General features: G+C 49.4%; 2 protein-coding genes across 2 annotated transcripts; one reads left to right on the top strand and one right to left on the bottom strand.

The window, feature by feature from the left end:
• Window positions 1-17,063: 17,063 nt before the first annotated feature.
• LOC119431901 (uncharacterized protein K02A2.6-like) lies at window positions 17,064-18,406 on the bottom strand. The gene has a single exon (XM_037699342.2). It carries the CDS (start codon window positions 18,300-18,302, stop codon window positions 17,064-17,066), a length of 1,239 nt encoding a protein of 412 aa, XP_037555270.2. The 5' UTR covers window positions 18,303-18,406.
• A 24,585-nt stretch (window positions 18,407-42,991) lies between these two features.
• LOC119431900 (uncharacterized) lies at window positions 42,992-44,998 on the top strand. The gene is made up of 4 exons (XM_049658100.1): window positions 42,992-43,249; window positions 43,323-43,886; window positions 43,987-44,505; window positions 44,876-44,998. The coding sequence occupies exons 1-4, from the start codon at window positions 42,992-42,994 to the stop codon at window positions 44,996-44,998; spliced, it is 1,464 nt and encodes a 487-aa protein (XP_049514057.1).
• The last annotated feature ends 27,091 nt before the right edge of the window (window positions 44,999-72,089 follow it).

The following is a 72,089-nucleotide window of genomic DNA, read 5'->3' as shown; positions in this document are numbered from 1 at the left end:
AGCTCAAAGAACAGGTGATAGACAACAAAACAGTAGATACCAGGGTAGTCGTAGGATTAGATGCTTCTAAAGCATTCGATAATGTGAAGCATTCGGCCATTTGGAGAGTCTCGGAGCTCTCAATGTGGGCACGAAAACTTACAATTATGTAAAGGATTTTCTTACAAATAGAATGGCAACGATCAGCTTGGGAGGGCAGTCATTGGAAGGTATTAAACTGGGAAGGAAGGGTACACCGCAGGGATTAGTTCTGTCGCCCACCTTGTTTAACGTCATGATGATGGGTCTCCCCGGGAAGCTGGCAGGCATAGAAGGACTGAACCATACGCTCTACGCGGACGATCTGACGCTATGGATGAGCAGAGGCAGTGACGCGGACATCGAAGAGACGCTGCAGAGGGCAATCAAAGCTATCGAGGAACATCTGGAGCCGATTGGCATCAGGTGGTCGGCGGAGAAGTCGGAGATCCTTTTCCTAACATCACAGTCGCGGCGACGGGGAAGGGGACAGGACCCGGGGCACGGCATCGAGCTGAGGGTAAACGGTAACATTATTCGCACATTCGACAGTATCAGGGTCTTGGGTTTGCGGATTCAAGCGAATGGCAAAAACGCCGAGACGATCCAACGACTGGAAGCGAGTACCAGCCAGACGTGCCGATTACTCAAGCGAATAGGAAACAAACACGCGGGTTTGAAGGAAGCGAACCTCCTAAGGTTAGTGCAATCTTTCGTAATTAGCAGGGTCGTATATGTAGCCCCCTACCTGAAATTCATCAAAGCAGAAAAAGACAAGGTCGAGATCATTATTAGGAAGGGGATCAAGACGGCTCTCGGTCTTCCCCCGAACACATCAACGAACAAAATCTTAAGTTTAGGGGTGTCCAACACCTTAGACGTGCTCATTGAAGCGGCGACAGTATCGCAATATCAGAGACTGCTGCGCACTCAGACTGGTAGAAGGATCCTGGAGCTGCTGGGGTTCGAGCCCCAGGCATGTTCCAAGCAGACAGGCAGAGTCCCACCGCGAGTCAGGGACAGGCTGAGAATACTCTCGTTGCCCAAGAATGTGCACCCGGTGCATCACGAGGGTAGGCGAAGGGACAGATCTGAGGCGCTGCAGGATGTGATATACACGGACGCGGCCGAATACAAGCAAAGCAAAGTATACGCAGCCGTAGTTACACGCGAAAAACGGAGGCCCTGCCTCGTGCTGCAGCGTCAGACATTTAGGAGCAACGGAGGCGGAAGAAGTCACCATTGCGCTGGCTTTGACTCAAAAGAATGTGAGAGTTATTGTTAGTAATTCAAAATCTGCAATCACAAATTTTGATGCGGGCAGGATCTCCGCCGCAGCTGTACACATATTAGCCGTCGGACAGCCCCCGGCGGAGCAGGTTTCGCTAATCCGGACACCGGCTCATCAGGGTTTGCGAGGGAACGAGAAGGCGCAAGCACTGGCCCGAGGTCTCACTTTCCGGGATTGCAGTGCTGTCTCTACAACACCCCCAAGCGAGGAACCCCTACAGACTGCTGAAGAATTGAACACTTTTCAAGAAATTCTTAATCATTATAAGCTGGGGCGTAAGACTTACCTGAGAGCGGATAAGAACCTTACCAAAAGCGAGGAAGTTATGTGGAGGAAACTGCAAACAGGGGTATTTCCGAACCCACAACTGTTGAGCAAATGGCATCCCTCGGTGTATAGCCCTCGGTGTAGGCATTGTAATAATATAGCGGACTTAGTCCACATGGTTTGGACCTGTCCTAACTTTAATGAGCCAGATGCAGAGAATCCTGGGAGTCCTTGATACTCAACGAAGAAGAAAATGCTCAACGGCAAGTCATCGTTCTCGCCCTGACCGCCGCCGCGTCCCAAGGGATCCCGGTCGATGGTTAGGGAGGATGAGTGTCGGTTTAGGCTGAAGCCTCTACCCCGTCATCTATTTGACGGGTGCAAATAGTCTTATTTCTCTCTCTCTCATGAGCATGACTAAGGCTTTCGCCTTAAGATCTCTTGGGTGTAGCTAAAGGGACTCTTGAGGACTCATGATATGAATGTCATGACATGCATGTCATGTAGGTCATGAAAGAGCCGCCTACGTCTTCATGTCCTCATGGTCGTTTCGTTAACTTGGCAGGATATCCGCCCTCTGCTTCGCATAACATCGATTCCCACAGGGCGTGGGATCCGCCGGGTTTTTCAGACAAGCCTGGAGGTCGGATAGGGGTCCACACCCAGACTCGGTCGCCGGGGCGATAGGCGACGTCTCAACGGCGGAAGTTGTAACGTCGTGCATCGGCAACTTGTTGGTAACGGATGTTTACGCGAGCCAGTTGACGGGTTTCTTCGGCGCACTGAGTGTACTGCTCGGCGTCTGGAGCAATTTCATCGGTTTTGTCGCACGGAAGCATAGCGTCGAGCATGGTTTGCACGTTGCGTCCGTAAACAAGACGGAAAGGCGAAAATCGCGTTGTTTCCTGTATTGCCGTATTTTACACAAGCGTGATGTACGGAAGATTCTCGTCCCAAGTTTTATGCTGCACATCCATGTACAATGACAGCACGTCTGCTATGGTATTGTTTAACCTCTCCGTCAGTCCATTCGTTTGTGGATGGTAGGCTGTTGTATTTTGATGACTCGTGCAGCTCAGTGTGAAAATGTCTTCCATCATTTGTGCTGTAAAGGACGTCCCCCTGTCCGTGATCACACACGACGGGCCATCATGCTACAGGACGATGTGGTGTACGAAGAAATTCGCGACGTCGGAAGCCTTGCCGCTGGACAGTGCTTTTGTCTCGGCATAGCGAGTGAGGTAATCTGTTGCAACGAGAATTCATTTGTTTCCAGTGGACGACAAAGGAAAGGGTCCTAGAAGGTCCATTTCCACGAGGTCGAAGGGTGTCCTGGGTGGTAAAATTGGTTGGAGTAGGCCCGCTGGTTTCACAGGTGGTGTGTCGCGGCACTGGCACTCGCGGCAGCATTTCACATAGCGGTGTATGCTAGACGAAAGTCGTGGCCAGGAAGAAGCTTCCCCCGAAGGAACGGGAGGGGAGACTTGGAAGGAGAAGGACACAATGTTCAGATTCTGTGACGTCACCCGCTTCTACCTAAATTCGAGGTGCATATTCCCACCTCCTAGCTCCAAATTAGACAGATCTCACGCGGTTGACTGGAGGCGACTTCAAACTAGAACCTTCCCCAACCCGGTGCACCCGAAAGTGCCACTTCAGTAGTTTTTAAACATACAGATACAAACATAGCTATCCCTCCCACAGACCTAAAGCCTTTCTTGCGCCATCAGTTGCGGAGATTTTGACAAAGGCAGTGGGACAGCGAAGCTTCAAATAAGCTACATATGATCAAACCAAGAATAGGAAAATGGATGTCTGAGAAAACGGCAAGACACAAGGAAGTGCTTCTCTGCAGGTTAAGAATAGGTCATACCTATGGCACGCACTCTTACCTCCTTTCTGGAAGTGATCCTCCAAAATGTGATAGGTGTGGCGACATCCTTACAGTCCTCCATGTTCTTGTCCAGTGCCCTGAAATCGAAGCCCAGCGTAAAAAGTACTTTTATCCCGCATATCGTCAGCACATCCCTCTTCATCCAGCATTCTTTCTTAACCATGAGCCGCTTTTTGATTTTAATACAGTCTTAAAGTTTTTAGCAGACGTAAACACTTTACAAATCATCTGGCCAGGGTATCTGTAGCGCAGCCTATAATCGCATCTACCCCGAACTATACCCAGATGACTTGTGCAAATTATGTAGGACAGAACACGCCACCCTAGAACACATTCTATGGGATTGCGCACATGTTCAGGATGAATATGCAGTCTCCCCAGAACAGCTTGGGGCGCGGTGGAAAGCTGCGCTGATCAGCTCAGATCTGCAAGTTCAACTATGGGCCATCCAGCGAGCTCGAGAGGCGGCCGGGAGACAGGGTCTCTCTACTGCCCCTGGCGCGGCCTAGGCCCAGGCCTCAATCCGCTGGTCTAAATAAAGTTGTTTCACTCACTCACTAGTACTGCTGGCGCACTCGTGCGAGAGTCCGCGAATGGCCCAAGTGTCCTGACGTGGGTGCGTCGTGGCATGCAAAGAGGATATCGTCACGCACGTCAGTAGGCACAACGAGGAGAAAGGCTTTTGTGACTGCCACGGGCATTTTTCTTGCACAGGATGCCCCTTCTGAGCGAAAAGGGGGAAAACTCGCGAGCAATATCCCGAGGAAGTTGAGATTTTGGGCCTTCCAGGTAGTCGATAACAGACTGTAATTCTTTGTTTGCTCGCTGCCTGGACGTGAAGTCAAAATCAAAAACGGCCCCGAGGAAATCATCGTCATCTTCAGAGCTCAGAGCACGGTGTCCCACAGGTGCGCGGGAAAGCGCACCGGCGTGTTCGTGTTTGCGCCCGGACCTGTACACAACCGAGAAAGGCGCAAGACGGCCACACGGATCGCTGAGATTTGCCAGCCAGCACAGCGAGTGGTGATCAGTCACCACTTTGAAGGGACGGCTGTACAGGTAAGGCCGCAATTTTGTCGTTGCCCACACGACTGCGAGGCATTCTTTCTCTAAAGTAGAGCAGTTGGCCTCGGCTCGAGAGAGTGTACGGCTGGCGTAAACTATGACGTGCTCAACACGACCATGTTGTTGTACAAGGACAGCCCCAAGTCCGACGTTGCTAGCATCTGTGTGAACTTCTGTATCTGCCTCCTCATCAAAATGGGCAAGTACAGGTGCTGTCTGCATGCGCTGTCGCAGCTCCGCGAAAGATTTCTCTTGCTCTGTGGTCCAGGCAAAAGGTACATCATCTCGGATGAGTCGCGTGAGCGGTTCGGCTATCTTGGCGAAGTTGGAAATAAATGAACGATACTAAGCGCACACGCCAAGGAAACGTCGCAGTGCTCTTTTGTCGGATGGAACAGGAAAAGCGGTGACGGCTGCAGTTTTGTCTGGATCGGGGCAAACTCCATCTGCACTAACGACATGTCAAAGGAATTTCAGCTCTTCATAGCCGAAATGACATTTTTGAAGTTTCAGCGTGAGTTCAGCTGAGCGAGTGGCTTCCAGTACCATTCTTAGGCGCTTCAGGTGTTCTTCGAAGGTGTCAGAGAATATGACTACATCATCGAGGCATACAAGGCAGCTTTGCCATTTCAAGCCAGTCAGCACGGTATCCATCATCCTCTGGAAATTAGCCGCAGCAGAACAGAGACCCAAAGGAAGAACTAGAAATTCATAAAGGCCGTCTGGGGTTACAACGCCGTCTTTTCTCAGTCTAGCTCATCAACCTCAATGTGCCAATAACCACTTTTTAAACGGATGGATGAAAAGTACTTCGCGTGCCGTAACCTGTCGAGAGAGTCATCGACCCGAGGGAGCGGGTAAATATCTTTTTTTATGCTGTTTAGCTTCCTGTAACCAACGCAGAAGCGTTGTGTTCCATCCTTCTTCTTCACTAGAACAGCTGTCGAGGACCACGGGCTGCTGGATGTTGAATGAGTCCATCGTAGAGCATCTCTTTTACTTGCGTCTGAATCGCCTTGCTTTTTTAGCAGAGACACGGTAGGGATGCTGTCGGATAGGGCGAGCATCATCTTCGGTAATTATTCGGTGCGTGGTGAGGGGTGTTTGGCGGATTTTAGACGAAGAGGGGAAGCAAGACCGAAACTCCTGTAAAAGGTCGTGAAGTGCAGCCTTCGTCGGGTCCGAAAGCTTCGAATTGACGTCGATGGGGTCAAGGAAATTGTCGTCAGCATTAATTTACTCGGATGTGAAGCACTCTGCGACGTCGGCGACAGGATCTGCATAGGTGATGGTAGTGCCGCGGAAAAGATGTCGGTGTTCGTAGTTGAAATTTGTGAGGAGTATTTGGGACCACCCGTCACGAACACGAACCAGGCTTCGGGCAGCACATACATCTTGAAGCAGCAAAAGAGAGACGTTGCTTTCGGCGACACGTCCCCTTCTCAGAGGTTCTCGCACGTGAATTCTACTGGAACAGTCGCTTGTGGCGGCAATCTCACGCTGTCGTCAGCAACACGCAGCGCAGGTTTACGGCAGCTATCGGCGTCTTGCTCTGTGGCACGTAGTGTTGAGAAGGTCACGCTGCGCTCACGAAGATTTATAATTGCGCCGTGCTCGCAAAGAAAGTCGATACCGAGGATGAGTTGACGCGAACAGTCTTGGAGGACGAGGTAGGTGACTACACATGTGGACGCAAGAAGTTTAACTCTTGCAGTAAAGCGACCCAGCGGAATGACAACGTGACCTCCAGCTGTGCGAATGCGCGTTCCATTCCAAGAGATCATAACTTTCTTAAGAATCGTTGCCAATTTCCCGCTAATAATTTAATAATCTACACCTGTGTTCACGAATGCGCTGACCTGTAGATCGTCTATCAGCACAAGTATCTCAAGCGAGACTCGGTCACAAAGTTCAGATGTGGTAACCGGCGATTCTTTGCCACTGCACTCATAAGGGGATGAGACCGATGTGTTAACCTTCCTTAAGCGTAGAACTTGGCGTTTTCAGTGAATCTGCGACATTCCGTGCAAGCGTCGATGCGAGGTCTTCCACACTTAGAGTCCCAGTGACCTCGCCCCCGAAGGCCTTTGCCTTCAGTTTTTTCGACGGGGGCTTGGCGAGCGTCCCTGTGCCGTCGCCCCGAAACGTGGACGAATGGGTCATGGTCACCTCGGAGATGGTGACCAGGATTGACGTCTTGTGAAAGGTACCCGTTGCTGGGCCAGATACTCTTCAATTTCGCTTGGCCTGTGGCCAACCTGAGGACGAGGCGAGTGACAAACCGCGCAGACCAAGTTGTCGATACGGACACGCTCGGTAGACATGACCGGCCTCACCGCAATGGTAGAGAGAGGTCGTCTGTCCGACGTACACCAGAGATCTGACTTCCGCGGGGGTTCACAGTGACCGTCGACGTCCAAGTCAGTGTGCGCTGCTTGAATTGCGCCTGGCGGCGTCGTCTGGATTGAGACTACGGGGCGAGAAACAGGCATGGAGTTTCGCATGCATTCCGCATACGTACGGGACTAAATATCTGCGAACATGGGGGCCGGTCCCTCATCAGTGGGCACCAGCTTGGGAATCAGTGGTTATCGGTGGCTGTGCAGTGCTTGCTGAACCTCATCGCGGATTACACTGGCGATGGAGCCAACCAATGGCTGTCTCACTCCGTAGAGCTTCTCCATTTCTTCGCGGACGACACAACGAACAATTTCGTGAACCCATTTGGTACTACTGCTCCCGAAGGTAGCGAACAATTCGGGAGCTGACGTGGCATTCACCTGCCGGTCCAATAGGGTGGACCGCAGATGAACTTTCTCCATCGTCACAGCTTCGGTCACGAACGCGGCCACACCTTTTGGAGGGCTTCGCATCAGACCAGCAAAAAGTTGCTCCTTCACACCACGCATCAGGTGGCGTAACTTTTTGTCCTCTGGCATAGCAGAATCCACTCGTTTGAAAAGTCGAGTGATATCCTCGACGTACATGGTGACGGTTTCATTCGGCACCTGAACGCGGGATTGTAGTTCACGATCAGTGAGTTCGCGGCGGTCGGTGTTCCTGTAGCACTCCAGAAGGCGATGTCGGAATTCACGCAGGATGTTAACACGTATTCCCTATTTTGGAACCACGTGCGGGCGGCGCCCTTTAAGCTGAAGTGCACGCGCCGGAGTTTTGCGGCATCATCCCAGCAGTTGGTCGCAGCGACGCGTTCAGAGAGAGAAAAGACTTTATTCCAGGTCATACTAAGGCCTATAGATATTCCTCCGCCAGGAGGACCATGGCCAGCTGGTCGGCGAAGGCCGCCGACGCCAACCACACCCGCCAGTGGGGAGGGGTGGGGGTTAGGGTAGTGAGGGGATTGTAGGGCTGCGGGGCAAGAGAAAAGGTTGTTCAAACTAACTCAGCCAGTCATCCACGTCCTCATGTAAATCTCCGTGAAAGGCAGGGGGCGGCAGTGGATTCTGAAGGTTACAATATGTCGGAGAAAGAGGCGTCGCAACTTCCGTGGTGATTTGAGACGACGTCATAGCTCGCTGTCCTGGTGTCTCTGATGGTAAGCCTCGTAGTCGACGGCTTGCTCTCTGAACTGGGGTGTTCACGGGCGTAGGACTCGGGTTCCTGCTGCCGGACGGGGTCTTGTGCATGAGATGCGTCGTCGTCGTCGCACCCAGCGCCTCCACCAGTTTTATCACGCGGTTGGACCACAAGGCGAACAAGATGACACGGTGGTTTAGTCCTGGCTCAAAACCGTCCAGTCGGCTCCTTCTCTGTGCGCTTTCTCCCCAAAACGCTAGGTGGCAATAGTGTTACGTGAAGGACGAGTCAACTAGACGAGCAACTATTTGCACAATATATTTACAACAGCGGTTGTAGCCCTGACCGGTTGGATTCACAGCGCGAGCCCCGTTCGTTCTTCTCCCCTTTGCTCGAGTGATGGCGCCCGCACGCCTAGTTCAAACAACCAAATACAACACGCGTGTAGCATAATCCCCCCGCGGCAGAAGCTACGCCTCGGAGCGTCTCAACGACAGCACTGGGAGGGCGATACTGCTGCAGTCTTGTAACGTGCACGATATCACTGGACTGGGAAGCAGATGGGGCGTCAGGGTCGGTCTCGTAGGTGACGAGAGTAACGGCACGGAGCACTCGGTATGGGCCTGTGTAGCGAGACAGCAGTTTTTTTGACAGGCCGACCTGGTGCGATGGAGACAATAGAAGCACCAAAGAACCAGGCGGGATATGCACGTCTCGGTGTCGCCGGTCGTACAAACGCCTCCGACTCTCTTGCGAGTTGAGAAGGCGATCACGGTCAATTTCTCATGCGTGGGCAGCGCGGGTGATGGCATCGAGTGCATGTTCACTGGTCGATGCCGCGTGAACAGGGAGGGTTGTGTCGATGGGGAGTGCTGGTTCTCGGCCGAACACAAGGAAAATGGGGAATAACCGGCTGTGTCGCGGCGCGAGGAATTATAAGCAGACGTGACAAACGGTAGAGCGAGGTCCCAGTTAGTGTGGTCTGAAAAGACATACTTCGCGAGCAGGTCTGTGAGAGTGCGATTGAGACGCTCCGTGAGGCCATTTTTTTGCGGATGGTATGACGTGAATAGCTTGTGCATCGTCGCACAGGACTGCCGGATGTATGCGATAACTTTTGATAGAAATGTCCGGCCACGGTCTGTGAGAAGTTGTCGTGGAGCTCCATGTAATAAAATCACGTCGCGTAGAAGAAAATCGGCGACATCTGTGCCACAGCTTGTATGAAGCACTCGGGTGATGGCGTAGTGCGTGGGATAATCCGCGGCCATAGAGATTCACCTGTTCCCAGAGGTAGATAGAGGAAAAGGACCAACTAACTCCAAACCAACGCGAAAGAATGGCTCCGCGGGAATGTCGAGTGGTTGAAGGAACACGGCAGGGAGCGTCAATGGTTTCTTGCGTCGCGGGCATTTCACACACGCTGCTACGCATTCTCGAATGGACTTCGCAAGCCCTGGCCAAAAGAAGCCTCGACGCATCCCGGTCGTAGGTACGTGACACACCGAGGTGACCGGCAGTGGGAAGTCATGAAGTTCGTGGAGAAGAGCCGAGCGAATGTGTATAGGAATCACAAATAGTAATGCTGGGCCGTCGGGGTTAACGTTGTGGCGGTAGAATACGCCTTCTTGAAGTACGAATAAGCGAAGGAAACTGTCAGCAAGTGACGATTCCAGGGCGGTCAATGTTGATACGCCAGGACCGGTCACGGCGCTACACATCATCGACATGGATCAGTGGAAAAACAGAGAATGTAGGCGTTGGTGTCAGTATCAGACGTAGAGTACGGGTCTTCGACTGGGTAGCAAGAGAGGCAGTCTGCGTCCTGGTGTTGCTGTCCCGACTTGTTAGTCAATGTGTAGGAATATTGTTATGGATACATATAGTTAGGGCACATATAGGAATATGTGTAGGATACTTCAGCGACGAAAGCCAGCAGAGTGCATGATGGGCTGTGATTACTGAGAAGGGCTTACCATATAAGTATGGGCGGAACTTTGAAACAGCCCAGATAAGAGCGACACATTGGCGCTCGGTAATCAAATAGTTGCGCTCTGCTGTTGTCAGGAGCCGGGTAGCGTAGGCTATAACACGGTCGTGTTCATGTTGGCGTTGCGCTAAGAAGGCGCCGATACCATAACCACTGGCATCGGTTCGGACCTCTACTGGTGATGACGGGTCAAAGTGGGCCAAGCCCGGCGGATTAGTGAGAGTCGTGATAAGGTGTAAAAACGCGGCGGCCTGAGGGGAACTCCACGTAAAAGGCACGTCTTTCTTCAGAAGTTCCGTGAGTGGTCGAGCGATTGCTGCTAAATCTTTCACGAACCATCTGAAAAAAGAACAGAGCCCCATAAAACTCCGGACGTCTTTGACAGACTGAGGTACAGAAAAAGCCGTTACTGCTAGAGCTTTCTCCGGGTCGCTTTGTACGCCGGAAGCACCGACGAGAGGGCCTACCACTGTAATCTGTCGGCGCCCGAAGTGGCACTTCGATGAGTTTATTTGGAGCCCAGCCTTGCGGAAGACATCAAGGATAGCTTCGACGCGCTCAACGTGCGTCTCAAATGTAGGACAAAACACAAGAACGTCGTCGAGGTAACAAAGGCAGGTTGACCATTTGAAACCTTGAAGCAGAGAGTCCATCATCCTTTCGAACATGGCGGGGGCATTGCATAGACCGAACGGCATAACCTTGAATTGGTACGGGGCATCTGTAGTGACGAAAGCGGTCTTTTCTTGGCCTTGCTCATCGACGGAAATCTGGCAATAACCAGATCGAAGGTCTATGGACGAAAAGTATTTGGCACCGTGAAGACAATCAAGACCGTCGTCGGTTCGTGGCAAAGGGTAAACGTCCTTTTTAATGATTCCGTTTAGGTGGCGGTAATCAATGCAGAAACGCCACGTGCCATCTTTCTTTTTGACGAGCACGACAGTCGCCGCCCAAGGACTCGACGAGGGCAAAACAATGCCTTTGGCCAGCATCTTGTTTACTTCCTGCTGAATAACTTTGCACTCTGCAGTGGAATCGCGATACGGTCGACGGTGAATCGGAACAGCATCACCAGTGTTCATGCGGTGCTTAACAAGGGACGCCTGACCAAGTGGTCGATTGTCAGTGCCAAATCTGGAAAGCAAAAGGCGATATAGGGCGGCTGCTTGAGCAGGTGTGAGGTCCAGTGCGACCACGGGACGGAATGGGCCGTCGAGGTGCATGGCATCCTGTGGTTAATCAGGAGGATCTGGAGACCCGCCGGCTGAAAAAGCAGTGACGTGCTTGTGTGTCACACTGGCCGGAGCGTGGCCAGCGCTTCGTCAAGCCAAAATTGATAACGGGGAGGCACATCCGATTAGCGGCAAGTGCGGCACAGAGATGTCGTGCGCCAGGAGGACATCACGAATAGGTGCGACGACATATTCGCCATCAGGCACGGTTGCCGTTGAGGCCAATTCGACGAAGGTTAGGGCTTTTGGAGGTGAGCGAATAAACGCTGTAGTGCAGAGGGTGGTCGGTTGTTTGGGGCGAACGTCTGAAAGAAGAGGTAGCTCGAGACACAGCGTACCGGTGGAGCAGTCAATGAGGGCAAAATGCGTCGTCCTTTCACTCTGTGGCGATGAGCGACCACGTAGACTGGTAAAGTCCCAGGGCTCTCACGGGAGAGGACAGACAGATACCCGATCTCTTAGCGTAGCATTTTTAATCTCCTCTTTCGAACCCTAGCCTGTGCCGGTGTGTGTGTGCCAGCTGCTCGTGCCTCGTGTAGACGCGAGCGTCTCCATAATTCTCATGCGACGCCGATGTTGCTGCCGCTACAGAGGGCTCCCCCACCCCCCTAGAGAGAGGGAAAGCGCGACGAACGATGAAAAGTCCACGTGACGCGGCGTGTATTGGCGTTCCTCTCGGGTGTCACGGACGGAGGCGGCGTCGATGGACGCAGCAGGCAGTGGCGTAGCCAGAAATTTTGTTCGGGGGGGGGGGGGGGGGGCTCAGGTTGTAGCGCGGCCTCCTCCTTATAGAATTTGTCGAGGGACGAAATTCAGGAATAATAACTGCATTGCCAATTTCATTGTATATTAGATGCTGCAAACGAATGATTGAACGCTATGCACTGTCCATTAAAATATGTATGTTTTCATAATAGAATATATTCGTATGCCCCCAAAATTGTGGCAGAAATAACTGATGTCAATGCTTCCGTGTTTTTTGTCTAATTAATGGGTAAAGAAAACATCACATGAACTTTAGAACTATTGACCTTTTCGCGGAGCAGTTTGTTTTAGAGAAACGAGATGGCGCTCACGGCGGCGCCCCATACCTCTCCTCAGCGACCACGCACGAATACGAAACCATTACTGATTCTACCTTGCTTCTGTGCGATCAGCTGTCGATAATGCAACTGAGTTTTTGCTAACACACTGTGCTCCAATCATGCTAGATTGAATAATGTGGATTGAAGACGTGTGCAGTAGTTGGCTGCAAAAATTGTGACTTGCATGGTAAGGAGAAGAATGAATCTATATGGCGAAGTTCGCGGACCGCTGCTGCAACTGTCCGAACGTGTTACCGGCTCTTCGTGATGTACGGCTTTCCTCGAGGATACAGAAACTTGCTCATCCGCCAGCCTTGTATCGCTAACCTTCAAAAAAAGGGCTTCATCCCCAGAACGTCGGCAACAGTGAGTACCACTCGTTCAACAATGACAAAGGGAGTAGCGCCGCTTCCTGTCATAGTAAGTTTCGCGCGCGTTATCTATACAAATCTGTCCAAATGGCAGGAAAACTTACGCCTACTCTATCGCCGACGTATCAAGAATCAGTGAATGGACGCACACTTGAATATATGCGCACTGTATACACACAGTAAATGACGGACTACACCTATGGCGCACCAATGGTCGAAGCTGAATGTTTCGTGACGGTCCACAAGAGTAAGCAAGTTACTAGCTGTAATATATCTTTGCTACAAGGTATTACAATGTATAAAACAGCTACGTTTCAAGCCTTGTGCGCAGCAAGAACAAATCTATCGGAATCGGAACTGAGCACACCAGCGAGTGATTAGGCAGAAAATAATCAGATAGTGGCCGCACCGAGGAACTTCAGTGAGTCAGAAACTGACAAGCCACTGCTTCAAAATTTTTGCCGAATAAAGAACAAAGAGCAAAACACACTAACCCTGACTGAATTCATAATCGCAAAGCTTGGAATGCATATTTAGCCCCGCTTTTAGAAGAAGCACCATATAAACTGCCTGCGCCGTTTGGACATAGCTCAATCAGCTCCGAAAGCGCTTTTGCATGTTCTCTGTAGCTGTGATCAAAGATTCGTGTCGTCCGCCTAGTCACCGTCTACAATATCTCAAAAAACAGAGGTTTTCTAAGCCGCGCCGGCGTCATGCACTTCCATTGTAAACAAAGAGGCAACGAAGGCAGTTGAGGCAAGCCATGGACGCGTCACCACGTGATCAAATATGGCAGCGCCCACGGGATCGCCGCGAAAAGAGTCAATATCAGTTCGAAACCAGCAAAGCAGTGCATGCAGCTTATATGAAAAACGTAAAGGCCATGAAATTAATAAGTTGAGGACAAATATTTTGATGAATCTTTGTCATTAAAGAACCTTGTTTACATTTTTCTACATATGCAACGGCCAGGAAGAAACCTCAATGACGCTATCCCTCGTTGCAATCGATTGCGCAGGAGCAGCTGTAATTCGTCGTGTATTGTAATTACACCGAGATAATACTCGCAGCAGTGAGTACAAATAAAAAGTGGGAGTTCTGCAAAGTATATATTAGAAATACGAAGATAGATTGGAATATACAAATGCGAAGATACAACTCGCTAAAGGGCAAAAAAAGTGTCGCTGGAAACAAAGTTCACTGCTTGTATACGCAAAATCTCGCAATAAGATATTTAAAAATACGTATGAGTCTCCAATAAATAACGTATTTAAGCAAACTTCAGTGTATATAATGCGTCAAATACGACAAATAAACCTGTTGCTCAGTCACAGATAGTAAACTATGCGCACAGAAAGACAGATGATCCTGGCAAGAACATAACTATGATCGCAGAAATCGTGAAATGTACTTGGGCCATGCAGCGGTCGCGACAGTGCCATGTGGGTAGAATAATAGAGAAATAATGCATAAATCAGTACGAAAATGTGTAATTTAACTGCCTGCACAACGCCAACAATTATTCTGCACCCAAAATTAAAGGAGTGTATTCCTTCGTTTCAAAAAAGAAATAAAAGCAGGTAGCTGAAAAGGAAAGAAAAGTACAAACGAAGGCCACAGATGATGCGGTAAGTTGAACTACCCAATATCCGAGTGTTTTTGGCGAACGCCGCGTGGGCCGGGCTTTCAATGAGCAAGGTCGATCAAAATTGGTTATTGGTATTCGCGTGATAATTGTGATCATGATGCTAACTGCTAGTATAAACGGCGAAAATTTCTGCGGTTTTAAAAGGTAATGAGCGGTCATACGTTTTCATAATTAAGAACTTATGGACCTGACGGAACAGTGCTTTTTACTTGCATTGATTTTTGCTGCTTCGCTATCTATAGGACAAACTTCTCTCGGCGGGAAAGTTGAGCGAAGCGGTCAATGACTTCGGACACGTTGATGCCGACGTCTCTGTGGGTGTATAGAAGAGCCAGCCTAACCATGCGTTCCACAGACATTGTAGAGCGCAAGTAGTTTTGTAGCGTTAGCTACACTGGTCTAGCCAAGCCCGTTTCGCGCGGCACATCAAGAGCCGTGCTGCGCATGCGCAAGGATCAGTGATGTCACACGGCTTGCGCACCGGAGCCACCGGAGCCGGCACCTCTCGCGCACTCCGCCGCCACCGCGCGCGACTCACCGCCGCCGGTCTGCGCATTCCAGAGGAGTGACGTCGTAGCCGTGGTAGACGCACTGGCGCCGGCGCGCGCTCGCTGTGCAGTCGCCGTCTGACACTGCGCTGGAGCCGCTGCGCTTCTGACTGGCGTTTGCCAGTGTGGCATAGCCATGGAGAAGGAGAGCGCAAATTGCTGCTCAACAGCGCAGAAGAACGGAGAAGCTTGACTCTTCGGATCCCGAAGTAGTTGCCTGGCAATTAGCGGTTGAGCGTAGGACGAATGAACAGAAGAAGGCTAAACGTGCTGCGGAGACACTGGAGCAAAGGGACGAACGTCTAGCAAAGCGGCGTCGCCAGGAGGCTGAGCGACGTGCCCGACCACCCCTGCAGCAGCAACAATAATCAGCTGAACCTTTGCTAACGCTACGTATATCCTAGCATAGCCGAGCTAAGCCACTGCAACTTTTTTAGTAAACTCTTGTTAAAAAAATATTCTCTTTGCGCTGGCAGTGGTCACTGGAAGGGTGACTAGAAGCTGCAGCAGTATTTACACATTTACACAGAACCTGCTGTCGCAGTGAGAGATGGGCATCTATTCCGGTGCTAAAACCTAAAACACTCCCTTGATGTCGTTGGCATACTTGTTTAGGTACCTTGCAGAAACAGTAGGCTGTTCGATTCCAGCAATGTCCGTCGTTTCGTCAGGAAGTATGGAGAAGCAGCCTGCTTTTGAATCTAAGCTTCCTTTGATAATGTCACCGCAAATTTTATAATTTGGTTTTGTGCGTCTGGGCTTAAATACGAGGGAATACTGGGGCAACTTTCCAAATGGTTCTTCATATATGTTTCTCCACAATCAGCTCGCATGCGAAGAAGCACTCTGAAAATGCCTGTATTTTCAGCAGGGGCATTGCTTAAATCCATAGGGCCCCTGTCCCTGTGGCCACGGAGAGCCACACCTTGTCGCCCGCAAAAAAAATCCTCAATAATAGGCCATTCACTTTCTTCTGTTTTCTCATATTTTACTTTGCCTGCCCTGGTCCAGCAGACCAATCACATTGGGCACGTTTCCTGAAAATGTTTGGAGAAAATTATCAGCTGCTACGTGACAGTCACGGTGATATTTAGTATTTTCGTGTGTGTGGGAGATTGCGAGCGCGCACTTCCATTTATGGAACGGCTTGGACACGAGCGTTCCAGTGCGCGCATGTTGGCCCAAGTTTATAAGAACATTAACCCCATAAAGTTCTATAATTGAAAATCTTTTAAAGCATGCCTTTGCAAATGTCAGCGCACTTTTCGCGTCAAAAGTTTATGAGAACTTTATACCCATAAAGTTTCGTAATTGAAATCCATGCGCTCCGTATATTCCGTGACCGCTGCGAGATGCCGCAACGCGCCCGCTCGCTATCGAAAAGCCGTTGAAAGTTTGTGCCTGGATGGGGCTCCTTGCGTTACGTGACTCCAGGTGCAAGGGCGTTGTCACGAAATCAAGCCCGAGTTCACAATTTTCGTGCTGAAATGTCTTTTCGAGCGTGAAAAGGACATTGTAGACAAAATCCAGAATCATTGCCGGCGTCGGTGGTGCATGCCAGCACGAAAAAATTTTGAGGAGGGCTGAAGCCCCATCAGCCCCCTCCCTGGCTACGCGCCTGGCAGCAGGATTGCGTCGCACATTGGTGGGGCCGATGGCGCACGTGCTTCAATGTAGGCGGGTTTGAGACGTTCCAGGGCAATTGTGTCCAATCGGCCGTTGACGTTCACGACAAAAGTCGTCGTACGACGCTCGGGAACGCAATATAGCCCGGAATAGTGTGGCTGCAAAGGTTTCCGCTCGGCACAGTTACGAACGAAAACATGGGTAGTATTATATCTTCGCCTACGCAGGGGCGAAGCCGGCAGGCAGCACACGGTGCTAAGTGCAACACATGTTTATTCGGTCACACAACTAACGATCTAACAACCCCGGAAGAAACAAGGCGCGGTTGCTTATATAAATGCTCGAGCCACTATCACACCAAGCATTGACGTCACAAAGCCCAACAGTCCGAGTCCGGGTCACCGCGGATAGCGAAGTGCGTCTGCGTCAGCACCACGATGCACAAACACGATAACACAACACTCCTCTCCCCTCACGAGGTTTTCGTCTCACGGCACGTACCGGTCTGGCGATCGCCTCAACCGGGTAGAACGTCGAAGCTGCGGTGTTGATTGTCCCGAGGGGTCGCCGTTATGGGTACCACTGTCGAGCGTCGGACCGCTGTCGTGTAGAAGGCCCGGAGAAGGCTCGGTAGAAGGCGCTGCCGATTCAACTGCTGGTGACGTCAAGTTCGATGCTGGTGGGTCCTGATCGTTGAGCCGAGTAGGCGTGCTGGTCGAGGTGGGCTCTCTAGTGTCCCTAGAGAGCGGACCCTTGTTTTCCACTCTCGGCCCGTCCAGTACTGTTCCCGCCGCCTTAAGCCAGCTCCGGTTCTCCTGAAATGTACGTAGTCGCAGGTTATCACCGTGAACGTATCGGTCCTCGTCTCCGACGCGAACAATGTACGTGCATGCGCTGCACCGCTGAGCAATTGTACCCAACAGCCATTTGTCGTCGTCCGGGCGGAGTCCTTTTACCAAAACCTGATCGCCTTCCCTAAAGTCTCTCCATGGCCCTCGTTTCTGGTCTGCGTGGAGCTTCGCCTGCTCTCCCCTTTCGCGCATGCGTTGTTCCATTTCAGGGTGCAGCAGACTCAGCCTGGTTCTTGGCTGCCACGACAAGAAGATCTGGGCCGGGGTCTCACCAGTGGTGCTGGACGGGGTGTTGCGATAACTGAAGAGAAATTGGTCTATGCGATGTTGTATGGACTTCTTGTCTCCTTTTCTTTCTTCGTCTAGTATCTGTTTAAACAAGTCCTTCTTGACGGTCTGAACGCACCGTTCGGCGCTACCATTCGAAGCTGGGTGATAGGGAGGAGATTTGGAATGACGAATTCCATTCTTGCTCAGGAATGTTCCGAAGTGCTGCGATGTGAATTGGGGCCCGTTGCCGGTCACGATCTCCTCGGGTAGTCCGTAGGCCGCAAAAACACCTCGCAATTTCTCTACCGTCTTTTCGCTTGTTGTTGCTGTCATGACAAACACCTCAACCCACTTCGAATGAGCCTCCATTAAGACCAAAAAGAAATGCTGGTCCCTTTGCGCAAAATCTAGATGAACTCGCTGCCATCTACGCGTTGGCCAGCCCCATGACATTAGTGGTACTCTAGCTGCCGCATTCTGTGACAACTGACAAGTGATGCACTCTTTCACCGCTTGCTCTATGTCTAGCGTTAAGCGAGGCCACCATACATGACTCCTTGACAGCATTTTCATTCGAGTCATCCCTGGATGACCTTCGTGCAGCATTTCTAGAACCTTGTGTCGCAACGAAGTGGGTATAACCACGCGATTGCCCCATGTTACGCACTCTTGGTCTACCGACAGTTCGTTACGGCGAACGAAGTATGGTGAAAGATCGTCATCCGACACATGCGCAGGCCACCCGTTCTGCGTAAAAAACAACACTTTGGACAGCAATAGATCTTTGCGCGTTTCCGATCTGATTTCCCTTGCGGACAATGGAGCCTCGTCTAGCACCGAAAAGAAATAAACACCCTCTGACTCCTCTGCTTTGTCTCGGAGCGGTAGCCGTGAAAGGGCATCGGCATTTTGGATTTCGCTTGCCTTTCGGTAGATCCATCGGTAGTCATACGCTGCAAGGATTAAGGCCCACCGCTGTATCCGTGCTGCTGCCATTGTAGGGATTGGCTTGCCAGGCCCGAAAATTCCAACCAGGGGTTGGTGATCTGAATAAACGGAAAATTTTCGACCAAACAAAAATTTGTGGAACTTCTTTAGACCGAAAATCACTGCAAGAGCCTCTTTCTCCAGGTGGGCGTAGCCCTGCTCTGCCTGACTTAGTGTCCTCGATGCGAATGCTATCGGTCTTTCGACCCCGCGATTTTATGGAATAAGATCGCCCCTAGTCCATATGCCGATGCGTCGCATACCATACCCAGTTCCTGATCCGGATTGTAGTATGTTAGTACTCTGGGATGCATATGCCAATCCTTAGATCTCTGAAAGGTATCCGCCACCCTGTCCGTCCATTTCCACTTAACATTTTCGCCCAACAACTCGTACAATGGTTTCAGCTCTGCTGACATGTTCGGAATGAATTTGGCATAAAAATTGAGCATGCCCAAATATGCTCGAAGCTCCTGTTTGTTCTTGGGTGTCGGCGCGTCTTTGATAGCGCGCACCTTATCATCGGATGGCCGAATGCCATTTGCGTCCAGCACGTGACCCAGATACGCCACCGATGTTTGGAAAAACTTGCACTTTTCTTTGCGCAGTTTAATGCCTCGTTCCTTGAACCTTGTCAGCACGCTTTCCGCCTTTTTCCAACTCTCCTCAAAACTTTCCCCGGCAATCAACACATCATCCAGGTAGCAGGCGACTCTATCTAGGCCTCCTAGAACATCGTCCATGACCGCCTGAAATATCGAGGGTGCACTGGTTATCCCATACGGTAGGCGCGTAAACTTAAACAGCCCCATGTGCGTATTTATCGTGAGCAAAGACTGCGAGTCAGGGTGCAACTGCAGCTGCTGATACGCGGTTGAAAGGTCCAGCACAGTGAAATATTTGCACCCATGCAAGGCTACAAACAAATCTTCCATGACTGGCAGCGGATAATGATCGGTGCGCAAGCAGGGATTCACCGTCATTCTGTAGTCTCCGCAAATCCTGACCGTTTTGTCTCCTTTTGGAACCACCACCAGCGGCGTGGCCCAGTCGCTTTTTAGGACGGGAACAATCACCCCTGCGTTCTGCCAGGCCCTCAATTGTTGGGAAACGGGATCTCGGAGTGCGAAGGGCACCGGTCGAGGTTTACAAAAGACCGGTGTTGTGCCATCCTTCAGCAACAAGCTTACTTGACAATCCGTTATCTGTCCGAGCTCTGGTTCAAACACTTCCGAGAACCTTTCAAGCAAGCTAGCTACTCGATCGAGCAGAGGTGAGTGCGCGAGAAACGTACGGTGACCTTGCTTCTTGTGAACGTGTAGGCACGGGGCATATCTGACTGAGGAAATTTTGCAGTTCGGCAACGTAGACGGCAGGGGATGGCATAGTAGAGCACTGCACGGGCTCGGGCTTACCCGAAAGCCCGAGCCCGGCGTGTGCTTTTTGACCCGGGCCCGGCTCGGGTTTTTTGACGCGGGCCCGGGCCGGGCTCGGGCTTTCTGCGATTTATTCTCGGGCTTCTCAACTCTGAAAAACATTCAGGCTCTGAAAAACATACACGAAACCGGCCCGAACCCGGTCTCGGGCCGGGTTCGGGCCGGTTTCGTGTCGGGCTCGGGCCGGGCTCGGGCTTAAGGTAAAGGGGTGGCGGGCCGGGCCGGGCGGGTAACGTAGATTATTTCCGGGCCCGGGTCTCGCCATAAAAGTTTTGATCGGGCTCGGGCGGGCCGCCCAATGTAAAAACGGGCCCGGGCCGGGCCCGGGCCGCAAAAATCGGCCCGTGCAGTGCTCTATGGCATAGGTGTTGTGCTGGTGGCGACAAAGAAATCGCATGGAAGGCGGAGGTGAATGCCGTAGCTCAGCACAGGAGCAACCTAGGTCGCTCTTGAGTGCCGCTCTGATTCCAAGTAAGACGAGAGGCAAATGTAGAACCCACTTCTCCGGCGATTCATGCGCCACAAGGGAGGTCTTGGGATGCCTGTGAAAACGTTCAACAAGTCCAATGGGCTGCGGGTGGTAAGCAGTCGTGCGAAAACGTGTCGTTCCGAGTCGTTTGAGTAGCTCCATGAAGAGTGCAGAGTCAAACTGCGGACCGCGATCAGTGACTATTGTGGAAAGGCAGCCGAACCTTGAAAGCTGCTGGAACAGTGGGCGCTGAGATGTCAGATATAGGTGTAGCTTCTCACCACCGTGTATAGCGGTCGATGCATGTCAGTATGTAGCAGTAACCTTTCGAACGTGCGAGAGGGCCGACTTGGTCCAGGTGTACGTTGTCAAAACAAGCATCCGGTGGAAGAAAAGACTTCGCAAGCGGAATGTGGTGACGCTGGATCTTGGAGCGTTGACACGACAAACAGCGGCGAAGCCAATCGCGAACTTGCGCGTTTAGCCGAGGCCAAACGAAACGACTGGAAAGAAGCTTCTGTGTTGCGCGTATGCCAGGATGCGACAGGTTGTGCACGGTTTGGAATAGACGACTGCGAAGGAATGCCGGAATGTATGGTCTAGGCGTGTCGGTAGAAGTGTCGCACACGACGGACGCACCATCTGGAGTCACAACGACGTCCTCCAATTTCAGGAACGTTGAAGAATTGCGGAGCGTACGAAGCTCGTTCGGTGTCGTCACGCTGTTGACCGGCGAGTAAGTCGACATCGATGATGAAAGGCTCCGACGTCAACGAGGAAACGGCATTGACGCGACTGAGAAGGTCAGCTAGAACTTTGTCGGTGCCCTTGATGTGGCGGAACGTTGTTGTAAACTCGGAGATGTAGGAGAGGTGTCGACTCTCGCGGGACGAGTTACAGGACGCCGAACAGTTCATTGCGTGCACAAGGGGCTTGTGCTCTGCCAAGACAGTAAATGCACGGCCTTCTAGGGAAGGACGAAAATGCCTGATAGCCAGTTAAACTGCGAGTAATTCACAGCCGAACACGCTTTAGCGGGACTGCACAGGCTTCAGTTTCTTGGAGAAAAAGGCGAGTGGATGCCACGCATTATCGATGAATTGCTGCAGAACGGCACCAACGTCTGTGTTTGAAGCGTCAGTCATGATGACAGTGGGCGCGTCTGGCTTTGGGTGTCTAGCAGCGTGGCGTTAGCGAGGGCAGACTTGACTCTTGTGAAAGCATCGGTGGCCTCTTCATTCCACTGAAGCACTCGTTTACGTTTGTTCACCACCAGAGCCTCTAGCGGAGCTATAAGTCGCGCGCAATTGGGAATAAATCGGCGGTAGAAATTGACGAATCCGAGAAATTGGCGAAGCTTGGTGAGTGTGGTTGGTCGGGGAAGGTCTTCGATGACGCGAATCTTGGACGGCAGTGGTCGAATGCCGTTAGCGTCGACGATATGACCGAGGAACTCGAGTTCCGGTTGACTGAATTCGCTCTTGGCGGCGTTGATGTCAATTCTTTGACTGGAAAGGCGTGAAAACAACAACCGCAAGTGGTGAAGATGTTCTGCGGAAGAGCTTGCGACGAGAAGGTCGACAATGTTTTCAAAAGCGAAAGGCAGGCATCTGGTGACGGAATCGATGAAACGCTGAAAAGATTGGCCCGCGTTTCGTAAGCCGAAAGGCATGAGGAGAAATTCAAAAAGACCGAAGGGTGGGGTGATGGCGGTCTTGGGAATGTCTTCTTCAGCGACCGGTAGTTGATGCTAGGCGTGAACGACATCGATCCTTGAAATGATCTTCGCACCGTGCAACGGTATACCCTGAAGTCCTGAATGTTCGGGAGAGGGTAGCAATCAGGCACTGTAACGTTGTTTAGTGCCCGATAATCACCACATGGGCGCCATGCCAAGTTGCAGTATGTGTTCGAACTCTGCCCGAGCGATCTTGAGTTTCTCCGAGTACAAACGTAGCGGTCAGAAATATACTGGTGGAACGGAGGTGACGATGTGATGGCACATGTCATGTTGCACCGGTTGCGTCCAGTCCGCCAGGCGCATCAAGGTGGGAAACTCGCGTAGGACCGCGGCGAAAGGTTCGTTCAACATGGCAGAAATAGGCGCGATCGGCGATGTTCCTGATGATGGGACGCCGGAAACGGATAGCTGGGTCACGGAGTCCTAGAGACGGCGTCGTGGGACGTCGACAGGGAGTCCGTAGTTGTGCAAGAAGTCTGCTCCAGTGACTGCACGACGGACGTCAGCAACCAGAAAAATTCAACGGAACGCTCGTCGATGGCCAAGGTTTAGCATGACGGAGCGTGACCAGAAAACTGGAATACTGGTGCCGTTGACGGCTTGAAAATAATGACAGAGGTGTCGCTTTTCGGTCGGAGTGGTGAGCGGGGAGAATGCTGACGTCAGCTCCTATGTCGACTAAGAACCGTCGTCCCGTAGCTCTGTCCATCACGTAGAAAAGGCGACTTGTGTGTTGGGCCAGACCACTCGTCGCCGTTAGAGGTCAGCAGGCCTGTTTCCCTGCCAAGCGCAGGGACACCGACAGTGACGATCGGTGTTTCATAATGGCGGTGGTAGTAGCAAACGCTACACGATGTACTTGGTGTTTCATTGAGGGTGCCCCTGTGTCTTGATTTGCTGGAACTGCGGCTGCGTGGGCGTCGAGTTGACGTGCGGCGATGTTCTGCTGCACAAATGATGCGTTCCAGGTGCTAACCCAAGGAGTCGAGCGGAGATTGCGCTGCTGAAGAGCAGGTAAGGGTTTGCAGGGCGGTTGTATTGTCACCCGGAGAGGCTGTCGTGGCTGCGATGGTTGGGGGGGGGGGCTACTTCTATGACTTTGTCGACCAAAGCAGCAAGTCTGGTAAGATCCATGGTAGAGGTTGTCGCCAGGTTCATCTGCACATGAGCCGGGAGTGGTTGCAAAAACAATTCGCGCAACAGCGTGTCGTCGATGGAGCTCCCGTTGTCGCCGAGCAGCTGCTGAGGATTCGGAGAAGTTGACTAGGGCGCAGGTAGCCGAATTCTTCAGCGGATAGAATCTGCTGGATGCGAGAACGCTGTGAAGCTGCTGTGCGCTGTAGCAGGGCTCCCTTGAGATCGTCCTAGGCGGCGGTAGACAATGGAGCGTTCAACAAATCTGCTACTTCTTCAATGGCGGCGGGCGAGAGCGCTGCAATGGCGTAATGAAACTCTGAGGCTTGAGAGCGGATACCAGCGACTTGAAATTGTGATTCGGCCTGAAGAAACCACGCCGAGGGATGCTGGTCCCAGTACTGTGAGAGGCAGACGGCGATGGCCGAACAGGAGGCTCACCGCGTTCTTCGGAAAGGTTCTGACCTTGAGCTCTCGTATTGTTGGTCTGGCCCATAGTGGTCTCTACCACAGGAGCGTATGGTTGTATCACGTCCGAGGTCACCAAACTGTGGCGATGAGCAACCACGTACACCGGTAAAGTTTCGGGGCTCTCGCGGAAGAGGACAGACAGACGCCCGATCTGTTAGCATTTTTAATCTCCTTTTTGGGACGCTAGCCCGTGCCAGTGTGTGCCAGCTGCTCGTGCCCCGTGTAGACGCGAGCGTCTACGCAATTCTCATGCGACGCGGATGCTCCTGTCGCTACAACTCTATTGGGAGTTCAGAAGGCGGTCACGGACAATTCCCTTGCAAGTGACGGTTCTCGGCCGAAAAGAAGAAAAAATGGGAAATAACCGGCTGTGTCATGGCGCGAGGAATTATACACAAACGTGACGAACGACAGAGCGAGGTCCCAGTCAATATGGTCTGAAGAGACATAATTCACGAGCCTGTTTGTGAGAATGCGATTGAGACGCTCCGTGAGACCATTTGTTAACAGGACGGTATGATGTGAATAGCTTGTGCACCGTTGCACAGAACTGTAGGATGTCTGCGATAACTTTTCATGGGAATGTCCGGCCACGGTCTGTGAGAAGTTGTCATGGAGTACATGTAATAAAATCACGTCGCGTAGAAGAAAATCGGCGACATCTGTGGCACAGCTTGTAGAAAGCGCTCGGGTGATGGCATAGCACGTGACGTAATCCGTGGCCACAGAGATTCACCTGTTCCCAGAAGTAGATAGAGGAAAAGGGCCAACTAACTCCAAACCAACGCGAAAGAATGACTCTGCGGGAATGTCGAGTGGTTGAAGGAACCCGGCAGGGAGCGTCAATGGTGTCTTGCGTCGCGGGCATTTCACACACGCTGCTACGCATCTTCGAATGGAGCGAGCAAGCCCTGGCCTAAAGAAGCGACGACGCATCCCGGTTGTAGGTACGTGACACACCGAGATGGCCTGGCAATGGGAAGTCGTGAAGTTGGTGGAGAACAGCCGAGCGAATGTGTTTATGGATCACAAGTAGTAATGCTGGGCCGTCGTGGTTAACGTTGTGGCGGTAGAGTACGCCATCTTGAAGTACGAATATGCGAAGGAAACTGTCAGGAATTGACGATTCCGGGCTGTGAATGATGATACGCAAGGACCGGTCACGGCGCTACTCATCGGCGACATGGATCAGTGGAAAACCAGAGAGAATGGAGGCGTCGGTGTCAGTATCAGACGTAAAGTACGGGTCTTCGACTGGGTAGCGAGAGAGGCAGTCTGCGTCCTGGCGTTGATGTCCCGACTTGTAAGTCAATGTGTAGGAATATTGTAGTCGGAGGGCCCAACGACCGAGCCGGCCAGTAGGATACTTCAGCGACGCAAGCCAACAGAGCGCATGATGGTCTGTGATTACTGAGAAGGGCTTACCATATAAATATGGGCGGAACTTTGAAACAGCCCAGATGAGAGCGAGACATTCGCGCTCGGTAATCAAGTAGTTCCGCTCTGCAGTTGTCAGGAGCCGAGTAGCGTAGGCTATAACACGGTTGTGTTCATGTTGGCGTTGCACGGTTGTGTTCATGTTGGCGGCGCTGATCATATAACCACTGGCATCGGTTCGGACCTCTGCTGGTGATGACGGGTCAAAGTGGGCCAAGCTCGGCGCATTGGTGAAAATCGTGATAAGGTGTGAAAACGCTGCGGCCTGAGGGGAACCCCACGTAAAAGGCACGTCTTTCTTCAGAAGTTCAGTGAGAGGTCGAGCGATTGCTGCGAAAAAGAAGACCAGAGCCCTACAAAACTCCGCATTTCTTTGATGGACTGAGGCACAGGCAAAGCTGCTACTGCTTCCAACCTTTTCCGGGTCCGCTTGTACGCCGGAAGCATCCACGAGGTGGCCTAGCACTGTAATCTGTCGGCGCTCGAAGTGGCACTTCGATGAGTTTAATTAGAGCCCAGCCTTGCGGAACACGCCAAGGATAGCTGCGAGGCACTCAAGGTGCGTCTCAAATGTAGGAGAAAACACAAGGACGTCCTCGTGGTAACAAAGGCAAGTTGACTATTTGAAACCTTGAAGCAGAGCGTAGTCCATCATCCGTTCGAACGTGGCGGGAGCATTGCATAGACCGAACGACATAACCTTGAATTGGTAGATGCCATCTGGAGTGATCAAAGCGGTCTTTTTTTGGTCTTTCTCATCTACGGAAATCTGCAAATAACCAGATCGAAGGTGTATGGCACCATGAAGACAATAAAGAGCGTCGTTGATTCGTGGTAATGAGTAAACGTCCTTTTAGTGATTCGGTTTAGGTGACGGTAATCAACGCAGAAACGCCACGTGCCATCTTTCTTTTTGGCGAGCACGACCAGCGACATCAAAGGGCTTGACCACGGCTCGACGAGGGCTCAACAATGCCTTTGGCGAGCATCTTGTTTACTTCCTGCTGAATAACTTGCCGCTCTGCCGTGGACACGTGATATGGTAGGAGGTGAAGGGGAACAGCATAACCAGTGTTTATCCGATATTTAACAAGGCACGTTTGACTAAGTGGGCGATTGTCAGTGTCAAATATGTCGTGGAAGGAAAACAAAAGGCGATAGAGGGCTGCTGCTTTAGCAGGTTCGAGGTTCCGAGCGACCATGGGACGTAATGTGCCGTCGAGGTTCATGGCATTATGCGAGTAATCGGGAGGATCTGGAGACGCGTTGGCTGCAAAAGCAGTGACATGATCGTCTGCAACTGACCGGAGCCTGGCCACCGCCATGCCTTGAGGTAACACCTGCTTCGTCAAGCCAAAATTGATAATGTGGAGGCACATCCGATTAGCGTCAACGGTTACGACGGAGTATGGCACAGAGATGCCGTGCGCCAGGAGGACATTAAGAATAGGAGCGACGACATAGTCGCCGTCAGGCATGGTTGCCATTGAGGCCAATTCGACGAAGGTTAAGGCTTTTGGAGGTGAGCGAACAAACGCTGTAGTGCAGAAGGTGTTCGATTGTTCGGGGCGAATGCCGGAAAGAAGGGAAAGCTCGAGGCAGAGCGTACCGGCCGAAGAGTCGATGAGGGCAGAATTAGTCGTCAGAAAGTCCTGGCTGAAGATTAGATCATGAGGGCAACTGGATGGCACGGTGAACAGGACTGTAACTTGTCGGCCATCAATTCCTATGCGAGCAGTGCACATACCACTGACGGCATCAGTGGCATCATCGGCATCATCGGCGATGCGTACGGCTCGAGTAGTGGCGGGCGTAAGAACTTGTTCGAGGCGACGACATAGGTTAGCGCTTACTGTGGACACTTGGGATCCCGTAACAACCAACGCCGTCAACGGAACACCATGTACATCTACTTCAATTAGGTTCGTGTTCGTGAGGAGCGTCAACAGAGGATCGACTGGACGAACGTTATGCAGCACTACCTCGAAGAGCTGCATGGCCTAGTTTTCCGCCTGGCGGGTTGGCGAGGAAAAGCAGCGAGGTTGGGGTGACGGGGGCGACGGCACTTAGGCGACGGTAATTGCACGGACGAGCGGCTGTTAGGGGCATCAGAAGTAGAGTACAGACTGTGAGGTGAATAACGGCGAGCGTCGACGTATGGGCGAGAAGCAGGGAATGAGCTCAAGTATGACGGCATCCAGGGGGTGCGGCAGTAGCGGGATACATGATCAACTCGGTGGCAGTGGAAGCATATCGGTTTGTCGTCCGGGGTTCACCTTTCAGCAGGATTGCGTGGTCTGGGAGTGAATGTCGTTGCAGGTTGTAGCCATGGGAATGGGTCCCGAGTCAGCTCGGGAGACTGAGCAGGCGGTACGAATACTAAGGTTTGCAATTTCTTGCCGCACAACTGCTTGAATAAGGGAAATGTTTGGGGGCGCTTGATCAAAGATACCGTCAAGTGGTCGTCGGTATACTGGGGCCGGATTCGGCCGCTTCAAGCTCTCGGCGAACGATACGCGTGACGTTCTCTTGAAATTGTGGTGTGGTGGTAAGATCGTGGCAGGTGTGTTTCAGAGCCGGGAAAACTGTGGGACTCTACGCGGCGGCTTTTGGCTACCTCGAAGCGGCGGCATTCTTTGACGATGGCTTCCACAATAAAAACGTCGTTATAGACGAGCAAATTGAAGGCGTCGTCCGCGATTCCTTTTAGTATATGGCCCACCTTGTAAACCTCGGTCATGTGCTTGTCGAATTTCCGGCAAAGCGCGAGTACTTCCTGTAAGTAAGAGACATGTGATTCGGTCGACGACTGGACGCGGGTGGCAAGTTCTTTTGGCGCAGCCTGTTGGCGGCCTAGCTGACGGGTTGCGAAATAGGTCACGAAGCATCTCTTTGAAAATGCCTCAGCTGGACAGCTGGATAAAAGATCACATTGGCAAGCAAGATGGCAGTCCCAGTGGTGGCTTTGGCTAACACGTTCATACATGCTGAGCCAGTCGTCGACGTCAACGCCATTTTGGGCGGAGAATGTCCCAGTATCACGGAGACTGGGAGCCGTAGCGCACGTTGTGCTTGGCGCCATAGGTGTAGGTGGCGACGGGGTGTTTCCATCGGAAGCCATGGCTGAGAAGACGGCGGTGCGGCCGGTTCAGAGCTCCCTGACGAGGACGGGGACCGTTCCACCTCCACCACAATGTTACGCGAAGGACGAGTCAATTAAACGGGCAATCATTTAGTGATTATATTTACAGCAGCTGTTGCAGCGCTGACCGGTTGGATTCACAGCGCGAGCGCAGTTCGTTTTTTCTCCTCTTTGCTCGAGTGATGGCGCCCACGCGCCTCGTTAAAACAACCAAATACAACACGCGTGTAGCTATATTGCACAGTAACGTCTGCTGTCGGGCTAGTTGGTACATGACTATAAATGGTTTTTGGCCGCACAAAACACACGGGCGACAGAATACGTAATAGACAGTCTGTATCTTTTATTCTGTCATCCGTGTCTTATTTTTTGCGCCTAAAAACCATTTCTAGACATGTTGCTGACTATGTAACGATGATCATATTAGCCATGGTGATAATGCTGTCCGACCACTCCCTTCTTAAGGTGGCGGTACCACTCCGGCGGCACGAGCCCCCCGTTTTCAGTACTTTTCGAGCAACCGTGGCGGCTCTTCTACTTAAGATATGAAGTTGTCGTATATATCATAAAAAAGCTTAATTCTTGTACATTCGAACTATATAGAATATAAAGACATTGATTATAGTGATTTAGAAATAAATGTTCAAGAACAAGCATGAGATACACGGTTTTTGCGAACTGTGTCTCAGTCGTGACCATATTTAGAAGGAACTACCACATTTACTGCATTGCAGCTTGCTCTGTAGTGTTAGAACATATTTATCTGTTTCCTAGACGCAGCAAAATCATTTTAAATTTTTACTTCTTGGGTAATTTGCTTTTGAAGATTGCCAAATATCTCAAATTTCTGTGGGTACAGCCCGGTAACTACACGCTCAAGGAAGCAAAATTTTTGACAAATTAGAGTTCAAGGAATTTCCATTTAGGACGGAAAATTTCATTCATGTACCTTCAGTAGTTTTAACTGCAGCTTCGTAGCTTCAGTACCTTCCCGCAAAATGGGCAAAAGTAAAACCAGAATTCAAAATATTGCTTAATTTCGGCCGCATTATTAGGAAAACTAATAAAGGTACATGAATGAAATATCGCGTCCTAAATGGAAATTCCTTGAACTCTAATTTGTCGAAAACTTAGCTTCCTTGAGCGTGTAGTTACCGGGCTGTTTACAACAGAAGTTTGTGATATTTGGCCATCATCAAAAGTAAATTATCCAAAAAGTAAAAATTCAAAATTATTTTGCTGCGTCTAGGAAACAGATAAAGGTGTTCTAAAGCTACATAGCAAGCCGCAATGCAGAAAATGCGCTAGTTTCTTCTAAATATGGTCACAACGGACACACAGTTTAAAAAAACCATGCATCTCATGCTTGTTCTTGAACATTTATTTCTAAATCACATTTCTAAATTTCTTCATATAATATATAGTTGGAATCTACAAGAATTAGGCTCTTTCGTGGTATATATCACTACTTTATATCCCAAATAGAACAGCCGCCACGGTTGCTGTAAAGGTACTCAGAACGGCGGGCTAGTGCCACCGGAGTGGGACCGCCACCTTAACGGGCGGGTAAATTGTTACCCTGGTCTGAATAGATAAATAAATGTATTACACAATAAATAAATTATTTTAATGCACAAACGTCTTGCGCGGTATCACGTCACCTACCGATTGTTAACAGTGCGACCTATCGGAAAACTACCGTCCACCACTCCGCGAGGTTTCGTTTAGTCACTGCAACTGCCGCTGCCAAGCTCCCGGTGCTCTCACCATCTGCACGAAAATCTAGCGCGGTTGGAAGCACTGCCCCCTCCTGCGGCGGTATTTGCAGACTTTCAGATCGCCTGGCGACGTGTTCCGACGTCCTTATGAGCCTTGCCACTTGCCCTACACCGTGTGCACTCGACAGTGGCGTCGAAGCGCCTGCGGTATTTCAAAGTCCTATAGGGCTCCTCCCCGCGCCTTGAACAACTGGCTTCTAGCTTCTATTTACGCTGTTGTCGTATATTTGCTCCAGCCAGATGTCCGTCTTCGCGGCTCTGTAGTGTTGCAGCGTGGACTTTGACTCCACATCTAGGTGCCGTGCATTCATTTTCTGTTGGCGTACCCGTTCCACCCACGCTCTGGCCAACTTTTGCGATAGTCCGCTCGCATGAGGTCGCCGAAGAAGCCGAATTTCCGGCGTAGGTTCTGAAGGCGATTCATCCAATTTGTGGGGACAACGTTAGTACTGATATAATCGAACACTTCACGTGCGACGAGTTCTCTTGCCATCAGTCGTATTCTGTCGTCGTACGCAATCTTGCTACTCGATTCCCTGGTCCCAAAGCTGGGCCATCCGGGGCCTCCATTATGACTTGATTCGCGACCCCACCATGGCCACCCGCAGCGTGTAGGTAACGTTAATCACCGACATTTGGGCGCATTCAGAGAACTTTACGCAACATTTTGCGTTACTTCATTAATAGAAGATAGCGCCCAACGCGAATATAGTAAAAAAAAATGCCGCAGTTTCGACCGAAAGGCGAAGCATCAATTGCGATAGCAAATTAGCAGAGATCTATTCGGAGTAGGGACAGTAGTTTTATCGGCTGCATAAACTTGGACACATTCGCTTTCTAACTGAATTGACAAGCGTGGTGTCATCGCGCACAAGCAAACATGCATAGATCACACTGAAGGACCGCAGACAAAGACTGTCAAAACGCTGGCAGCAAGCGCAGCCGCCGCAGCCACCGCAGCCACCGCAGCGGGCGAAGGTTCGTGCGGTGTATCGCTTCAACGGAAACTGAGCGGCGAATGCACGGCGCATACAAAGGTCGGAGCTGTGTGGAGATAAGAGACGTTGCGGGCGACCGCCACCACAGCCAGTACAAGCTAGTTCTTGGCAGAGTAGAAGCTGCCCCCCCCCCTCGCTCCCGCACTGCCTTCCCGCTTTCTTGCCTTCGCGTGGGAGATTGAGTGGCCAGTTTCCCTTGCGCCCGGTTGCAAGATACGCATTTGGTGCGTTATTACGATATAACAAACTTTTATTGCTATTGGCGCGTTATTACAAACTTTTATTGCGATAGCAATAAAAGTTTGCGTCTACTCGAAGATAATCCGCAATTGCTTGGTTTAGGTGCAACATGACGGGGAGCTGTGCGGTAACCTTAGCACGAGCGCAGCCCTAAATCGTGATATCGCTTTCAATGTTTTGCCCTTTTGGGTGAAATTCATGTTTTCTTATTTCAGAGTGCCGGCTATTGTTGATGTATCGTACTTGACTGAGGCACTTAGAGCTGATGGAGAGAAATTTGGTGTGGCTTTCAGTAACGTTTTGCGAATATACATATATTCCACAGATTTCGATGCATTTTGGGAGGACCAAGTTTATCAGATCAAGTTATCTAATAGCATTATTTTTGAACTTGTTGCAACGACCAAAGGAATTAAGGCATAAAACATGCATCACAAGGATGTAAATATTGTGGGGTGATGAGTAAAATTTAAGCAACAATCTTATCGTGCTAAACAAATGTTAATGTAAAGTGGAATTTTTCATGGAAATTTCAGATTTCGGCTTGTACAAAAAAATGTGGTTGATCCCTCTTATATAGGAATCGGTATAGAACACGAAAGTGAAACGTGTCTTCACAGAAGTAGTGTAATGTTTATTGCACATTGATATATAATGTCTGTTGGTGTTTTGTGGCTAAAGCGCCCTTAGGCGTTGATGCACCCACGCTGACGCCTGGTGGCACGTCTCCTCCATCACGACTACCAACGTCGATGACCATGAGCAACCGTCGTGCATATGGAAGCTGCACTACGCTGCACACGCTAGCACAACGCGAAAGACGAAGCACGTAACTGACACACTAATACAACGCGCAAGACAAAGCACGTAACTGAATCGTCACCGAGTCAAATCAGCGCGTACAGCGCGTCGTAATTGCAGCCTCCGCGATCAACTTCAGAAACGTTTTCAGAGCTAATTGCGGAGGCCACGCTCCGCTGTTCTGAGTACGGTGAACGCCACCTAGGTGGCGTTGGTAGAACAAGGTGAAAGCAGGAGCCAATGTTTCGATAAGTGGACTTGTCTTTTTCAAGGCCACATACGCTCTCGGCACAGTAGACATAGATGCGGTTCTTCTAAAGGGGACATAGGGTAAGGCGGTGGAGGAATGTGAACTAGCGTCATGTGTCAGCCGGTTGACGTGTCACTGTAGGTTCCTCTTTTCGTGCAAGGGGTCTGGAAAACGCGGGGGGGGGGGTTGAAGAGGGACGGATATTATCTGCTCCGCTGGAGGTCAGTGGAATATCGTCTCTCTGAACATGAGAATAAATGTAGTGGCAGAAAATGTTGCTCGTGGAAAAAATGAATAAATATATAAAAAAGAATGAAATGAATGAGTGAAAGAAGTGGGTAGGAAGGTTGGAATATGATTGACAACACAATAATTTTTGTATGTGCAGTGTGCCGGGCTCCTAACTCATTATATGTTCCTGTTTTGGCCGTATGATCATATTCCGAGATTACGTGGTAAGAATACATTCTAAACAGGTGATTTCAACTTGCCTACCAATAACTGGAATACTTGAGCTACGGTTACTCGACATCCAACGATACAATACTCAACATGACGTTTTCGCTTAACCTCGAGCAGCTTGTAAAATAAGCTACCCGTGGAGAATCCATCCTGTATGTGAGTGAAGCGTTCAGCGTAGGAACTGCTCAAGTTGAGGCAGGTATTTCGGACCAAAAATTAATATCCTATTTCTATATGAAAGCTGCAGGAAAGACACCAGAAATCTCGACAATAATTGCGGTTCGGGACTAGAATAAGGCACATGACGTTTCAATAATCGACTATTTAGACTTACACCTTGACACTGCTACCAGTGATATCGAACGTTCATGGCTACAGTTCCGTTTCATCATTAAGATTTGCATTGACAATAATGTACCGTTAAAAAAGGTTATTAAACGCCGTATGAATCCTTGGATTACTCGAGACATTATTCACGATAAACGTAAAATTAAGCAACTGAGGAAGCAGCACAAGACAGCAACATTACAGCTTGAAGAACTAAAAGAGCAATTACAGATAAAAAGTTAGTGATGCTAGAAACATTTTTTTGCCATAAACTCGAAGCATTCGTTTAAACTAACCTCCAAAAGTTCTGGCGTCACTTAAAAGAAATTAGAGCGAAGATAACAAGAATAAATTTTAATGGTTCATTTATAACCGATGGAACCTCAATTTCAACGAGCTTTATTAATTATTTTCTGTGTTGTTACGAAATCTGAGCAATATCAACCAAAAAAATCTTCTGTCCCGGTAAGGGATCTATTGGTCACCCGAGAGGGTGTTGTGGTATTGAACCTGAGTCTTGATACGAGGAAGTCTGCCGGCCTCGACGGTGTTCTGAATGCGTTTTGAGGTGGAATTCCGAGCAGATAGCTGGGTTTCTAACACATATCTTTAACGTATCATTAAAAACAGGTGACATACCGGACGACTGGCGTGTAGCTCGCGTAATTCCCATTTTTAAGAAGGGTGACTGCTTATCCGTTTCCAATTATGGACCCGTTTCTCTTACGAGCACCTGTTCTAAATTGTTGGAGCATGTCGTCGCGTGTTATATACCAGAGTTTCTGACAAACCAGAACATTTTGTCCGCTTTTCAACAAGGCTTTAGGAAGGGAATGTCCACTGTTACTCAGCTCGTGTCAACAGTGCAAGAATTTTCGCGAGTACTCGATGGCACTGAACAGGTGGATGTCTTGTTCTTGGACTTTTGTAAGGCATTTGACAAGGTGCCTCACGACAATTTGTTGTACAAGCTGGAATCCATCGGGCTTCCGTTCAGAATTACTCAGTGAATCGGCGCGTACCTTAGGAACAGGCGCCAATATGTTGAAATAAAAAATTACTCTTTAGATGTGCTTCCTGTTAGTTCCGGCGTTGCCCATGGCAGTCTGTTGGGCCCTCTGTTGTTTTTAATCTATGTGAATGATTTGGTTGATATACTTGATCAAGATGAATCGATAAGATTGTTCGGAGATGATTGTGTTGTTTTTAAGATAATATCATGTCATAGTGAACTTATTACTGTGCAGAAATCCGTTTATGCAATTACTGACGGCTGTGTGCATTGGATGATGAAGGTAAATAAGGAGAAAACTGTACTCATGCGGATTACACGAAGAAAAAAACACCCAGTGCTTTTACTTGCAGATTAGCGTACAGTCCTGTTGCAGAAGTTGACAAGTACAGATATCTAGGCATTACGCTAGCCAATAAACTTACCTGGTCTACACATATCCTTGACACCATAGCACGGGCTTTAAGAAAGCTATGGGTCATTAGAAGAAAACTGAAAGATCCACCTATCAGTACAAAAATTGTCAACTGACAAAACACCTGACTAAGGTCGAAGCTTGAATATGCCGCGCTGGTATGGGACCCACATTTAGGAAAAAACATTAAATATTTAGAGCGAGTTAAGAGGAAAGCTGTGCGGTTTAGTTATGGAAAGTATAAAAGGGAAGATTCGCGAACTATTTTAATGCTACAAAACCCCATACAAACATTGGAAACACACAGAAAGATTAGAGGATTAACACTACTTCATAAGTACTATTCTGGGGAACTTTCTTTATTCAGAGATTACACCGCATTGCCCGAAGGGTAACTTTACCCTTTGTCTAAAGCCGATTTGCACAAGAAGAAAAATATATTCTAAGCAACATTCGTTAACTCCAATATTTGCCAGGAATGACACGCACAAGTACAGTTTCTTTCCCAGAACCGTAGAAGAGTGGAATTTATTGCCGGACACCACCGTTGGTTCCGATAACTTTGGAAATGAGCTGGAACGTGTTTTCATGTGATTTTTGTATCTCTTTAATTTTGTTGTGTCTGGTACTGTATTGTGTGATGTTTCATTTGTCATTTGTCTGTTACTCGCTTCTCATTTAGTTTGTGAACCCCTCCTGCTTGGGCCAAAATTTTTGTCTGCAGTTAGATAAACAAAATAAAAATATTAACAAAAGAAACTAAGCAACCCAATGAAAAATACCTAAGTGCTGTTGCCTGTAGTTTGAAATTTAGCATAGCGAATATATTCTAAAGCTGTCTTTATAACGCTTATGACTGTTGGTTGCAACGTCTTGATTATTCTACTTTCTGTGACACGCAGAATGGAAATTTGACTGTATGATGTGAAGGCTAAGTTCATCGAAGTTTTGAACTAGTTGGCTCGGCGGCGGCTTTAGGAAGTTTTTAGCTGTGTCCGCGCGATGTCCGTTCACCGTGACGTTCATTCATTGTCCCGTTTCACCGATATATTGTTTCTTACAGACGGAACATTCAAGCATATATATTACACCGGAACTAGTGCAATGGAAGCTAGTTTTCACTTCGTGTGTGGCTACTAACGGTTCTTTTAATTTTAAGGTCACTTTGAAGCTGCTCGCAGGTCTTGCACCTGGGGCAAGAACCTAGGGATGCTTTTATATCGGAGGAATGATGTTGGCTGACTTTCGCGAGCACTATCCTGTTGCAGCGATAGGTCACCCTTCGTGCCACCGGGAACGCTTTTCTCAGACGCTCGTTACTTGATAATATTGGGCGGTATTTCCGTAAGATGTTTATGCTTGGGAATGCATTCTAAAATTTTGTTAACAAGGCTGATGGTCTATCGGATTCTGGTGTAGGCTGTTTCTTAGCTATCGAGTGAAATAGCTAAAACAGTTAAAAAGTGATAACTCAAGACAGAATAATAAGATAAGCTTTTCGCCACTACCATAAAAATAATCTTCCTTTCCAGATTTTTTAACACAAACAAGGATGAAAGTTTATTATTTTAGTCGTGGGTGAGGTTAGTGGTGCTTCGGCTTTTTTTTTGCCTGGAACGTTGATATCAGCCTGTGTTAGAAAGTGAATACACAAAGTTTACGACCGGATGACCAGCTTTAACCCAGGCAGCACTACCAGGCTGGCCCCAGCACGGCAATATCATGGTAAACACCGGCACAAATATAAGCCCGAAACTGGCAGCGCTACCCGCGTCAGGAATGGCCCAGTGCGGGCGTGCCAATAGAGGGCCTATTTCGGCCATCACGTGGCAGACCAAATACAGGCAGATAGCCCGCTCTACCGTTCATTGCCATTCTAGTGTCCCACCTTGCCTACTGGCAGCGCCGGTATTGGTCAATACCCGGCTCTGCCACTTATAGTTATTGTCCCGCATTACCCGCTAGCATGATCATATTGGCAGATTGTGGTGTATGTGGGCGATGCCGTTATTTCCTACGATTTTAAATTGCGAAAATATTGCATGGTAGCTCGTTGCAACATGCCATGATCTACTTACTATAAAATCACCAAATATTGATACATAATTTATTTATTGGTCTTAAAATAGGTTGATACAGATTGTCGCTCGTATCCCCAACCCTGTGGCACACCTACGAAAGCTTTGCTTATGACGCAACGGGGGGTTGAGGCTGGGTTCACAAAAGGGGCACTTGGAAGATGCTGAACGAATGAGCCGCTTCGGTGTAACGCCGTCTTCTGCTATTAGCACAGTCGACGGCGCCTGGCAGCCACATTCTTATGAGTCTTGCACATGATTGATGTCGATCTCTGCGTCTCTCAGGCACCATCTGCATACAATACATATACCTATATTATCCCAACGCTACCAGCAATGCATATTATAACCAAGAGGCACAAAACTGAGAAATCAAATCCGTATCACCTGTTCCCACTCTGCATAGCCGCATGTTCTCTTGCTTTTCTTCCCATGCAGGCTGTACGGCAGTTGAACTGCATGGCCCATGATGGCGTTTATTATATTGAAGGCAACTTCCCAAAGACATGATTCTTCTATTTAAACAAGTTGTTGAAGCTGAAAAAAAAGAAGCAGAAAGACGCAGAAATTAGGTAGGAAATGCTGCTGCATCAAAATATGAGACTTTTGTTCTAACTAGCCAATTATGATGAATTATGCCTTCATCACAAGACTTCTCGTAAGTGCTTGTGGGTAGCTGTACTTAGCCTTTGGCAATGCGTAAGCTTTTAGAACAGATATAGCAAAGAAAGGGTGCATTATTTCATGATAAACACCTAAGCAAGCTACAATACAACATATTATAGTTTTGCAGGAAGTTCTGAGCATCAGTCAGCTCGCAGAATGTACTTCCTGAGTAAGGAATTGCGACAATCCAACTTTGGTGTTCTTCAGTGTACCAGCAGAAAGGTGCCGTGCTACGTGTTTTCAAACGAACAGTGCGTTTCAGCTGAACTGGTGCACTGAAGCGGTGCAGCACCGTCTACGTATGTAGTAAAAAGCGGCCGTACATTATCCCGGTAAAAAAAAGAAAATACAGCTATTAGGCAATGCACTTAGTTGAAACTATATACTTGAAGGCAAAAATAAGACTATTGTACTTGCCTTGCGATAATTGAGTTTATTTTGCAGTAAATGAAGTTTTCCGACGTTTGGCTAGTTGTTCATGTTTCACCCGATAGCAGTCTGGAACCAAACTTGTAGTGGTGGAGATCAAGCCGCCGGTACTGAACATGTTGGTCAAGTTGATGCATGCTTCGCAAGCAAAACATGGTGCAAGCAATGTGGGCAACGACAGCTCACAGGCAGAAGAAGAATGTGTACGGGTCCCTCGTCCTCCGAGAGACCGAGAGTCACGATGTTTTTTGGGCAGCGGGCGAGGTCCACGCAGGGAGCAACACATTTGACAGGGCATCATTCACGCTTCTTTGTGCACCCATCTGGTTCTGAGTCGCAGCGCAGGCTAGGCTTTGCGCATAATAGGCAGTGCATACCTTCGACACTGCAAAGCGAAGGGACAGAGGGAAAAAGTGGTGAGAGTGAAACGCGTTCTTGGTGTTTTGACGCCACTTCGCCTGATAGTAGTGAAGAACGACACGCGCACATTTTTTAATGTTTATTTTTTTTGCAGAAGCTGCTGTGGCTGAACGAGCTGTAGCACTTGTGCTGATTTTATTATATATTATAGCTGAAATGTAAAACATGACAAATCGACCTGTAGAACAACTCAAAGTGATCAATGAATGTTTATATTGTTATTTTCTTTTTGCTGCTTACGTCAGGAGAACGGTAGAACAAGACAACGTGTGCGCAAAGAGGTAGTCCGGCGCACAGCATCACTTGCTAACATGTCCCTATGCATTTCTTGCTTCTAGTTAAATAATTGAACCTCCCCCTTCGGAAAAAAAATGAATCGACACTAAGCCGCGGCGGCTGTATATAAGAAACCTCGCGACAGTATACCTTACGCGGCGCATAACATATAAGTGAAGTCCAAAAAGCGAGTACAAAGATCTCCGTTCAAGTTGGCCATATTAATTTACTTAATTATGTTAGTATAGTGTCAAAGCCCGAAGGCTTTACATAAAACTTTGTTCCTTACGTTTCCTTCACGAACACTCAACTTAACACCCTTGAAACCGCCCTTTTAGGCCTCTACAAGGCAGCTGTCAACCTTCCTGTTACTACCTCCACCGCTAAGCTCTTTGCCACAGGCCTCTTCCATCCTCTCCGTTCTCTTCCCTCTCTCCACCGTGACTCCCAGCTTGCCCGGCTTTCCCTTACCCGTCAGGGTCAGTGGTTACTGGCCCAGGTGGGTATATCCCCCATTCCCGTTTCCACATTTACCTCTCCTATATCCACCCCGGCTCCTAACCTTCGTATCCTCCCCCTCCCGTCCAATATATCTCCCGTCTTGCATGCCGGCCGTCGTCACGCGGCAGCGCAGCACCATGCCCCCCCCCCCTTTACTACCCAAGGAGTAGCCTACACGGATGCCTCTTTCGTGGCTCCTCGAGGTTCCTGCGGCTACGCTATCTACTATCCCCACCTCCCAGCACCTGAAACCCACACCAGCGGGCCGTTCCTACATCCTCCGGATGCACTCTCTCTCGAGGTCCTTGCCATTGCCCATGCCCTACAATCATTTCCCTCCCTTCCCTCTCTCCCAGAGTACACAATATACTCCGATTCCCAAGCCGCCATCCACCACATACAGAACCGCACACTACCCCATTAACTCCAACAGGAGGTCGAACGAGCGGTCTCTGCACTGCAGCCTTCCACCGTTTTCCTTCGCTGGGTCCCTGGGCATTCAGGGATTGACGGCAATGAGCTGGCCCATCAGCTTGCCCGTGACGCTTCTAACCGGGCACCGTTGATCCCCTGGCCCAAGCCCTCGGAGGACGGTGGGAGACTCCCTGCGCCGCACCATCCAGGAAGTTTACCTCCAGCTCCGTCTCGACGAGCGCCTGTATCCTCCCCCTCATCCATCACTCACTGTGCCGGAGACTCGCCTTCTGCGGCATGTCCAAATGAATGCATTCGTTACCCCCTCCCGTCTCTTTCTCTATCGTTATCGAGTCGACCCCAGCTGTCCCAACTGCCCCTCTACATATGCGGACCTAGCTCATTGCCTTCTTTAGTGCCCCGCTGCTCAGCAATCGCATTCATATCCTCCCCCTTCCCTTTCCATCACCACCTGGCTCGACTGGCTTGGCGCTGTAGGGGAAGAACAACAGCGTAGACTTGCCGCCCAGGCGGTTGATATGCGCGGCCTGTCATTTTTGGCTGAGATAAATGTCTTCTACTATATATATATATATATATATATATATATATATATAAATCCTCCTGTCACGCATGCGCGTACCGAACAATAAGAACTGGCACCTGAGAGACACACGTGAGCGGCGGGGAGTGCGGATGTTTAAAGACGGCTGCCGCTTCTGAAATGATTTCGGTTATTTTAATTTGTGCCTAGTTCGACGATTTTGATGCCTACGGACACGTAATGTAGTGGCGATCACGTTGATACTCAATTTTTGGAGGTGGGTAGCCTTTTATCGCCCTTTTTTGCCTGAACCACGCCGCTGTGAAGCTATCGCTAACCGCGTTAGGTAATCCTAACGTCCATCGAGGTGCTGCTGCGACGCCCGCCGCTTTTCTCGCCTTTGCGGACACTCTAAGACTGTGCAATCATGGAAATTGAAGTGGAAGGTGAGCTTCTGACTCCGGAAGAGTTTTCGAAGGATTCCGGGTGGCAAACAGTTGCTGTCAGGCACTCAGGAGCCAAATTGGTGCCCGTCGAGCGAGTTGGTGCCATTTCCACCGGCGCTAAGCCAAACGACAACTTGGCAGCCAAGGGTCATCGAGACCGCGGCAGGGCCTAATCCAAGCTTAATCGGGGTGGAAGGATGCCTCCGCGGCCCGAAGAAGACGCGAAGATCATCGTCAGGCCGATGGGAGGTCTGAACATCACCAAGGTGGGCCTGATAGTTGGGGCTGAGGCCATATGGAACGCGGTCGGCATCGACCCGGCGAAGCAGGACTCGGACACGATGTGCCCGAGTTTCCAACAAAACATCATGGTCGCCAGTACCCCAGCAGAGAGAACGCGACCCACTGCGTCAGGGTCGAGTGCATCGCCGTTGGCGGTCAGCAGCACGACGTCAACGTGTACGAAGCGGCGCCCCACTCCACGTGCAAGGGCGTCATCCGCGGCATGGCACCCGGGGATGGCCCGGAGGAGCTCGACCGCAAGATCGTTAACTCGAAGAACCCGCTGGCCTTGGGGGCCAAACGAATCAAGAGCACGGGCACCATGGTTGTGGTCTTCGACGGCTACAAGGTGCCAAACTACGTCTCGTACGGAGGTACGCTCGTCAAGTGACCTTATATCAAAAGCAAGTGGAGGTGTGCTACGCCTGTGGCCGCCTCAGGCATTGAGCAGACGTCTGCGTCTGCCCCTCTCCAGACGAAGCCGTGTGTAGAGGATGCGGCGTCGCCAACCCGGACGAACAACACAAGTGCGACCCCAAGTGCAGGATGTGCGGTTGCCGACACTTCACCGCCGCCAAGGAGTGCAAGCAGAGCTACCAGACGCCGTACCTCGTCAGACACACGCACGGGGAGCAATCCAGAGCCAATAGAAGCAAGTCTCCGGGCTTCGCCAGGCGCAAGCGACAGTTTCCGGACATCGCCAGTCGCTCCGGGGCCCGCGGAAGCTCCAGATCCAGGAACCGCTCTCCGCCGGTTACCCCCGGGCGTTCCAGGTATCCGTCCAGGGGGAGGTCCAGGTCCAGGGGCAGATTCGGATCCAGGGGCATATCCAGGCGCCGCTCCAGGAGCCGCTCTGTCTCAAGGGCGTGGTCCGGTTCCAGCGTTGGCCAGCAGATGAAGAGGAAGGGGACCCTATCCTGGGTTGATAGGGTTCGTGGCGGCGGCGAAGTGGGACCCTCCCAGGGCGCACGCGACCCGCTCCCAGAGCAAGCTAGGAACGCCGAGATAGCACGCCTTCAGAAGGAAAACGTGGACTTAAATGATCAGAAAGATGTCTAGCGAAATGACGGAGATTAAGAAATTGGTAATCAGAGTGCTTTGGTCAAAGCGTCGGCCCCGCCCACCATATAGTACCGGTTCTTGTCAGCGACTGGGCCGGGGCCTACAAGCGCAGGGCAGTTTCCAGTAAAGGATCAGTTTCGCAAACGAATCAGATCAAGGGCATGGTGGCCACGCTCACTACGAGCGTGCAGCAGCTAAATCAAGACTTAGCACAGGTACAGACCGGTCCCCCTAGGAGCCCCGGAGAGAGGCCTAGGCGTGCTGGCTGATCACATGGACGCCCTCGAGCGTGTGATGATCCCAAGTACTATGTACACAACTCCGAAGCAGGTCGTTGTTCCGAACATGCAGGCGACTATAATCAGAGTACGAGCAGATCGATGCATCAGACTGGGGGGGGGGGGCACTTTTTACGTGCGGCTTTCCTTACCGCAGGTAGTACAGAAAACTTGTCTAATCTTGGATAGTTGGAAAGAAGCGTTCAGAATTTGGCAATGAAACTGCAGGGGATACTCCAATAAGAGGGCTCCATTGCAGCAATATGTTAGGTCGCTAGCTAACCACAGGTAATCACTTTACAGCAAACCCTTGTGTCCGCCGCATCTCTTCCCGGTTATGGGCCCGTCTCCGGTCAACCCGTTGGCCGGGGAGTATGCACGTTAGTTGACAAGAAGCTTATGCATTTCTCTCACGACTTGAAGCTGGCGAGTCGCAAGGTCGAATACATCATGGAGGAGAATCTGCTAAACACGATACAACGGAACCAGCGGAGAAATAGCGTTTTATACACATCTACAGCAATCCCAAGGACTCCCCAGAGCAGTTCAAGAGGATATTTAAGAAGTCCGTCGACCTGGCCGGCACCCATCCCCTGGTCGTCGTCGGGGACTTGAACGCCCCGTACGGACTGCGGGGCTACATCTACGACTCACATCTACGCTAACGCCAACGAAATGGACCTCACGCTCATCACGGACAAGGCGTTCCCGACCCGAATCGGCAACTCGGTGAGCCGGGACACCACCGCCGATCTGTTATTCGTGAAGAACGCCGCGAGAGCCGAGTGGAGTATCACCAATGGAGTTTGGTAGCGACCATTACGTTCTGGAGACCCGCTTCGACGTCGCCCGAAGTAAATCCAGAGAGTTCACCATCACAGACTGGGACCATTTTCACAAGATCCGCGGCAACGAAAGCGCACCCGTCCCCAAAGACCTGGAAGACTGGTGCGAGAGAATCAAGAGTGACGCGGAGTCGTCCCCCAAGAAGATCGTCACCGACCTGGAGGTAGAGAAGATGGACAGCAGGCTAGCCCATCTTATAGAGGCCAAGCAGGCACTGATCCTCCGATGGAAGGGACAAAGGTTAAACCGAAGATTGAGGGAAAACATCTTCCAAACTCAACAAGGCCATCGAGGGTCACTGTCGGACCCACGGCAAGCAGCAATGGGACGAGGTCTGCGACTCGATCGATGGGCAGATGCACAACGGCAAGACGTGGGGCATGCTCAAACACCTCCTCGACGAGGGCAGCACCAGATCCAACCAGAGACACACGCTCGCCAGAGCCCTGCACGAAGGTACCAGATCCTGTTCCGGGGACGAGCTGGTAGCCAAGCTGATGGAGAAGTACCTGCCCGTAAAGCACAGAGACGAGGAAGTCCTGTTTCTCGACTACCTCGGCCCGGCACGTCCGGAGTTGGACGAAGACTTCACCGTGGCGGAAATCAGGCAAGCCATTTTTGCACTCAAGGGCAAGTCTGCGCCGGGTCCCGATGGCATCACCAACAATATGCTGCGGAACCTTAACGACCGTTCATTCGAATACCTCACCGAGAAGATCGACGGGACGTGGAGAAACGACAGTGTCCCAGAGAACTGGAGGGCCGCCAACACCGTCCTGATCCCCAAATCCAACAAGGCTCCGAACGTGGACAACGTCCGACCCCTCTCTCACGTCCTGCGTCGGCAAGTTGGCGGAGCATGTCGTCCTCGACAGACTACGCAGATATGTCGAAGACAACGTCTATACTCACAACATGATTGGCTTCCACGCCGGCTTCTCGACTCAGGACGCCATGAAGATGATGAAACATCACATCATCGACGGCAGTACCAGGGACACCAGGGTCTTGCTCGGACTCGACCTCGAGAAAGCATTTGACAATGTTCTCCACGAAAACATCCTGGCTTCCATCGCGGACCTCGAGCTGGGCCCCAGGCTGTATAACTACGTCTGTTCGTTCCTGACAAGTAGGAAAGCGAAGAGGCGGATCGGCAAATTTGTCTCCGACGAGGTGCTCCTCGGCCCACGGGGCCCGCCGCAACGCTCGGTCATTTTCCCCACTCTTTTCAACATCTGCATGGTCGACCTCTCGAGGAAGTTGGCCCAAGCTGAAGGTATTAAACACAACATCTATGCCGACGACATCACGATCTCGTGCACCGGTGGTAGCAAAGGGCAAGTGGAAAGCGCCATGCAAGAGGCTGTAGACGTCACGGAGCAGTACCTGCTACCCACCGGACTCAGGTATTCCCCGACCCAATCCGAGCTTCTGCTTTACAGAAAGAAATCACCGCACATCTACGAAGTGAATTATGATGAGTGGGCGAAGCACCGGGGGATCATTCGGGTAACCGTGAATCCCCCGTACATTGCCCACTCGAACATGCAAATGAGTGACAACACATGTGTACAGTGTATGCAATGTTGTTTTATTGGTCGTATATGGTAGTGAGATGCGGACTTCGTTTTCCCTTCATTAAGACTGCGTTGCGATCAGTGCAGAAGCACGGCGACGCCAGAAAGCGGACCCAGAGGCGGCGAGAGCACGGGAAGCTGCGGCAAAACGCCGGAAGCGTTCTCTACCTGAGGTTGGTGGCGTCGATGCTCGGTTCAAGCGCGAGCTTCGTGAGCCCTCAGCTCCAGGTCCGTTTGCCGGCGTTGCCATATTGCTACAGCTTTGCGAGCCCTCAGCTCCGGGTCCGCATGCCGGCGTTACCGTGCTGCTGCACATTCGCGAGCCCTCAGTTCAGGGTCCGCTTGCCGGCGTTGCCGTTTTGCTGCAGTTTCCCGCACCTTAGACTCCGGGTCCGCTTGTTGTCTGCGTCGCCGTGCTGCAGCAACTTTGCGAGCCCTCGACTCCGCTTGCAGTTGAGCCGCCACTCTCGCCTTTTCATCCATAGCGGGCACGCCGTTATCAGAAGAGCGACCGTTATCATCCATGACTGAAGTGAGAAAAGAGTGCGCGTCGGGAACGAGCGCTTATATAGCCCTTGGGCACCGCAGCACCCCTAGCGGACTCCATGCAAACCACAGCTACGAACGACGAGGAAGGGACAAGGCTCGGCCCTAAGGTGATTCGCCCCTACAAGAAAGAGGGGGTAGACCCAAGGGCTGGAAACAGGTCTCCGAAAGTGACAATCACCTGTTCTCTCGGAGCTGCGACCTGATACCGAGAGTCGACACCACCTCAGTTATGGGTATGTTCATCGAATCGGGTGGCGGCAACGCTACTGCGTTACGCAAAAGCATTGCGAAGACCGACAACACTTTTCGCCTCGTGCGAAGGGTCACGAACACACGTCGTGGCCTCGCCTCAAGGAGGACAATCTGCTTCGGCTCATCAACGCCTTCACTCTAAAAACAAAGAGAGTTCCGTGAACTCTCTTTGAGGGAGTATCTGCTTGTCTCATATTTCACTCCCTTTTCAGGAGTAAAACGCCTCCATCTCGGAGAGAGTACAGCAACTCCCCCGGACAGAGTATTAGTACTCCTCCTCAAGAGAGTGCTAGAACTCCTTCCAGAGTACGAATACTCCACACCACAAGAGTATTAGTACTCCCTCGAACCGAGTGCTTCTCCTCCCCCAAACAGAGTGCTTGTACTCTTCCTAATAGAATGTTTGTACTCCTTCAGACAGAGTGCTGGTACTCCTCCCAGTTGTGTGAAAGCACTCGCTATGCAGTGCCATGGTCACATCAGAGGCGATTCACAACACTAACATGTCGGGGATATTTGATTCCTTCATAAGGAGCTCCTGCACTTATGCTTAGTGAATTGAATTTGATGTTTAGTCGTCGAGTCACTCGAATGAAACATTTTTCTTAAAAGGTGAACATTTTTATTGATCAAACAGTCACAAGGCAAACTGAGTAACATTTCGAAAAACATACAGATACACATAAAATCCGATTACATGGATTTTCATGAACTTTACAACACATCTTGCAATAATACATAAACATTTTCTTTAACATTTTATCGCTAATTCAGTGAGAAATATTTCTATTTTCAATTGGCAACATTAAAAAATGAAAGTTTACAATGTAAAATCAAACAAACAACCAACATGCGCAAACTCGTGAAGTATTGGCACTACGATTGAAGAAAAAGATGCACCACATTACTGGTCAGAAAAAGCATTTCAAGCACTAAACTCGTGTACTTATATACCGTAGGTTATCAGATGAGCTGCTAAGTATGAGGCTGGTAAATTTGTGCAGGAAAAGCTTTTTCATGCGCAAATTACTTTCAAGCCAGCAGCTCGTTTGATAACATCCTATGTAGCTTATGGATGCTCCTGACTGAGAGTATACAGTACATTTAACAATGTGTTGTATATTTTCGGGTAAAGCCGCACCGTCTAGTTTTGGTTATAATATTTCACATAGTTATTCATGCATGGGCTACACCCCCTTTTTTCTAAACGCGCACCTTGCCGTGGTTGTCCGACACTATCTCCGCTCGGTGTCAAGGCAGTACAGTGGCGTATCATAGCTCCCATTCGGTTGGATCCAAAGCTGGTAGTCTTGGCAGAAAACTCGACTTCACTCTTGGCGTCCTCATGCAATTTCCTGGTTCTGTCGGTATCGTGCCATCGCGCTTTCTCACGCACTGTATTTCGTAGACAGCTATTGCCACAGCGCACCGACACATTTCACAACTGTTGTGGTATTCTTGTTGTCTATTGCATAATTTTCTTTCTCATAAAACATCACGTGATAGTTCATTTCGTACAGATGCATATTCTAATGATCTGATCAGGGAAGTGGGGATTTTTGCTTGTAAAACGATCTTTTCCGTTTCATTACTAATACATGGCACAGGTTCGTAGCCAAACACAAAGTAGCAATGCAAGGAAGCAAAGAAAAGGAAAAGGCCACAGCAGAAAACAAAACCACTTCACACATTTATCTTCATTCTAGCAGTGCCATTTTGGTATCAATGATGACAATGGAGGCTGGCTGGTACATCTTTGCGATTTTTTTTTCTGTTGAATGCTTCCATAATTCCGTGTGCTACTTCGTCGTGATGCAGGCTAAAGCGTATGCGCCATCTACTGCTACATTAGTGCACTTTCAAATGCGAGTACATTGCTGCCCTAATAACTCATTGGTGTTCATTGCGGCACGTGTTAAAATACCTTATGGTCTGCCCAATGCAGATGCGAAAGGAATCTGACAAAGTCACATGCACATGTAAAAAACATTCGAAACTTTCATCTGTGTGTGACATACCGTCTTTTGAAAGTTTGCATGCCATTTAGTTACATGGCACACCCAGTATATCCACATTTTAGTTTTCTCGTCCAAATTGCATGGCAACACATTTTGATGCTTTGGAGTGCACTCCTCTGCACTATGTGGAGTCGTGCTGAGCTGGCTCCTTGACACCATTTTTTCCTTGGAGCTGCCTTCTCGAGTTTTATAAAACGGGTGCCTGAAAAACATTGTGTGCACAAATGAACACGAGGAAATATTGTGAAACCATCTAAAAACAGTCAAGGAAATAGGTCATGGCACTAAGAAGCCTTAGCACTAAGTATTTGTGCTGTAATGCAAGTGAAACATGTAAATGACTGTAATAGTCAACTTCCAAACCAATTTCAATTTTTTGACTTCAGGAAAGAAAAAAGAAAACTGGCCGTTATGCCTCAATACAACACCAGTATTACAAAAATTCTGAAAAATAAAATATTGGTTATTGTTGGCTCACTTCGTAAACGCATCCCCTCCTCTAGGGGAGAGAGCAGTGTGGTATTGTCTGCATCTCATTTCTGACGTTATGAACAAATATAATTCCTGAAGAGAGTTTGGGCTCTTTGGCTTATCTAAAACAAAAGAAATCAGCCGCCAAAGCAAAGGGAACATAGCTAGTGGAGTTAAGAAAAGTATAAAGACTACACTCGGCATACACAAGTGGCCAAGAATAACGCAAATGTGATGCTAGAAGATAAACCACCTTTAAAGAAACCCGCCAAACTTATGAGACCGAATTCTGTAAGCTCTGCTTATGCTGCACTTGAAGTTGATTACGATATGAAGTGCTCAAATCTGCAGTCATTTAACTGAACAGTGAAGCATGTAGTTTTTATGTAACCTACCGAAAAGCAAAGAGTGCAAAGCTGTATGACGAATTCAGATGTGTCACAAACAGCGCTTGTAACACATCCTAGGCACGTGCCCACTGTGCCCCCTCCCCTGTTGTTATGACATTGCTGAAGCCATAATTTGAGGATCATATTTGCAGTAGGCATGGCAATATGGTCATCTAGTTCAATGGATATTACTGGGTGTGATTATTAGGAGCGGTAGCAAGGACTGTTATGGCAAGCTTACTCACATTTCAAGAATGACAAGAAACAATTCACCGTGGCCTGCATCTGAGCTTTCCAAAAGCATTAACTTATTTCCATTTATGAGGTACGCAGTGGGGTTCATTTTTGACGGACTCTACTCTTGCTGCAGTTTGAAATCTAGCATTTTACGTTCTTGAAGGCATGTAAAAGCTTCAGTTAGACCAACGTTATTAGTTTATTAGACCAACTTATAGTTTGTGCATGACAAACGACTGGTAAACTGCAAGGTAACATTTTACTTTGATAGTTCATTTCTCCACGAAAAATAACAAGATGGTAAATACATTTGAATCTGCCCTGCAAGAACAAAATGCACAGCTTACGCTTGGATCCCACAGAGGAAGGTTGATTTAGCCGTTCATACGACATAATTTTTAAGTGTCAACTCATACTAGCAAATGCACAGGCATATCGAAAACAAAAAACGTGGAGACCGAGCCAGTAGCAATAATGTAGAACGTCCCTGCCACTGTAATTCTACAACAGTAGCCATTGTATTCGATTCCAGTGCATAACTCGCCGCTTGACCAGCCACCGAGTCCATACACAACGCGCCTGTTCACATACCCACCGTGCTCGGAAACCGCAACACGAGACACAAAATCAGACATAAATTCACACCAATTTCATACATTGGCAAAAAAAGGTGTCTTATTAATTCAGCCTAAAACAACAATTCCAAATGCGCATTCAGGCAGTTTAACATTCGCGCCAAACTGACCTCACGCAGCGTGCAGCTGTATGCCTGCGGCAACTTTCTAATGGCACGTACACACTAGCGGCAAAACGCGCTCGGCGCGCCGCCGGCGGCAAAACGCAGCAGTGGCAGGGCGGCCACACGAACCGGCGGCGCGCCGCTGCGGCAATCACGTGACAGACTAGACGACTATCCCCTTCTCGAACTATCCGGGAGCTGACGCGTGCAGATGATAGTGCGAAACGAGAAACAAGCGGTCGGGCGGGTCCGCATGGCACCATTTCCCGCGCGCACGTCACGGAAGCGGGCCGCTCTCATTGGTCTCCTTCATCCGCGGCACGCGGCAAACCGCAAGAAATCGGTCCAGGAGCGATCGATGCCCCGGCAACAAAAACCCGTTTCGCGGCTGCTTTCGCGACGCGCGTCTTGCCGCCGGCGGCGCGCCGCGTGCGCTTTTCCGCTAGTGTGTACGTGGCATAACAGGCGCTAGCGCTGCACGTAACTTCACTGGCCGCAGATTACCCATGGGCGAAACACACTGTCAAGCGCGCGCCTTAATATAACGAAAGCATGCCGCCAACACGCTGACGCGCTTTGTTATGTAACTCCTTAGTTAAACAGCGCTCCGCACACCGTAGACTGCCACACTGAATAAGTTCAAACACATAAAGCACACGCTAAGCACGCTCGGCATTGGCACGGAATCATGGGCTGGTGAAGAAACCTTTTTATGCGACGCCGCGCCTCACTTACTATTGAACACGCCGTGCTTCACCGAGCGTTTGCGATTTTGAAAGCTCTTACGGATTGCGGCAAGTGATAAAATCACATGCAGTCATCGTGACGACTGGCTTTTTCTATTGACATCGAATGACGCAGCACGCATACCTAGTCCGTTGGCAATCGCGGCGGCTTATCAGGCTTAACTTCGCGATCACTGCCTGGCGATAGCATGTCATAACGCAGAATGCGCCACGTAAGTTATAAATCACTTACCGTGGAGTATTTGTTGTTCAATCCAACGAACGATGAACGACTGTCCTCTTTTCGCGGCGGTGAAACGTGGTTGACACAAGAGTTTTCTTGGATGGCCTTGGCGCGCGCCGCCTGCTCGGGCCTGCCCGCTGAACGGACCGCCTTTCTCCGGCGCTGTGCTGTTCCGCGATGTTGTGCGGGCGCGCGGTAGGGCGGCTCCGAAACAAAAAGTAGTGCACTGATCTCCGCACCAGTTTGCGCGCTGGATGCCTCTTCTCTTACAAGAAAAACGATGCGCTCTTAGCTCCGCCTGCGTGAGCGATACATCGCCATGTTCGTGACCAGCCTCATGCAGTTTAAGCAGCAGTATATGCTACGTTTTGCTCTCTGTGGCCGCGAGAGTGGAACGGGCATTCTACTCTCTCTCAGATGGGCCGAGTAGAAATAACATTTCACTCTCTCGATGCGGATAGAGTGAAAAGTGCATTTCACTCTCCCCGACATTTTGCGTAAAGTAAAACAATGCCTTGAAGAGTAAATCGGCCCCTTCACTCCTGCGATACTCTCCCTAGTTTTTAGAGTGAAATTTGTGCTGCGTCACTTAACCTACACGGTGGCCATGCACCACTGGCTCAGAGCCGAGCGCGACAAGCTCAATGCCCTTATGATAAAAATTGTTAACAAAGCCCTCGGGCCGCCCGTCAGAACCAATACCGAGGACCTCCTCCGGCTCGGCATACACAACATCATGGAGGAGAAAGCCGAGGCTCGGGAACGGGCCAAGCTAACTCGGCCATCAACCACGCCGGCCGGCAGGCGAATCCTTGAGGAGATCAGACTCACCCCCACCAATAACTTGGCTAGCAACACACAGATCACCAGGGAAATAGGGGAGAAGCTCGTCGTCGCCCCGTTGCCCCACAACAATGCGGCGGCTCCACACACTCCATCCTTTGGCTCCCTGCACACGTCGGGGCGGTCGAGGGGGTTCCTCTGAACCTCAACGAATCTGCCTACGAGGCTGCGCGTGGCTTTACCGACCGTGCTGCCCTCGGACCGGACGACTTTCCCACCGGCCACAGGGATTCACCTATCGCGCACACTGAAGTCACTAAATTCTTTTACATAGCGAGAAGGGTCTTCCCGCCTCCTCATTCTAAGCTAAGCAGGCCACAGGCGGTCACGCTCAGACTACTGCAAACTAATTCCTACCCAAATCCGGTGTCCCTTTACAGCATATATCCTGAAATTTATCCGAATTGTTCTTGTGCGGCCTGTGGTGGGGCTGATCCTTTGGCTCACATGCTCTGGGAGTGCTGGTCATTGGGCTCGATGTTCACCAAGGAAGAGTGGGACGCGCTTCTGCGAAGTCCCCTCTTTGAAGACCCAATCCTGGCCGTCCAGCGCGCCCGTGATCGGGCTGGCAGGCTAGGCCTGTCGGTCTCGTCGTGGGATTAGCCGGGTGTGCCTTTTATCACGTTTTGCTGGACCCAATAAAAGTTTATTCACTCACTCACTCACGCAACCTGGCAGGTGTACACCACAGGCGTTTGCACACGAAGTCAAATTTAGCACAAGAATTTCGTCCCTATCAGAAAGAGTGCTGCTAGGGTCAAGTCAAAGTTCATGTAGTTCTGCAAAAGCTTCGACTTGACCACGCTTGCTAAAGAAATTAGGAACAGCAAAGAAAACAGTTTGAAAGTTTTCTTTACCGCGATAACACACAAGCCCGCGATCCCTTTCTGAACTATTGTTAGCGAGCGTGGGGGGGGGGGGGGGGGGGGGGCTGGCAGCATTGCGTGAGCCTTTTTCTTTTGAAAAAGCTAAAAAAGCGTAATGTGGATGATCATTTCCGTGTTAAAAGTTCTTCGGAGGTTGTGCAATTTGTTAAGTGTAAAGTCAGAGTTAAGTACGGCTTCTCTGGTGATGTAGAATATCTTTTCTACTGTAGTGGGGAATAGAGTCCGCAGCCATTGAGAGAGGATGACGAAGCCCAGCCGCCCGGAGAGCGCGAGACAGTGACCGACGCTCTTGGACCAAGGCTGTTGTTACGTATAGCCCCTGCTTGTAACTAAACCCCCTCACAGTTTGGTGGAAAGGTGCTGGGTATCTCCTAGTCTCCCAACCTGTAACTACGTAGGCATACCCTGCCTCCAGCGCCAGCGATGGCTGAAGAAACCACCACCCAAGGTCCTTCTCAGACTCAACCCACCGTCTGTCCCGGCGTGCTGCCTCAGCGTCACCCGCCGATATTCAGCGGGACTGACGACCAAGACGTCGAGGACTGGTTGGCAACTTAACAGAGGGTGAGCGCAGTCAACAAATGGGACGATGCGACTAGGCAGACCAATGTCATATTTTACTTGACTGGCGTCGCCAGTCTCTGGTTCCGCAATCACGAAGCGGGGATTCATAACTGGGCCTCGTTCAAGACCACTTTTTCGGAATCTTCGGCCGCCCCGCAGTACGCAAGCTCCGCGCAGAACAGCGACTTCGTGAACGCGCTCAACAACCCGGTGAGAACTTCACCAGTTATATTGAAGACGTCGTCGACTTGTGTAAGCGTATCAACCCGTCGATGCACGAGTCGCATAAGATCAAGCAAATCCTGAAAGGAATAGCCGATGACGCGTTTCAAATGTTATTGGCCAAAGACCCCCAAACCGTCGCAGATGTTGTCAGCTTGTGCCAGAGTTTCGACGAATTGCGCAAGCAACGCGCCCAAACTCGACGCCCTCTGGAACAGAACGACTCGATCGCGGCCTTGACTCTGGGTGACCAGAATGCACTGTTGATTCAGATAAACCAGTTCGTGCGTGAGAGGTCGCCAGACAACTCTCTATTTTATCGAGCACGCCCGAGCCAGCAAAGGCACAACATCTGGCCCCAGTCATACGCCAAGCTATCCAGGAAGAGGTCACTGATGCTTTGCCTTTCGCTCGTCCGCTACCTCCGGAGCCTGCGCCCTTGTCGTATGCGCAAGTCGTCGCTACCGGGCCGCCTCGTCAACCGACCTATTCTTCCGCGTCGGCACCCGTTCGGCCCTCACCAGTTCCGTTCAGCCGACCAGTCCCCACAAATTCATGGTGCACTGCGGACAATCGCCCTATACGTTATTCTTGCGGCTATGCAGGACATGTGGCGCGCTTCTGTCGCCGTCGCCCTCCTGTTCCAATAGATGTCATGCGACCGTCTGCTTACGATCCTGGGCGCTTTGACGGCAGAGTGCGGCTACAACAATCCTCTTCGCCCGAGCGCATGCCCTCAGCTACCCGCCGATCTCCATCCCCCCGACGTCGCTCTCTTTCACCTATGCGCCGTCGACCCTGCCCTTCTGACGCGGAAAACTAAACGTCGCAGTTCCCGAGGCACGAACTGCGTCGTCATTGAAAAATTCAAGTCCTCGAATTTCTCCAGCGAACCTCATTGACGTTATTTTGGATGGTTTTCTTACCCTTGCGCTTGTAGACACTGGTGCTGCCGTTTCAGTGATTGATGTAAAACTTTGCCGCTTGCTTCGGAAGGTTACGACGACGTCAACGGGATTATCCCTCCGTACCGCGGCCGCACACCATATTCAGCCGTTAGCCGCCTGCACAGCCTACGTCATAATTCAAGATGTTGTTTATCCCATTGAGTTTCTTGTGCTATCAGCCTGTTCGCATGATGTCATCCTTGGTTGGGATTTTCTTTCTCGCCATCATGCTGTTATTGACTGTGCTCGTGCCGAGGTAGTGTTCTCTGCGTTGTGTTCCGCGTCGTCTGCACCTACAATGGAAAAGTTGTTTGTCGCTGAGGATACGAACATACCACCCAGTAGTACAGTCCTTGTCCCCGTGTCCTGTGCCGCTGTTCGATGAGTCTGCAGTTCCCTTTTCACCCTCCGAGACCGTTCAACACCGCAGGAATCTCACGTTGCCTTTTGCCGTTCTCGACATGACCAACGGTGCCGCATCCTTATTTGTTACGAATCCGTTGCCGGTTCCCTCAACCTTACTCCATGGAGAGTGTATCGGCACAATTCAGGCGTTCGATGTATCCTCTATCTTCTGCCTTGACGACGTGGACAACTTCCACCTTAGTGCCTTGACGCCTTCTGCTAGTACGCCTGATCGACCGCCTTTAACTTGCAGAGGTGCACCGCGAGAAACTTCTTGCACTCCTCAACGAGTTTCGAGGCTCGTTTGATTGCCAGAAGACGGCATTAGGCCGCACGCATACTGTTCTCCATCCGATTGACACCGGCTCACAAGCGCCTCTGCGCCAGCGCCCTTACCGCGTATCCCCTGCTGAGCGTCATGCTGATCGCCGAGCAAGTCGACGACATGCTTCAGCGCGGCATCATTCAGCCGTCCTGCAGCCCCTGGTCGTCGCCTGTTGTTCTTGTGAAGAAAAAAGATGGCTCAATCCGCTTCTGCGTCGACTACCGCCGATTGAACAAAGTTATGCGAAAAGATGTGTATCCCCTGCCACGCATCGATGATGCCCTCGATTGCTTGCAAGGAGCCGAATACTTTTCATCACTAGACTTACGGTCCGGTTATTGGCAGGTCCGTATGGCACCATCCGATCGCCCGAAAACTGCCTTCGTAACTCCCGATGGGCTGTACGAATTCAATGTTATGCCCTACGGCCTATGTAATGCCCCAGCTACATACGAAAGGATGATGGACAGTGTCTTGCGTGGGTTGAAATGGAAGACGTGCATGTGCTACCTGGACGACGTCGTCGTTTTCTCCCCTGATTTCGACAGTCACCTCCGTCGACTTCACGAGGTACTGAGCTGTTTGACGCGCGCAGGCCTTCAGCTTAACATCAAGAAGTACCTATTCGGAGCTCGCAAACTCACCATCCTGGGCCACGTAGTCTCTAAGGACGGCGTCCTTCCAGATCCGCAGAAACTTCGTGCTGTTGCTGAATTCCCGAAGCCTACCACCGTGAAAGCGCTTCGCAGCTTCCTTGGTCTATGCTCATACTTTCGCCGCTTTGTGCAGAACTTCGCTTCTATAATAGCACCACTAACGAAGCTGCTCACCGGCGATAGCTATCTGTCTGGTTGGTCGCCGACGTGTGATGAGGCTTTCGCAACATTACGCCGTCTCTTGACTTCCCCGCCCATCCTACGTCACTTCGACCCTGCCGCTCCGACCGAGGTACACACGGATGCTAGTGGGATCGGCCTTGGCGCTGTCCTTGCCCAACGTAAGCCGGGCTTCTCTGAGTACGTTGTTGCCTATGCGAGTCGTGCCCTTACCAAGGCAGAGTGCAAGTACTCGGTTACCGAGAAGGAATATTTGGCAATTGTTTGGTCGTTGCAGAAATTTCGCCCTTACTTGTATGGCAATTCGTTTGATGTCGTCACCGATCATCATTCGCTCTGTTGGCTGGCTTCACTGAAGGATCCGTCGGGTCGACTTGGACGCTCGGCGCTTCGTTTACAAGAATTCGATATTCGCGTTCTTTACCGCTCCGGGACGCAAGCATGCCGACGCTGCACGCACTTTCCCGCTCGCCGGTGTCTTCTGACGTTGCGTCTGTTTCCCTTTCCGCAACTTCCTTAGCCAGCATCAATATCACTGACATGCCTTCAGAACAGCGCAAGGATCCCTGGATCGCCTCGCTGATCGACGTTCTCTCTATGCCTTCGACGACACCAGCCCCACAGCTCTCTCGTGCCCTTCGTCGCCAAGTACAGATTATGCGCTCCGGGACTACATGTTGTACCGCCGCAACTACCAGCCCGATGGTCGAAAGTGGCTTCCTGTTATACCTCGCCATTTGCGCTCCGATCTGTGCACGGACTTTCACGCAGACCCACAAAACGCGCATGCTGGCGTTTTGAAAACGTATGATAGACTTCGCCAGCGATTCTACTGGCGTGGAATGTACACATACGTCCGCAAGTACATTCGTTCCTGCATTGAGTGTCAACGCCGGAAAACAACCTGTCACACACCTGGGCCATTACAATCTTTGCCGTGTCCCGCTCGCCCGTTTGACAGAATCGGCATAGACCTGTACGGACCACTTCCTTCTACTCCTGCGGGCAATCGGTAGATTATTGTGGCCGTCGACCATCTTACTCGATATGCCGAAACCGCCGGTCTTGCAACAGCTTCAGTTCGCGATGTTGCGTTGTTCGTCTTGTGCCGCTTCGTTCTTCGCCATGGTGCGCCACGCGAGCTGCTTAGTGACTGAGGGCGTGTGTTTCTTTCTCAAGTCATCCAAGAGCTTCTCAGTGAGTGCAACATCATTCATCGCACCACTACAAGTTATCATCCGCAAACTAATGGCTTGACGGAGCGCTTTAACCAAACACTCGGTGATATGCTATCCATGTACATAGCCTCCGACCATTCTTATTGTGACTTGGTGCTTCCTTTTGTGACATATGCATACAACACTGCCACGCAAGCCACCACTGGATTTTCGCCCTTCTTTTTACTATACGGATGTGAGCCATCTTCCATACTGGACACTATACTTCCGTACCGCCCGGATGCATCCGAATACCGCCCAGTCTCAGAACTTGCTCAATGTGCCGAAGAGTGCCGCCAACTCTCACGCTCATTTACATCCGTGACCCAAGGTCTTCAAAAAGAGCGCCTTGACCCGGCTGAACCTACCCCTACCTTCCCTGTTGGCTCGTTCGTGTGGCTTTAAATTCCGTGCCCCACCCCTGGTCTCTCCCGCAAGTTTGCAGCGAAGTATTACGGTCCCTACCGGATCGTTGAATGCACATCGCCGATGAACTACGTCGTCGAGCCTGTGACACCTCCCACCGACAGACGCTGCCGTGGTCGTGAAACAGTCCACGTGGGCCGCTTAAAGCCCTACTACGACCCTCTGGTGCTTGCTTCACCTTGAGTCGCCAGGATGGCTCCTCTTCGTCGCCGGGGCCAATGTAGTGGGGAATAGAGTCCGCAGCCATTCAGAGAGGATGACGAAGCCCAGCCGCCCGGAGAGCGCGAGACAGTGACCGACGCTCTTGGACCAAGGCTGTTGTTACGTATAGCCCCTGCTTGTAAATAAACCCCCTTACACTACTCATTTCTTCAGGATAAGCTTCTCGTTTCTCAAAGTAATGTATTGAGTATGATGATGGCGTAGACTTCCAGAACTCAGCGGGCCTGTAAGTGGACAACTTTTTAGCATTACTAGAGTTTTATTTAAGCTTGACTTTTATTCTTTTCAACGAGCAGCCATATCTGCAACGCCGGGAAGTCTGTATAGGCTCATGTGACGCTTCTCCGACATTTTTTTTTGTCTTTTGTTGACAGGTCCTTGGAGCATGTATTTAATGGGGGGCAAGTTTTAAAAGTCTTTAGGTATGTTGATGATTTTTTAGTGATCTTAAACAAAAATGGTGCCGTTACATCCCCTGCAACCATTTTAGACGCTTTTAACAACGAAGGCCAAGGGCTCGTTTTTACGCGCGAACTCCCTGACGCCACAGGCCTCCAGTTCCTAGATTTAGAGCTGTCCTTTGGTGTTGGTCATGTCTGCTGGGCGTATCAACTGGGTGCGCTGAAACAATAACTGCGTTTTGATTCCACACATCCCAAGGTGGTCAAGCGAGCAGTAGGCAGTTTGCGCTTGGAATCAGCTCTGCGAAAATCGTGCAGGCACCAAATGCGGTCTAGTTTCTCTAACCAAGTAGGTCGCCTTTTGGCAGCGGGTTTCCCTTTGACGGTGGTCACCGCGATAGCCGAGTCTCTATTGCTAATAGTAAAGCTTGGACCACAAAGGCCAAGAGCAGAGGTCGAACGACCGAAGTTGAAGCCGGAGGTTATACCCTATGTACACAAAGTGTCACACGACCTTAAAAAGGTTTCTAACCGCCATGGTATACCTCTTGTTTTTTCTGCGCCCAATAAGCTTTCGAAGGTGTGCTCTCGAGTTTGCTGTGAGAGCAGGTGGGGCTGCCGCTCTAGGCATGCGAAGCCCTTTGTCAAGTGCTCCAGCGGGGTTGTGTATGCCATCCCCTTGCACCCTTGTGGGCAGTTGTATATCGCCCAAACCGAACGTTGCGTGAATGACCGCTTAAGGGAACATGCGCAAAAAATTTACAAAAAGGAGGATGAGGGCGCACATTTGGTGGCCCATGTTACCGCGTGTGGGTGTGACGCTCGATTTTATAAGACTACTATTCTCGGCAAGAGCATCAATGCCTCTTCTCGACTTGCACTGGAGGCCTTCTTTTTCAGAGATCAGACATCGATTTATAAGGGAACCGTCTATATCATTACTTGATGCTGAATTTGATGATGAGTGGGCACGTCAGCTGGCCTCCCGTCTGGATCATGCTAAACCCGCTGCTGCTTTTTACGCAGATTTTGCTCCTAAAGACAACGGGAGCAACCGCTGTGGACAAGGATCCTTCATGGCCGTTTCTTCGCGCCGCCATAGACAGCGCTTGCGCACCTGATACGCCCGGATATCGGCTCATGTGGATGACACCGCCTTCATGTTCTTCGGCGCCTGCCTTTATAAGAAGCTCGCCGCTAAGGGATCACTTCAGTGGGCACGTCAGCTGGCCTCCCGTCCGGATCATGCTAAACTCGCTGCTGCTTTTTACGCAGATTTTGCTCCTAAAGACAACGGGAGCAACCGCTGTGGACAAGGATCCTTCATGGCCGTTTCTTCGCGCCGCCATAGACAGCACTTGCGCACCTGATACGCCCGGATATCGGCTCATGTGGATGACACCGCCTTCATGTTCTTCGGCGCCTGCCTTTATAAGAAGCTCGCCGCTAAGGGATCACTTCAGTGGGCACGTCAGCTGGCCTCCCGTCCGGATCATGCTAAACCCGCTGCTGCTTTTTACGCAGGTCAGTAACAGTTGTTCTACGACTAAAACGAGTAATCGTTGCCTAGTCCAGCTGACGTGCCCCCATAGTGTTTTTTGCCTTTGTTTGTATGTGCAAAAAAATTTAATTTCACTGCTCATGTTGTGTGGTGACATCGAACCCAACTCAGGCCCCACTACGGAACAGTTGCTAAAACAGCTTATTGATGGTCAAAAGAGCATTCATCAAAGATTCGACAACATCGAAGCTAAACTAAAGGAGGTCGAGGCATCTGTGGCAATAGCGAAGGAAGTGGGGGCGAAGGTTTGTTGTCTAGAGAAAGCTATACAAGATTTGGAGAGAAGATTAGTGGATATGGAAGACAGAAGCCGCAGAAATAATCTTATTCTTTTTGGCATCCCTGAGTGTACAGAAGAAACCATGGCATCCCTGACAGATACTGTGGTTACTGACTTATTATGAACACGCTCAGTGTTCAGGTATCTTCGGTTGAGCGAATACATAGGTTTGGCAGGAAAAGGTTGAACAAACCACGACCAATAATATTGAAGCTAATTGACTACCGAGAAAAAGTAAACGTGTTGAGAAACAGCTTCAAGCTAAAGAGAAAGAACATATCCATATCGGAAGACTTTTCTGCAACCACTAAGTCAGTTAGGAAGAAACTCTGGGATAGCACTGCTGACATTAGAAGATAGGGTGGCAAAGTAAAACTCGTCTACAACACAATAAAAATTGGCAATGATGTGTTTCAATGGGACTGTTCCAAAATGCAAAGAGTACGTGCCTTAGGGAAGCACCCCCCCCCCCCCACGACCAGACGCCATGACCCGCGAATCTCACAACATTCTGTTGCCTTAATGTAAATGCTAGAAGCATTGTTAACAAAAGGGCCGACCTTGAAAGTCTCATTATTGCACACAAACCACACTTCACAGTTATCACCGAGACATGGTTACATCAGGACATTGCCGATTTCGAGATTACTCCTACAGGTTACGGCATATACAGAAAGGACCGAGATTCCAGAGGCGGTGGTGTTGCAATAATTTTCGATGAGTCATTAACTGTGTCTCGGTTACCTGATATTGCAGGAATTGAATGCGTTATCTTGAAGGCCAATTTGCATAATTCGAGTTTAATCATCGGAGCCTTCTATCGCCCTCCAACAGCTGGCAGCAATTTCTTGGAAAGCCTAAACGAGTTTTTGTGTAGACATAGGAATCACTCGGGTTACGTTTTGCTAGCCGGCGACTTCAATGTCCTTGATGTGAATTGGTCAGATGATTTTCCCGAGGCACTTTCACCAACGGCCGAACATCTTGTCGATATCATTCTGCTTCACGATCTGTCACAGTTGGTCAAGCTGCCTACACGAGTTTAGGGCGGATGTTCATGAACTTTAGATTTGTTCCTCGCCAATTCAAAAACTCTCTCTCGCCATCCAATTGTCAGCATTTTTGATGGAATATCTGACCATAAAACAGTGTGCCTGACAATGAAACTTAATCCTGTCTCCAAGGAAAAACGCGAAGAAAAACTCGTTCCTTTGTTTGCACGCGCCAACGATTCAGAAATCTTAGATGCCCTGGACAGTTCCCTTTCGAATTTCGTTTCTGAGTATCAAAATAACGCCTCTGTCGACACTTTGTGGAACCGCTTCAAAAATCTGGTTAATCTGTGCATACACAACTTCGTTCCGACAAAACGCTACGTGAAACGTTCTTCTAACCCCTGGATGACGCGGGAGGTTGTTCGTCTGGGGCGCAGGGTTAAAAAGGCTCGAAAAAAGCATCAACTACGCCCTTCATCGTCTACCGTTGATATGCTGTCTCAGTTACGTGTAAATTTGAAAGACGCCATTAAAAAGGCGAAAGACCACTATCAAACCGTTCGCTTAAAGGGTTTTTGTTTCCTCGCTGCACAAGTTCTGGCGTTATCTATCCCCCATGAAAAAACAACCCATCAGTCTTATTTTGCAAGATATCGCTGTGACTGACCAGGCGTTAATCGCTGATGCATTCAATGATTACTTTTGCTCGGTTTTTACCAGTGACGACAGCAACGTTCCATCCTTCCCTGGTTTCGACGACAAACCACCTATTGACGATGTTCATATAAGCGAAGAAGGCGTCTTTTCGCTCCTGCTTAACTTGGATATCAAAAAGTCGCCTGGTGTTGACGGTATTCCTACTGTCTTTCTCTACCGATACGCTGAATGGTGCTCAAAATACCTGTCTAATATTTAGAAAATGACTCGCCAGCGCTGAACTACCCAACGATTGGAAACAATCCATCATTACTCCCATTCCAAAGGCAGACGATAAGTCACTTGTGTCGTCGTATAGGCCTATTTCCTTGCTCTGCATTTGTGCTAAAATCCTTGAGCATATCATATCCAAACACCTATCGACATTTCTCGAACAGAATGACATAATTGACAACCGTCAGCATGGCTTTCGCCGAGGTATGTCTACCATTACTCAGCTACTCGAAACTATTCATGACCTTACGTTGGCTATCGATAAATCCAGTCAAATTGATATCATATTTTAGACTTCGAGAAAGCTTTTGACCGCGTGTCTCATCCTAAGCTGCTCTCAAAATTAAGACCAATACTTAAGAACGATTCGTTACTCGCATGGTTTGCAGCCTACTTATCCTACAGATCCCAGGCAGTCGCCGTTGGCCACACAACTTCTAAATCTGCCCCTGTGCAATCTGGAATCCCTCAGGGTTCTGTACTAGGACCGTTATTGTTTTTGATTTTTATAAACGATTTGGTTAGGGATCTTCCTGTTGTAGCACAGCTTTTCGCTGATGACTGCATTATTTATAAAGAAATCCGCACTCCGGAAGATCAGGAATTATTAAACAACGCATTAAATTGCATACACACATGGTGCTCCACGTGGCAAATGAGTATTAACACCAAGAAAACAGTGGCAATGCAAGTAACACGTAAGCTTCAAACCCTTAAGTTCACGTACGTCCTCAATGGTACCATTCTATCTGAAGTAACGAGTTATTAGTATCTTGGGCTACTAATTATTCATGATCTTCGTTGGAATGATCACGTGACCTATATAGTTAGGAGAGCTATGCAACGCTTAGGATACTTACGCTGATCTTTAGGTAGATCAACGGCAGAAATTAAACTCTTGGCCTATAAAACTTATGTAAGACCGATCCTCGAATACGCGGCAGTAGTTTGGGACCCCCATATACAAACAAACATCCGAAAACTCGAGAAAGTACAGAGGAAATCGGCCAGATTTATTTATAACTCTTACAGTTGGAAAACATCCCCTACAGCCCTTTTGCAGACAGCCAACTTGGAGAGCTTGGAGAGAAGGCGGTATCGTGATAGACTAAAACTGTTCTATTTATTGTATCATGACAAATTAGGAATAGAGAAGAATTTATACTTTCAACCAGTACAGCGACGGCAAACTCGATCCTTCCACTCTAAGAAAGTCAGTGAATATTTGGCCAAAACGAATCCTCTTAAAAACTCGTTCTTCCCGCGTACAATCCGTAACTGGAACGACCTGCCCGCTGAGGTGGTCGAAAACCCCACTATTTCTTCTTTCATGTGGCCGCTTGAACGTTTGCGATAATTACTTGCCTTCTATTTATCATGCGTATTTGTCATGCGTGTTCATTCATGTGCGTTCGTTCCTTTTTTTTTTTTTGAACAGCTGCTATATCGAATACGGCTTTGTCATGCGCAGTGCCGAGTGCTGTCACACGTCACGCGCAACGTTAGAATGCTGTTGGTACGGAAATTTTGTATCCTCGTATTTAACTTATTCTTGTATTGTTTCTTGTTTTGCATAAATGAGCTGTGACTTTGTGTGCTCACTTTGTTATGCGCAGTGCCGAGTGCTGTTATGCGCAGCGTTAGCATGCTATTGATACGGAATTGCTGTATCCTTGCATTGTTTCACCTATTCTTGTATTATTTCATACCCACTCCTGCCCAAGGCCTGACATTCAGGCCGCCAGTATGTACCAAATAAAAAATAAATAATAAAATAAGTAAAATTTGACTTCTTGCGCAACCGCCTGTGACGTACACGTATTTTTGTTCGGTATGCGCATGCGTGACAAGAGGTATATATATAACAGAGCTTCGCACGACCGCCAAGTCTCCTGAGTTATATATAATGTACAGTCCTTTCCTTCCTATAAACAGTTGTGAATAGCGCTTCCCTTTGTCTACCTTTCCTCTGACTATGTTATTATAGCGCCAAGTTCAGTTATCGATTGGCTATCGCAAGTTATTGGCCACGTATTTGGGCTAGGCTAAGCACTACCAAGTCATCCCCAGCAATTTTCAGAAATTTATTGATAATTGATCGATTATCAATGAGCTATTAATTGACTATCGATTGGCTATTGATGACTGACTAAGCTTAAGTATCCCCAACCATGCTTATCTAGACTTAGCAAGGCTCAGCTTCGCTTGTTCACAGGGGTATATGCCATTGCGGTTGGACCCTTTCTACACAACCGCCAGGATCGGCTCACATTTTCTGTTCGCAGGTTAGGGAGTAACGCTCGGCTTAAACAGCTCCGCTGTTGAAAAGGCCAGCGTCGCCAGATATCGTTCACGCAGTTTAGCACACCTCGATTGGCCTCCGGCATACAATACTGCTAATCTGGCTGCAAAGGATTGTGAATTAGGGTGCACTTAAAAAAACACAAACGAAACACGCGCCCACGTGGCGCGCACCTATATCAAGCACAGTGCGACTGCACCAGACAGAAAGCCGGTGGCGGCTGTGTTTTGCCAACCAGGGTGACTGCACACGCCCCGGTGACGTCACAGCGTGATGTCGACGTCGCCAGCGCGGTGTGATGCACCCAAAGAGAGGTGTATTCTTATCTTTCTAGTACGTTCTTAGCAAGGGTAGCGTTCTGCCTATGTTATCATGATTGGCTTTCCACGTGCAGTGGAAGAACGCAATATAAAATGAAGGGAAAGGAATCGCTACATTATGGCAGTCGTGCTGATGCTACGCAGCATACTTTTTGTGGACCTAGTCTACGCACTAGCGATTTTTTATAAGCTTGTTTACTCCTACATTAAACACACGTAAAAGAATTTTAGAGGACGCTTAAGCTTCGCCTTTAAGAGTGAAACGCGATAGCATTCAAACATCCCTGACTGCTTCTCACACTTCCCGGCAACCGCAGCTTTCTTTTTTTTCTCCACCGTCGCCTCCGTGCGCCGTGGAATGGAATGAAAGCTATGCATGAGCATTCCCTTTGGAACGGGGCAGTGGGTTGCGCCACCAAGCTCTTGTTATTATATTGCCTAATTTCATTGCCATTGCGCAGAGGTGAGCGCCATGTGGATGGTGTTGTTGCTAGGAACCGAGCGGGCCGCGCCGCATAATGAATGGTAGAAAGGCTGAAAAAGGTGTTCGTGTTTTGAGTTTCCGCGGAACAGAATTATGTTTTCTCGTATATTCAAATTACAATCCGACGCTATCATGTGTGCAGGTTGTGCTTTAAGTTGTACTTTCCGATTTTTCTGAAGCCACGAAAGATAATTGTTGGGACGCACAAGGGACGAATCTTATCTTGCGTTGCTCTTGAGTTTTGGCTTTAGCTGCGCTTGAAATATGCTGATGCTTCATAGCTGTCTTGGTCAACTTGGTTTCCATCGGCTGTTCCTAATCTTCATTGGGAACAATGGCGTGCTTCTACACAGAATCCGGGTCGTATGGTCCTATGACGCCTAGAATATTTTCCAGAACAAAGTCGTAGGAGGCTCATCCATACATGCCACTGTTGCCTGTAAACCACGGCGTGTTTACTTGTATGACAGCTTTAGGCAGGTAGCTCGTTGAGCAGTCCAGAAGAATAACATGGCTCGTTTTTCAGGTTATGTACACCTTAGAAACGAGTTCCCATCTGATGATTTAGTTATTTGTGTATTTATTTTAGCTACTCTCTTGCGATTAGCTTGTTGATACTATAGTTTACATGCAAAGTCCACCGTAGATTCTGGGCTATAATCAGGCCACATATTTTTAAGAAGTCACGGCGGTTAGGGTTGTGTTATTAAAAGTGTAATCAGCAGGATTAGTTCTGTAAGGCAGTCGGGAAACGCGCATGCTTTTGCACTTAGTAATATTAGGTTCATTAGCACATCGGAACCACAGCGGGAAATACTATCAAGGTCAGTCTGTAGTGCAGTACGGTGACAGCTAAAGGTTATAATTTATGTGGCGTATGACACAATCATCACCAAAAATTTTTATTCAAGAAGAATAAATTTGGGTAGAAAGATAGTTGATGGATATAAGAAAGAGTAGCGGTACTAAAACCGGTGATGCGAGACTGAGTATATAAATCTAGAAAAATACAGTCGAAAAAAAATCATTAACAAGAGCTTGTAATAAGTCGTTTGTAATTAACAAAATCTTTTTCACATAAAAAAGATTTTCTAAAGCCATGGTGACAAGTAGACAAAAATAAGTTAGATTCAAGAAAACATACCACATGTCAATAGATGACGTGTTCCATGAACTTGCATGGTATATGATATGTCTCTTGTTTAGTGTAGAATGAGAAACACCTGATTTGGACAAAGGAACGACTCTCCCCACCTTCAAGTATGGTGCAACTTTGGAATGACTGAGAAATCTCGCAAAGAATCAATGATGAATACACTAATGTACATTTGAAAAAACTTCTAATTAATACCGTCAGAGCCAGCACAGCTAGCGACATTTAGGTTTTTAGTTAAACGAGAAATATCAGTAGAATAAAACACAACAGGATACATAAGAAAAAAACCTGAGTTTCCATATCAGGACATAAAGCAGGATTATATGCGAAAAAGAAAACGAGATAAATGCATTATTTAATACGTCACCACAATCCTTGTTATTTAAAGGAACACCACTCACATCACAAAGCTCAATGAAAATTTCATTTTGCTATTGACTGCGCATACAAATTTTCGAGGATTGTCGCGTAGAAGTGTTGCTAGTGTGTTTCGATAAAAGTCATCTTTAGCGTGTGTTATAGCTTGTTTGTACTCGTTATATGCATAGTGTAAGCAAACCATCACGAGCCTTTGCCTGATCCTTTTGTGCATCTAAATAACGTTTTCTTTTTATTTAGTAAACGTTGCACGTTAAACCAAGGTGCCCGAGATTGAGTTGTAACATGCTTCAGTGGAATATGACGGGCCGTTAGATGTTATTTATCTTTAAGCAACACCCAGTTTGGCCCTACCGTGTGATTGTACAAACGCGGTAGATATTCGCTAATGAAGTATGATAATTCAGAAATAATAGAGGCGACATCAGCAGTCTTATAAACACCAATAATTTTGGATGATTTCGCCGAAGGATTGCTAGCGCGTAAGTCGAGAAGTGGAATGCAGTGATCAGTATGCCAGGAAAATGTTGATTACTTGGATTGAGGTTAGGGGTTCTTAAAATGAGGTCCAACACGGTGGCTGAATGACAAGAACTTGGTGTCGCTTTAGTGACAAGTTGCGTGCGGTTAAAACCATGACATAGATTAATTAATGCAAGGCACTCAAAGCCATCCTTCGTAACTGTAGCTTCGGTTTTGCAGTCAATCCCCGGAAAGTTAAAACCACCAACTAAGAAAAAAGGGCATGAAGAAAACTTATGTCAAGTTGCTTAAAATGTCGGAAAGTTCATTGCAACATGTGTTAGCTGAACACTAGGTGACCGGTAACAAGCACTAAAGATAGAATCTTCGTGATCGATAGGTATTCGAGCGCAGACAAACTCGAAATGAGTAGAAATAGTTATCTCGCGGCAAGATAGGGTATGACGGACGGCTATAAGCACTCCGCCGCCTCTCCGCTACGCGCGGTCTCAACGGAAGAATTCATAGCTGCTTTCGCATTCAAAAATTTTGTGATTAGCAATCTGATTCAAGAGCCACGTTTCAGTAAGGATGACTATGTCCGCTGAACACGTGTCTACTGGAGAGTACAGAGGTCAACGCACATCTCTACAACGCATGAATCATGTTCACAGGACTGCGTGAGGCTGTGTGTGAGCTTGCGTGACTAAATTTACAGTCTCCATTGATTCTCTCGACCTGTGGTCGGCTTAAGCTTTCGTGGCTGCTTTGGCTCTCGCGAGTGCGTTCTAGACATCTGTGTTGACCTCTGTACAAAGATTCGCGTTTATTCGCATGTTAGAATAGAAGACAGAGACCTCTTTACGACTTGGGTTAGTAATAAGCTATGATGGCGCTGTATGTGTAATGCTAGTATACATGTGGAAGAACGGTCGCTATTGTTAGTGACAGGAGCCATGGCTGAATGAAGTTCGCAAAACTGTTCTGTAGTGGGACAATACACGACAGATGTGAGCAGCCTTGTCTATAACGCGGGAACGGCGGCTTCCGGTGATCTCTGGAGCCGTTGTTGGCCGCTATTTTTGCTGAATTCAATTAGGTTCTTTAGACATTGACGTGTACCTCGGCAAAAGTCCTCAGTGGCAGATATGCCTATACACTGCGAAATCATGCTCTCCCTAAGTTTTGAGAAACAAGTTTTAATATTATTGGCCGTGTTTGCCTAAGACGCGCGTGCTCAGACGGTGTGCGCCAGAAATGTTCTCATCGGGAAATGTAAGATTTACAATATGCGTGAGCGACTCCCCAACATTGCACTCGAACGGTGCCCAGGTTTCCGCCAAACTATGAAGAAGCCCGTAAGAGATCAAGTTGTCCCGTCGCGATCTATCCTCAAGTTCAACCAGTAGTGAATATAGTGTTGCAATTAAATTCCTAACAACACTGCTCACAATACCAGGTAGGTTCTCGTCATGCCGACTCCGGTATTACAACCGGTACCTCGTATTAATCGTGCCTTTTGCCTAACAATCGCCCTTCAACCACTGACATCCCGTCAATTAGGAAGAGCACTGCATACCCAGCGTTCTCGTCGTCGATGAGATTTGATCGGCGAGTCTTCTTTCCTAGGCGCTTGATGCTTTGACTGGACGAGTCAGAACTGGTTGAGATTCGGCGAAGTGAATCAGGCAGAACTCGGTTGTTATCCCCGTACTAATTACGGCAATTTTAGGCTGTATGTCGCGCTTTGCCACACAGCTTACACTTTAGAAATGCTTAAGTGGGTTGAGGCAGTCAGGAGCCAAATGTCCAAGACGAGGCCACATTATCCACTTGAGCTGTGGTTTCCTAGAAGCTTCAACGTTATTCCCACCGAAATCAATTGTGTTATCGAGACCTTTTCTGCGTTCGGCAAATTCTGGGCTTCGAGAAAGCAATCCGTCATGCTAGAGAATACGTCAAAAAGATTTGCGCTCTCGCTCACTAAAAAAAAATGACAAGCTTCGGTTGACAACAGCGCCGAGACTGCTCAGAGATCATGTGATTCTACAGAGCTTCATAAGTTTTAGAAACGTTAGCGAGCTCAATCCAATGATCCATATAACCCGCAATTGCTGCTGCTGTCATTCTGGTTCGCCATCTGCTGCTCATGCTTTCCGAACTTCTCTTGGTAATCATGAGCCGTGAATTGGAACATCTTAGCAGCAGTGGCTGCAGAAGCTTGGGCAGGTGTCTAAGAGTCGTTCTTTGCCTTTACAGGTTCGAGAAAGGGGACCGCGGATTGCAAGAGATGCCTTACCTCAAAGAGCTACCCCTCGGCCTTTGGACCGACTCACATCACCGCTGCCTCAACGAACTTCACGTGCCGGCGTAACCAGGTGGCTCAGTCGCCTAGCTACCTGCGCCGATCACTTGCGTGGATTCCTCGCCAGCTCAATCGCGTGGCTACCTGCCCCAATCTGGGGAGGTATTTGTAAGAGTCCACCTAGTGGACATGTTCATTTTGTCTGTTGCTGAACTGCTGATTGGCTGTGGCGCGTGGCATCTGCTAAAGCGCACCCAAGCCCAGCCAATCAGAACTTCAACAGCAGACGAAATGAACATGTGCACTAGGTGGACTCTTACAGAACACCTCCCCAGCTGTGTGGATTCCTTGCTGGCTGATAACTTTAACGGCGTAAGCGGCCACGATTCGGTTTCACTTAGCAGCAGTGGTTGAGGCCGATCGGGCAGGCGTCTAAGCACCGTTCTTGCCTTTACAGGTCCGAGAAAGTGAACCGCGGATTGCAAGAGACGCTTTACCTCAAGGTGCTACTCCTTGACCTTCGGGCTGGCACACAGCACCGCTGCCTCAACGAACTTCATGTGCCGGCGTAATCACCAGGCTCAATCGTATGGCTACCTGCGCCGGTCAGCTGCGCGTATTCCTTGCTAGCTGATCACTTAAAAGGCGTCGGCGGCAATGATTCGGCTGCACCACGGTGTATACCCCTGACACACGGGCAAAAGTAAAGTCCTTTGCAGGAAACCCTTTTTGTTACTCCGAAGTAGCCTTTGCAGAAAGGAGAAGCGCCGATGACACACGGCGTCGCACTAACTTCTTTAGGTGGTTCCTCAGATGAACGCGGGGGGGGGGGGGGGGAGAAGCAAGAGAGAGAACATTTACAAAAAGCTGCGCATGTAGATTATATGTAGGGATTGTAGAACCTACAAACAATTTTTTTCCATTTTTGATGATAATGCGCATAGTCAGAATTCACATGGCGGCGCGAGCGAAGTGGTGCGAGCGTTTGAGAGTATAGCTAGGGTAAATCTTCACTGTGCGACAAATCGCATTACCACTAAAAATTTAAACATTTTCCAAGGTAAAAAAAACTTACGGGGCACCGTAGTTATTAACACGTTTTCGTCTATTGATGATAGTGGGCGCTGTATGCGAGAGTACACCTTTCCGCTCGAAAGTAGATGCCCGATCTTCTTTCCCGCAAAGGAACTTTGACGGAAGTTAAATACAACTTGTCATGTGTCACTGCGCTTGAAGGCCCTTCCGGTAGATGTCCCCTTACCTAAAGCACTTTATGGCATATTCGGGTGGTCGTTTCAGATCACCCGGACAGCGCTACAAAATTTACGTCAAAGAGCAACTGAGCGTTCGCGCTAGCAAGAAATGCCTTCACTGATGATAATGAAGCCTGATGATCACTACCACACCGGTTATTTTCTTAATACAGCGTTAAAGCCGTTTTTCGCGATTTTAATAGCCCTGCCAGAGCGCTCCAAATAACCACCCGCGAGTGTGCCATTAGAGTGCCCGTGTGTCAGGGGTATACGATATATGCTCTTGAGGTGGGGGACACTCCTCGGCTTGCTTGCTAGACGCGATCGACCATATAAAGTAGCGACGGCGTGCGTCTATTGGGCGGTGACGGCAGCGGAAACCTATCGGCGGAACTACGCAACTTCAGTTAGAACGCAGGCGAGAGTTGGCGCGGACAAGGAACGCGCGCATTCCCTCTCCCCCAGTTCTCCCCTCTCCCGGTGATCTACTTTCGCACGTCACTCAATCATTTCGGATTTCCCGCGAAGCGCCGGTGCCTATACCAACGGGAGATTAAACCAATAAAAAGTTTTCTGTGTTGAAGTTGCGTCGTACTGCCGATAGGTATCAGCTGCTTTCACCGAGCCGATCGGCGAGCGCCTTTGCTACTTTATCTGGTCGAACGCGTCTCGCGAGTGTCCTCACCGTAAAGAGTATATATCTTACACCGTGGGCTGCATTGAGCAGCAGTGGTTGCGGCAGCCTGAGCAAGTGTCTTAAGCGTCGTTGTTTTTACATGTTGGTGACCGTTTCCTTACCTTGAATGTAGTTGTGATTAACTGTACACTATTTATACCAACATGTAACAATGCCTACGACGGCGGAACTTGCTAAACGAGTCGCAGAGCTCGAAGTCTAGTCCGAGAACAGAATTGATAAACTCGGAAGCAAGCTTGCGGATAGTGACCAAGCAAAATTGGAAGCATCCGGTCATAATTTTATAGCGCTGAAGTACGAGGTTTAGAGCTCAGTCTCGGGCTTGAGCGTGCTAAACGCTCTCGCAGAAGAGCTTAGGATGGCAAAATCCAGTCTTCGTTGTCTTACAAAGCTCTAACAAAAAAACGTGAGGTCCTCACAAAGCGTGTAGCCGAGTTAGGCCAGTACTCACGATTGAAGAATGTTCAACTGATGGGAGATCTGTGTTAAAAAGAGAGAACTGTAATGACATCGTGAAAGCAATAGCTACAAGGATAAATTGCGGTTTCAATGACCCGGACATCGACGTTGTTTATTGTGTGCCAACCAAGGCTAGCGGCCATAAGAATATCATTGCCCGGATCTGTCCGCGCGAAAAGAAACAAGAGTTCCGCAGCAAAGCGCGTATGGCCTGGCTTAACACGACCGACCTCGGATTCACTGGACCACGAAATAATGCTGTCTTTGCAAAAGACCCTTTGACCCCTCAAAGCAAAAGGATTTTTGCCAGAGCACCGTCACTCAAAAAAGAAACGAAATGGCAATACCTGTGGACTACCAATTCTCAGATCAAGGTGAGGCAAACTAGTGAAAGTCGGGCTTTCTGTATATCGACGGATGCCGACATCGACATCTTCCGATAGTTGACATGGCTTTTCTCGCGGCACCGAAAACAATGCTATCATGACCTCATAATTTTTCTTTAAAAATCTTAAAACTTTTTTTCAAGATGGCTACTTCTCAGGAATCCATTTCAATGATCGAAGCCATATAAAGCGTCATGATGGGATTTCCTTCATTCTCTGTCCGAAACGTGGCTATCTTTGGCTGTGTCACGTGCACTTCTATATCTTTCATCAATGACCGCTTTTCACCGGCTAACAAATGTTAAACGTTATCGCTCTGCACAGGACGCGCCAGCATGTATCGTAAGTTCCTCGAACGTTGTCGATGCTTCTATCCGTTGTCTGTTGCCCCCGACGCTTATGTAATCTGATTGTATGAGCGACACGAATTATCTAGTATTTTCTGGAAGACACACGCGCACTAGGGATTACTCTGGAACTTTCAATCATGTATAAAGACGACGCATTTCGCCGCTGATCAGATTCCTATGGTCGCCGACAGTGCTCGCCGCTATCGTTGTGTTTCGAGTGCATCCTTGCTTTTGTGG

The sequence above is a fragment of the Dermacentor silvarum genome, chromosome 10 (genome assembly GCF_013339745.2).
Source record: "Dermacentor silvarum isolate Dsil-2018 chromosome 10, BIME_Dsil_1.4, whole genome shotgun sequence".
NCBI classification, from domain to species: domain Eukaryota; kingdom Metazoa; phylum Arthropoda; class Arachnida; order Ixodida; family Ixodidae; genus Dermacentor; species Dermacentor silvarum.
Note: the sequence above shows the minus strand (reverse complement) of the source record. Positions and strands in the feature narration are given on the sequence as shown.

Bases quoted from the DNA above. Each gene is read 5' to 3' on its own strand.
- LOC119431900 (XM_049658100.1), top strand. From the start codon at position 42,992: ATGGAGTTTGGTAGCGACCATTACGTTCTGGAGACCCGCTTCGACGTC. The intron at 43,250-43,322 runs GCACTGATCCTC...AAACTCAACAAG, and splicing joins ATCTTATAGAGGCCAAGCAG to GCCATCGAGGGTCACTGTCG. The intron at 43,887-43,986 runs GTTGGCGGAGCA...TTCTCGACTCAG, and splicing joins CTCACGTCCTGCGTCGGCAA to GACGCCATGAAGATGATGAA.
- LOC119431901 (XM_037699342.2), bottom strand. From the start codon at position 18,302: ATGCTGCACGAAGGTCATCCAGGGATGACTCGAATGAAAATGCTGTCA.